Genomic DNA, 69,701 nt, shown 5'->3' on the forward strand with positions numbered 1-69,701 from the left:
GCTTCTCTCACCTTACGGGGAACCCACAGCCCTGCTGTGCCCTCGCTGATCCATATCCGTGATGCGGATGCTGCTGTCATCCCGAGCCTGTTTTTTAGTGCTGTGATTTTTGCTTTATATTGAGCGTGGGTGTGAATAAAACTCACCGGTTGTCTTCTCTAGAATCGGTCTCCGAGCAGCTGCCCAAGAACGAACCTCTTCTTAGCAGCAAGTGCAGAGTGCACCCCAAACTAGTCATAAAGCAACCGCCCCAGCCGAGCTCAGGGCCCTGTTGTGTTTGGGGCTGCACAGACCCCGGGGGGGGGGGGCGGTCTTTGACTCGAAGCCAGCACTGACTAAAGAGACAGGGAGTGGGGAGAGAAACGGAGATACAGGGAGAGGAAGGGTTGCCCCGAGCTGGGACTGGGAGCCAGGTATTCTGAGTCCCAGCCCAATGGCTGGGGCTCTACATGTTACTAGGGGTGGAGCTGCAGGCTGTGGGGGTGCTGTATTGGAGGGTCTTGGCATTTGTGATCAAAGCCAGGGCGGTTCCCAGCTGCTCCCATGCTGGGGGGGAGCTGTTCTGCCTCCCCGCATCCCCTGTACCTCTTGTAGTTTCCACAGGGTGCAGAGGGGTCTGCTTCCTCAAACCAGTGCAAAGTGGGGTGACAGCCATTCCCTCCCTGTCTAGGGCACGGCAGAGTGGCAGGAGGTGCGGGAGCCGGTCCTCCCAGCTCTCCCTGAGACTTGAGCTGGGCCTGGTGGCCAGGAGTCCCAGCATGTCTCCCATGTCATTGACTAAACCCTGGGACGTCAAGCGATCACCCCGGAGCCATTGGCCAGGCCCCTCTAGCAGAGTCACCCAGGGAGAAGCCGCGTCTCCCCAACTCAACGTCGATCAAACATCTGGCGAAAGACCCTAGGCCTGGTTCCACTTGCCAGGTTTCCTGGGGAGGTGGGGGTGTCACATCTCTTCACATAAATAGAGGCATTATCCTTTTTTCGCTATTAGTCGCCATCCCATTCCTGATGCCTGCTCACATTTCCTTTGCTTTTCGGATCACAGCTGCACACGAAGCTGCAGCCTCAATTGAGCTGCTTCACGGGGATGCCCGGTCCCTATCTTGGGTTGATACAGTTAATCTACCACCCTGGAAGGCACAGGGGTAGTGTAAATGTTCCCCTCCAATGGGCATTACTTTGCATTTCGTGACATTGAATTTCCTTTGCGGTTGTGTTGCCGGTTCCCTGGGCTGGGTTCTGGCTTTCTGAAGTCCTCCCTGGCCCGGAGTCTGCAAATCTGTAAATTGTGCTGATCACCCACCTTCCCTGCTCATTCATAAATCTGCTAAAGAACACGGGACCTAGTACAGGATCTTGAGCCCCTACTGTTAGCCTTTGGCCGTGATGGAAACGGACCGAAACACCCTAGCTCCGCCCCTTCCCCGAGGCCCCACCCCCTGCTCACTACATCCCCCCTCCCTCAGTGGCTCGCTCTCCCCCATCCTCACTCACTTTCACTAGGCTGGGGCAGAGGGTCGGGGTGCTGGAGGGAGTGAGTGCTCTAACTGGGGGTGCGGGCTCTGGGGTGGGGCCAGAAATGAAGGGTTCAGGGTGTGGGAGGGAGCTCCAGGCTGGGTCAGGGGGTTGGGGAGAGGGCTCTGGCTGGGGGTGTGGGCTCTGGGGAGGGCCTGGGAATGAGAGGTTTGGGGTGCAGGAGGGGGTTCCAAGGTGGGGGGCGGGGCAGAGGGGTTCAGGGTGTGGGAGGGGGCTCTGGACTGGGGCAGGGGGTTGTGGTGCAGGAGGGGTGAGGGCTCTGTCTGGGGGTGCAGGCTCTGTGGTGTGGCAGGGATGAGGGGTTTGGGGTGCAGGAGGGGGCTCCAGGTTTGGGGGGGGGGCTCAGGGCTGGGGCAGGGGGTTGGGGCTCTGGGATGGGGCGTGGGCTTCCTCCAGTGACTCCCGGTCAGTGGCACAGTGGGTGGGCTAAGGCAGGCTTCCTGCCTGTCCTGACTCCGCGCTGTGCCCCAGAAGCAGCCAACAGGTCCAGTTCCTAGGCTGAAGCACCACAGGCAGCTCTGCGCACTGCTCTCGCCCACAGGCTCCGCCCCTGCAGCTCCCATTGGCTGCGGTTCCCACAGCTCAGGGTGTGGGCAGCGCAAAGAGCTCCATGGCCCCCCCACCTAGGAGCCAGACCTGCTGGCTGCTTCTGGGGTGCAGCAAGGATCCAGGATAGATAGGGACTAGCCTGCCTTAGCTCTGCAGAACTGCCAACTGAACTTTTAATGGCCCGGTCGGCAGTGCTGACCAGAGCCACCAGGGTCCCTTTCTGACCAGGGGTTCCAGTCGAAAACCAGACACCTGGTCACCCTAAGGAAGCCCCAGAGCTGTGGTTCTGGGAGCTGGGCAGCTCCGGCTATGGCTGCCCAGGCAGGGTGGGGGCTGCTGGGCTCTAGAGTGGCTGCTGCTGGGCTTAGGGTTCCCACCCCGCCCCTGCCCTGCCTCTTAACTGCAAGGTCCCGCCCCTGTCCTGCCCCCATCACTCACTCCTCTTCCCCTCCGCCCCCCTGTAGTTCACCGGATCATCTCAAGGATCCTGATGCAGCCCCAGCTGAGCAGGGGCTGGTGTGGGTTAATGACCCGGTGCCTCCCTCCACCCTGTGGTAACCAGAGTTTTGGTTCCAGGTGCCATTGAGGGTTATCAGGTCCCCTTTCTAAGCTGACTTTCTGGTCAAAAACCGGGCACCCGGCAATCTTAAATGGCACCCGGACCCAGAAGCCAAAAACCGGAGTGTCCAGGTAAAACCCAGATGGGTAGCAACCCGAGCCGGGCTCAGGACCATGAGGGAGGCCCGTGCTCTGCACCGACAGCCGGGCCTGCTCTCTGCATGCTGCCGGGCTTGGGTGGGCCAAGGAAATATCGTGGGAGTCGATCGATGTTTCTGTCACCCTGGAAGTTGGGGAGGGGAGCAAGGAGGTGAGAATGGGACACAGAGGGGCTGGAATGGCCGCCACGGTGTCAGGGAACCCGGAGAAACACTTGACCCGAGGGCCTCCCTTAGTAAAATTCTGGCTGGGCTTCAATCCAGGACAACATTGTCTGAGCCTCATCATCAGCCTCTTGTGTGGGACCTGGTCGAAGGCCTTTTGGAAGTCTAAATAAATAACATCACGTTAAGTTTGTCCACTTCTTTACTGACACGTACGAAGGCGTTGAAGAGATCGGCAAGACGCCATGTTCCTTAGCAGAATCCCTGCTGCTCATCTTCCAGTTGCTTTGTTGTTTTAATTTTAAGGATCATTCCAAGCTATTGCCAGGCACAGATGTACAGCTCACGGCTCTGTAATCGCCCGGATCCACTCTAGAAGTTTTCTTGAATACAGGCGCGACATTCGCAACCCTCGCAGACTCTCGAACGGCGACTGCTTTTAACGAGCGCTTGCGTGGGAGCAGCTCAGCGGCTTCGTACTCGAGCTCCGTCAGGCCCCTGGGCTGGATCCTCTGGGTCTGACGACGTACCGCGTTTTAAATGGCCTCAGCACCTCCTCTTCTGACACCTCCCTCTCGGAGGGCCCCTCACCTTCATGAGCTCGAAGGAGCAGATCCCCCGGGATGGACAGTGGCGCCGGAACAGGGGAGGCCATGCCCCCCCACCATTTTTTACCAGCCATAAGGGCTAGTGACAGGGGAGGGGGCGGAGATGAGTGAGTGGGGGGCGGGGTCATGGGGGGAAGAGGCAGTGAACGGGTGGTACCTGAGGGGAATGGGCAGTGCAGGGGCAGGGTCTTGGGGAAGGGGTGGTGTGAGGGTGGGAGTTGGGGGGAATGGGTGGCGTGAGGGCAGGGCCTCATGGAGAAGGGGCGGGGACGGGCGGGTAGGGCCACGGTTTGGGCGCCTGGGTCCCCCTCCCCATTTTTAGGGTGCTTCCGCCGCGCCTGAGGGAGGAATCTCCCCAACATTCTCCATGGTGAGGACTGACGCACTGAAGCCATTGAGGTTCTCACAGTGTCCTCATCTTCCTTAACTGTTCCCTTTAAACCCTGGTGAGCCTCACGCGCGTTTGTGTGTGCGGTGGGTGGGTAGGTAGCCTTGCTGTACAGAAAAGCTGCAGGGATCAAGCATGGATGAGCGGTTAGATTGCTTGTCTGGCTCTTGGCCAAGTGGGGATTTCAGTCCCCTACTCTGCCACCGACTCCCTGTGTGGCCCTCGGCAACTCACTTAGGCCAGATCTGCAAAGATAAATCAATGAGCGTTACGTGCCTACATACCTTGGAGGAGCTGGGCCTTAATCTCGCTTTGCCTCCGTTCCCCACTGATAATACTTGGTGGCATGTGTGTGAGGCACTCAGATGCGATGGCCTTGGAGGCCACAGAGAGCTGCATGCGGGGAAACCACTCTGATGCCAAACTCCAGCTGTTAAAGGGGAGGAAGAAAGCTGGGCCCCAGGAGTGCAGGGCCTAGCAAATGAGGCAGGGCTGTACCCAGAGGGGCAGGGCATGACCCTCAGCCAGCAGTGCACTGGTGGGACAGCCCTGTGGCTAGGGTGGGAGCCTGCCACAGTGGTGGAATCCAGGAAAACAGGGACCATATGCTAATCAGTGCTGGGCTTGCTGGGAGACCAGTGGTGCTGCAGGAAGTTGTGCTGCGGGCTCACCTGGCGGGGAGCCTGACAGTGTCAGAATTTAATCAAAGCTCCTCTGCTTGATTATCATTTATATTCCAGTAGGGCCTGCAGACGCCAACCGAGGCCAGGGCCCCCTTGGGCCAGGCGCTGCACAGACACAGCGCGAGAGACAGTCCCTGCCCCAAGGAGCTCACAGGCTAATCGACAAAGGGTGGGAGGGGAAACTGAGGCACGGAGCGGCGGAGTAACTCACACAAGGGCATTAGCAGATGCCCATTAGGACTCCGACTTCCACCCTCCATCACCCACCGAGAAGTGAGCTGCCTGACTGTCACCGCTGCTGTTTGGAGTGTCTGGGGTGGGGGTGGAGGGAAGCTTCCCCCGGGCCGAGTGGTTCCCCCACAGGCTCTGGTCCTTGTGGACCGGCGCAATCTTCCCCTCCAGCAATGGGACTGTCCCACTAGGAGCCCAATCTCTCCCCTCTGGCAGCAGGACCAGAGGGGCGAGGCACCTGGTCACCACACGGGGAGCTGAGTCCCATTCCATGGGCGGTGGGACCCTGACCCCGCTCCCTACCCCGTTCTGGGGCCCCATCGCTGCCTGAGACCAGGCCTGCACGAAGCGAAGGGCTCAAGGTAGCAGCGTGTCTTCCCCAGCCCAGTGGTCACCAAACTTTTCATGGTTGTGCCCCCGCTTACCCCTGTCCGTGCCCCCCCGGGGAGCTGGGGCTGGGAGCGGGGCCGTGGCTGGGGGGGCGGCATGGCCAGGAGTAAGGGGGCTGAGACTGTGGCTGCAATTGGGGGCCAGGAATGGAGCTGCGGCCAGCGACCGTGGCTGGGAGGCGGGAACAGAGCCGCGGCTGGGGGCCAAGGTGGGTGTGGGGCCAGTGCCAGGAGCAGAGCCGTGGCTGCGGGGAGCTGAGGCTGGGGCTCGGGGATTGAGCCGGGGCCGGGAGCCAGGGCCGTGGTTGGGGCCAGAGCAGAGCTGGTGGTGCAGCGGGGCAGGGCTGCCCCGCATCAAGTGGGGGGGTTGCCCCAGGCCCTGCTACACCCCTCTGAATGGTCCTCCCCCCTTCCCCTCCCAGGGGGGTGCACCCCACAGTTTGGGGACCTCTGCCCTAGCCTGATTGGTGCCAGGAGCAGCCTTGAGCTGGGCATCCCTGACTGGACCCGCAGCCCATCCCTTGCCAATCTCCCGCCCGCAGCTCCTCGCTGGCGCAGGAGAGACAGGGAGAGGAGAGGGGTCCTCGGAGAAGGGAGCTGTGCCGTCCTCCCGAGGTTAAACGACTGCAGACTCCTGCCATATTTCCCCAGCTCCTTGGAGCACTGATTTACGGGCCTGTTTATTTAAGCCAAGAGCAGAGGCTCTGTCCCTAATGGAACCAGCGCCGGCGTGGGCTCTGGCCACATCAATCTCGTGCCCCTTCTCCTTCGGGGTGATGATCTTATCGGGGTTTTCTCCCGACGCACCCAGGAGGAATTATGCATGAATCCCCCACACCGCCTCCCCCGAGCAGGTGTTTCTAAGGACGCGCCGGCACAAAAAGGCCCCTGATGGATGTCTCGGCGTAAGCGATATCGATCGGCCCTCATTAGAAAAGCTTTTCCGTTGCCTGGGCAAAATATTTCTCGGCTCCCCTGACAAACAGGGGTGTCACGAGGGCTTGACGACATCATATATTTTGCTGTTTAGATCCCATTTCCTGCTGGATCCACCTCCCCGCCCTGATGCAATTATTGGGGATGTGACAAAAGAACACACGGGTTGTCTACCGGCTGGAGGGCTAAGGAGCCAGACCTGCTGGGGTGAGGAGACGGAACCTGCCCCCTGCAACCTCAAATCCTGGCACTTGGGGTGCCTGCAATTTTTCTTCTCCTGATGGGGAGAGGAGAGGGGTTTCCAGGGATGCGCCTGAGGGGTGGGGAGGGATGTTGGGGTGGGGGCTGGGTGAGGGGGTGTTAATGTATGTGCAGGAAGGGGAGAGAGCTAGCAACGTTGGGCAAAGTTAGAGGAGCGGTACTGGGGTAGAGTTGGGGGAGGTGGGGTGGAGTCATGGCAGGGGGTGCTAGGGGTGGAATTCGGGGAAGGTGGGGGTGGGGTTATGGCAGGGGGTGAAGTTGGGGGCTAGGGTTGCCAGGTGTCCTTATATCGACCAGAATGCCTAGTCGAAAAGGGACCCTGGCGGCTCCTTGCCTGCCCTAGCTCCGCGTGACTCCCGGAAGCAGCTGCCAGGTCCCTGCAACCCCTAGATGCATGGGCGGCCAGGAGGCTCTGCGTGCTGCCCCCACCCCGCGGGCTGGCTCCGCAGCTCCCATTGGCTGGGAACCGTGACCAATGGGAACTGTGGGGGTGGCGCCTGTGGGCGCGAGGGCAGCGTGTGGAGCCTCCCTGACTGCCCATGTGTCTAGGGGTGGGAGCCATAGTAAGCACCACCGGGACCCTGCCCCCTGAACTCCCTCTGGCACCCCAACCCCAGGAGTCCCCTCCCACACCCAAACACCCTCCTGCAGCTCGCACCCAGCACCACTCCAACATCCTTCCCTAGTTCAGAGCCCTCCCCCACACCCTGAACCCCTCATTTCTGGCCCCACTTAGAGCCCGCCCCCCCCCAGGCCAGCGCCCATACCCCCCCCTCACTCCAAGCCCCTGCCCCAGCCCGGAGCCCTCTCCCACACCCCAAACCCCTCATCCCTAGCCCCACCCCAGAGCCCACCCCCCAGCCAGAGCCCTCACCCCCCCGCACCCCAACCCCCTGGTTAAAGTAAGTGTGGGTGGGGGAGAGTGAGCAACGGAGGGAGGGGGGATGGCGTGAGCAAGGGCATGGCCTTGGGGAAGGCATGGGGGGCGGGGCATGGGTGTTCGGTTGTGTGCAATTAGAAAGTTGGCAACCCGATTGGGGGTTATGGGGGTGGAGTCATGGCAGGGGGTGGGGCTGGGGGAGGTGGGGGTGGAGTCATGGCAGGGGGTGGAGTTGGGGGAGGTGGGGGATGGGGTTATGGCAGGGGGTGCTAGGGTGGAGTTGAGGGAGGTGGGGGTGGAGACATGTCAGGAGATGGAGCTGAGGGAGGTGGGGGTGGAGTCATGGCAGGGGGTGGAGTTGGGGCAGGTGGGGGATGGGGTTATGGCAGGGGGTGCTAGGGGTGGAGTTGGGGGAGGTGGGGGATGGGGTTATGGCAGGGGGTGCTAGGGTGGAGTTGAGGGAGGTGGGGGTGGAGTCATGTCAGGAGATGGAGCTGGGGGAGGTGGGGGTGGAGTCATGGCAGGGGTTGGAATTGGGGGAGGTGGGGGATGGGGTTATGGCAGGGGGTGCTAGGGGTGGAGTTGGGGGAGGTGGGGGATGGGGTTATGGCAGGGGGTGCTAGGGGTGGAGTTGGGGGAGGTGGGGGATGGGGTTATGGCAGGGGGTGCTAGGGTGGAGTTGGGGGAGGTGGGGGATGGGGTTATGGCAGGGGGTGCTAGGGTGGAGTTGGGGGAGGTGGGGGATGGGGTTATGGCAGTGGGGGCTGGGGGGTGGAATGTCAGAGATTCATAGGTTCCAAGGCCCAAAGGGACCCAATGTAATCATCTAGTCTGACCTTCTGGACAACATAGGCCAGAGAACTGCCCCCAAATAATTCCTAGGGCAGATCTGGAGAAACATCCCCCTGGATTTAAAAACAGCCAGTGAGGGAGAATCCACCACGACTCTCAGTAGCTGTTCCAAAGCTACTCTCACCGTTAAAAATATACGCCTTATTTCCAGTCTGGATCTGTCTAGCTTCCACTTCCAGGCACTGGACCGTGTTAGGCCTTTCTCTGCGAGCAGGGCCGGCTCCAGGCACCAGCGAAGGAAGCAGGTGCTTGGGGCGGCCAATACAAAGGGGTGGCGCTCTGTCCACTGTTGGGGCGGCACGTCTGGGTCTTCTGCGGAATTCGGCGGAGGGTCCCTCAGTCCCTCTCTTCCTCTTTGAGCTGCCGCCGAAGTGCCGCCGAAGAGGAAGAGAGGGAGTGAAGGACCCGCCGCTGAACTGCCGCCGAAGAATGGAGCGACGCGATTGAGCTGCCGCCGAAGTGCCGCCGATCGGCTTTTTTTTTTTTTTTTTAATAGTGCTTGGGGCGGCAGAAAACCTGGGGCCGTCCCTATCTGCCAGACTGAAGAGCCCATTATCAAATATTTGTTCCCCCTTGTAGGTACCTGTAGGCAGTAATCAAGTCACCTCTTAATCTTCTCTTTGTTAAACTAGATTGAGCTCCTTGAGTCTACCGCTATAAAGCATCTAATCCTTTAATCATTCTCATGGCTCTTCCCTGAACTAGAGCCCTGCACGGGACTGTTTTTTTAACCCCGCAAAACCCACTCCCATTCTCACCCGCTCCTGCATTGTTTTGTGCATTATTATACTTCCCCCAGCCGCAAAAACCTTAGATCCCGCAAATCCCACAAGAGAGACAGATTCCCCTGTGCTACCGAAAAAAAAAAACCCACCACAAAAAATGGCCGGTTAATGTATTATATATATAAATGGAACAGACACAATTTTCACCACTGAAAGAAGAAAACAAATCTCGCTTAAAGCACATAACATATTTTAACTCCAGTTATAATAGACATCAAATCTCTTTCGCTCCCTCGCTTACATTTAAGAATTAAAACCTTTGTTTAAAATAAAAAGATGTAGTGGTTTCCCTCAAATTACTGCAGTCTGGTTTTTTTGCTCACCCAATCCCACCCGCAACCAAGTACATTCCACTCACTCCCGCCAGAGCTTAAATTCTCAGAGAGTATTTCCCAGAGCCCCCCATGCCTGCTCCCCTATTCGGGGCTCCAGGCTTGAGCTGTGGGGCAGGGGGGTCTTGGTGGGCCACCAGGGCTCAGGACTTTAGCCCTGTGGGATGCGCCAGGGCTCGGGTTTTCAGCCCCACGGGAGGTGCCGGGGCTCCCACAGGTTGGAAAATAGTCACCGGAGCTCTGCTCCAGATGGCTCTGGCTGAATTTAAGCCCTGACACCTGCTCTTATGGCAGCCAGCCCTGCGGGACCCATGGGATCCCAGTGCTGCTGCCGGGCTCTGCTCTGAACCCTCTCCAATTTATTAACATCCTTCTTGAATTGTGGGCACCAGAGCTGGACACAATATTCCAGTAGCCAGCACATCAGAGTCAAATATAGAAGTCAAATAACCTCTCTACTCCCACACCATAGTCCCTTCTTTATGCATCCAAGGATCGCATTAGCCCTTTTAGCCACAATGTTGCACTGGGAGATCATGTTTAGCTGATTAAAACCATACTCCCCAAATCTTTTTCATTGCTTCCCAGGATAGAGTCCCCCATTGTGTAAGTGTTTCTAGATAAATACATTTCTATTTAGCCACATTAATATGCATATTGTTTGTATGCACCCAGCTTACCAAGCGAGCCAGGTCGCTCTGTATTGGTGACCTGCCTTCTTCATTATTTACCATTCCCCCAGTTTTTGTGTTGTCTCCAGTAATGATTTTATGTTTTCTTCCAGGGCATTAATAAAAATGTTATATAGTGTAGGGCCATGAACTCATCTCTGCCGGACTCCACTGGAAGCATATCCGCTCGATGATGATTCCTAGTTACTTTTACATTTGGAGATCTATTAGTTAGCCAGTTTTTAATCCATTTAATGTGTGCCATGTTAATTTTATATCTTTTTGTTTTTTTAAACAAAGTGGCATGGGGGTACCTAGTCAAATGCCTTACAGAAGTCTAAATATATTAAATCAACGCTATTACCTTTATCAGCCAAACTTGCGATCTCATCCAAAAAAGATATCAAGTTAGTTTGACAGGATCCATTTCCCACAAAGTTTAGCCCATGCTGATTGGCATTAATTACATTACCTTCCTTTAATTTTTAATTAATTGAATCTTGTAATAGTCACTCCATTGTCTTACTCAGGATCAATGTCAGATTGATACACCTATAATTACCTGGGTCATCCCATTTACCCTTTTAAATATAGGCACACCATTAGCTTTTTTCCCAGTTTTCTGGAACTTTTCTGGTGTTCCAAGACTTATTGAAAAGCAACATTAACGGTCCAGCAAGCTCCTCAGCCAACTCTCTTAAATCTCTTGGATGCAAGTTTCCTGGACCTGCTGATTTAAAAATGTGTAACTTTACTAGCTGCTGTTTAACATCCTCCTGAGACACTAGTGGACTGTAAAGCATGTTATATGACATGACGACATATCTGTTTTCCTCCAAATACAGAACAAAAATATTTATTGAACTCTTCAGCTTTTTCTGCGTTGTTATGGATAATGCAACCATTTCCATCTAGTAATGCACCAATACCATTGTTAGGATTCTTTTTGTTCCTAATATATTTTAAAAACGCCTTATTGTCCTTAACTCTGCTGGCCACAGATTTCTCCTTGTGTCCCTTTGCTTCTCTTATCAATTTTCTACAATTCCTAACTTCTGATTTATATTCACTACTATCAACTTCCCCTTTCTTCCATTTGTAATATATATAAAATGTAATAGCTGCCTTTACTTCCCCTCTAAACTAGGTCATTTTTTAACCAATATGACCTTCTTCCTTTATTGTGGGATTGTGGCTTTTTGGTCATCTAGTAAAGTGTTCTTAACCAATTCTCAATTATCATTTTTTCTGATTACATACTTCCTCCCAGCTGATTCGGCTCATAATTGTTTTTGGCTTTGTGAAACTAGCCCTTTTAAAGCACCAAATAGGTATATTACTGGTCTGGACTTTATTCTGTTTGTATGCTATAAATGTCACATCATGATAATTTGTACCTAAGCTCTCATATTTTTTGATTCTGTGATCAGTTCCTCTTTATCTGTTAGAAGAAGGTTTAATATAGAATCCCCCTGTGTTGGCTGTAAACCTTTTTGAGTTAGGAAATTGCCATCTAGAATATTTAGAAATTCCAAGGATATTTTAGTACTGGCAGCATGAGACCTCCAACATAGGTCACTCAGATTGAAGTCCCCCCCATAAACAGGCGGCTTTTCCCCCTACATGTTACAGATAGGTGCGTAAGGAGGCGGTCAGCCTGTTCCCCAGTGTGATTTGATAGCCTGTAGCAGACACCAACTATACCCCATTCTGTGCTTTATCAGTTAGGACATTGATACATCCACATTCAAGATCATTTTCTTCCAAGTTATCAATGACTCGGAAACAGGTAATACCGTTTATGACAGAGAGTGCCACTCCCCCCACCTCTTTTGTCCACTCGAGCCTTCTTAAATAGGTTATAAACCATTGATTTGAACACTGCACTCACGGCAATCATCCCACCAGGTTCACTAATACCGACCAGATCAAATTTATGCTCATCAATGACCAATTCCAGTTCCTCTTGTTTGTCAGTCAGGCTCCTAGCACTGGCGTACAGGCAGTGAAAGAATTTCTTCCAGTCGTCTCCTTTGGGTGCTTGATTAGTTTTGTTCACAACATCTCGATTTTGTCCTGAGGGCTCGGATTCTCCCTCTTTTTACCCTTGACTTTTGTTATCAGTTTAATGCCTCCTGGCTACTCAAGCCAGCCTGTCCCGGAGAAGATTGGTCGCCCTTCTACTGAGGCAGAAGCCATGGCCTCCACCCCCCACTTTTTACCGGCTGTAAGGGCGAGTGATGGGGAGGACGGGGGCAGAGAGGAGTGAGTGGGTGATGGGGTCTTGGGGGAAGGGGTGATGCGAGGGTGAGGTTGCGGGGGATGGGTGGTGCAAAGGCGGGGCCTTGGGGAAATGGGTGGGGCAGGGGCGAGGCCTCAGGGGGAAGGGGTGATGCCGGGGGGCACAGTTCGGGTTAGGGCAGGGGGTGCTGGGGTGGAGTTGGGGGCAAGGCTATGGTATTGGTCTGGAGTGCTGGGGTGGAGTTGGGGGAGGTGGGGGTGGGGTTAGGGCAGGGGGTGCTAGGGTGGAGTTAGGGGAGGTGATGGTGGGGTTAGGGCACCGGGTGCTGTCCTGGGGTGGCAGTGGGGGCAGGGTTATGGCAGGGGGCACTGTGTGAAATTGGGGAAGTGAGGTGGGCTATGGGAGGGAGTTCTGGGTGGAGTTGGGGGAAGGGTAGGGTCACAGAATACGATTTTCTAGAATACACCTGACCCCATCTAGCTATCTAGCTATCTATCTCCAGAAATGTGCAGCTTAAGTGACCTCAAGCATTTCAAATGCATGAGTGACTCAGGCCTTCAAAAATCATGAGACCTGCTGAAAAATCAGGATATATATACACACACACACAAGTGTTGGGTTCTTTTCTGCAGTTCTACTGTCATCACCTGGCTCCAGGAGCTGGTACCTGAAGAAAAACCACCAAATACCATGAGACACACAGCAAAACGGGAGTGTTGGCCACACCGTAGACGCGTGCAGACTCCCCGAAACAGGAGACCCCCCCACGCCTACCCAAGTACAGCAGGGTTTGGGACACTATGCTAAGAATGGGCAGCAGCTGTTTCTCATGGGGGCGGGGGAGGCCATGCTCCCTACCAGGTGCTGCCAGGTCTGGAGATGAGCCGAGCTCTGTCTCTTGGGCTCTGGATGGGTCGCTGCAGAGGGCCTGAGGCCATGGAGATCTGGGGCCCTTGGTACTTTCCCTGATTCAGTGATTGCCTGGCTTTAAAAACCCCTTTGCTTCTGCCATTGTCCCTCATTTCCTGTGTCCCCCCCCATGGCATCCTAGCACCAGCCAATCTCCCCCAGGGCTGAGTCCTCCTACCCCTCGGCCTTTGCACCGGGTACCATTTAAGCTGGCCGTGTCTCCTCCGTCCCGCTGGCGCCGTCGTTGCCGTGTTTTCCATCTCCCTCCCGCTGGATAATTTCTGCAGCCGCGGCTCAGGGAGTATTAATGATCTATATATCCCAGGTCAGCCATTGTGCTTAAGACTCGGATTGTAACACTCCATTACTATTGGTTATACAAGGGCAAACCCTCCATCTGCGCCACTGTAAATCAGGCCCTTGTTGGGCTATTACTCAGCCCCCAGGCCGCTGCTGACCCCCCCCCCCCGCCGCTGCTGCCCTCTCCCCCCTACCCGGGTCCCGCCTCACCTGCCCGCCGGGCCTTTGTATTTTACATTTCTAATTAAATAAAATTACACACACACACACACACACACACAGAGCGAAGAAAAGAAAAGCCGGGGCCGGGGGAGGGGTGTGTGTGGGGCTAATGAATTCCTCAATGATTTGCTGTTATATTTTAAAGGGACCATAAAAGCCAAGGGGTGATAAAAATGGATTTTGTCGTTATCCGCACCAGCGCCGGGAGAGCCAAGCCCTACGGAAGACGCGCGCCGGCCCTGCACCCGCCGCATCCCCTTTTGGTACTGATGGGGGTGGGGGAACAGCTGGGTTCAAACATAGGGGGTGAATCGGCAGAAGAAGCAAACCAAAGTTGCCCCCTAAGCCCCGAGGAAGGTTCTGGGCAGGATTGGAGCTCCCCCCCCTTCAGGAAGCACCCCTGGGGATGAAGCAGCTTTGGGCTTTCTCCCATGCTGCCCCTCATCATATCCCTCCTCTATCTGTGGTAGTTATTTGGCCGCCGTCTCCCTAGGATGAGAGCATCTCACAGTCTTGGGTGTATTCAGTCTCCTGAGGCAGCCCCATTGTACAGATGGGAAACTGAGGCCTGGAGAGGCTAAGGCCCAGGTGCAAGGTCTTTGGGTTCCTAAGTTCCATTGAATTCAAGGTCACAGGGGAAATCCGTGGCAGAGCACGGCCTTGGCCCCAGCGCTCCTCAGACCCCAGACTAGCACCCTAGCCAACTTTCCCCGACCCCCCTGCAACGCCCTCCTTGCAACTCTGCCTCCGAAAGGCTTGCAGACGTGTGGGGGGCTGAAACCACTGCCCGTTGCCCCACCCAGCACGGTCCCATCAGCTCATGCTCCCCCCTCCGTCAGCACCTTGTGTTTCTTGGCTCATTTCGACTGGAAGCTCTCTGGGCCAGGGACCGTCCCTTTTATTGGGTGTTTGTACAGGGCCTAGCGCAGAGGGGTCCTTGGCCAGGATTGGGGCTGCTAGGTGCTACCATAATACACCTAATAAACAATGTACAGTGCCTAGCACAATTGGATCCTGGGGCTCGGAGGGGCTACCGTAATAAAATAACACTGAATATGAAGACTCAGTAATCATGGGAGCCTGGGGAAAGCAGCATGAGATGGGAAGCAGAGCCTGGGCCCAGCTCAAGTGCTGAAGCATGGCCCCTCTCCATGCGTTGGTATTTTCCTGTGCCATGGGATGGGCAGAATTGGGCACGGTGCCTCCTGCAACCTCCGCCCTCTCCAGCTCCCTGGAGTTTGTCCCCTTGGAGGGTCCCCATCTGCGTCCTGACCCACGGGCAACCCACGGAGCTCCCCCAGCTCCTTGGGGCGCCTGCAACAGCAGCTTCCCAGTCGTGGCCAGCTCAGCTCAGCTCTCAGGGGCCAGTCTTACCTCCAGCTTCACTAGCCCAGTGTATGAGTTCATGGGGAGCCTGGAGGCCACACACTGACTGGGCTGCAAAGGGTCTATACCAGACACTCCCCCCCTTCTCCCACGGGAGCCAAATTCCCTTCGTTGTCCATCCAGTCCTAAGGGGAATTCGCACTAGGGGCTGGCAGCCCCTGGAGACTCATCCTGCCTTTCACCCGCCCAAGAACAACGGCACATTCAATGAAAGTGAACAGTGGGGATTTCAAAGGGGATATGAGGCACAAAGGGCAATTGGCCTGTGGAACTCCCTGCCACAGGAAGTCGCTGAGGGCAAGCATTCCCAAAGAGGGATAACAGGACTAGACAGAGTTAGAAGAGTGAACGCTGACATGGGCAGGGATATTAAACCTTGGGCTTCGGGGTTAAAGCCTAAGTCGATCAGTGACCAAGGTCAGCTGTAACGTGTAACGTGTGTGTGGGGCAGATTATCCCACATCTGCTACTGTAGCCTGCTTATATCTTCCTCCGCAGCACGTGGCACTGGCCGCAGTCAGAGGTAGGATGCTCGACTAGATGGAACCTGGGTCTGGCAATTCTGCATGGAGCCGGGGTGATGCCGACCAGCCCTGCCCGGGAGGGACCCGCTGCTGAGGAGAGGGGCTAGAGCTGTCTCCATGGCCCATTCTGCTCTCAGTGATGGGGGGGGGGGGCACTTAGCACCGGCTCATTGCAGACACTTACCCAATGACAACAAACCCAAACCGCACCAGCTCAGGCTGCCAGCCTGCCCAGAGGGGCACAGGTGGCACTTGGTACCAAGTGGGCCCAGGCACGCCAGGCAGAAGGCCCCTGCTGTCAGCCCTGCAGCCCCAGTGATATTTCAGGCCAGAAGGGGACGTTGTGAGTGGCTCTCCTGTATAATATGGCCGCTTGCAGACATTGACTCATCCACCACTAGGATGCGGCCACCCCTGGGGTGGGATGCAATGGCTTTAAACAGCAGCTTAGGGCCTGGAGTGGAGAAGCCTGCTGGGGAAGTGGCTCAGAGGCAGACAGGAATCCCCCATTGGACTCAGGCTCAGGATTAACTTTCCTGCTCCTGGGGGATTTTCTGGGACCCCCATTACCAAGTGTCAAGATCTCAGCTTTATGTTTCACCCCAGAGAGGACACCTCCAGGCAGCACAGCGCCCCCTAGGCCTGTGCTGGCTCTGCCCACCCTCTGAATTACCAGTGCGTCTTCCTGCAGCACCGGTGTAGACCAGGAAGATCTAGCCACCCACTGAGATTTTAAAGTCCATTTTGACCTTGTCCACAAACCCACAAGGAGGCAGCTTGGCCCAGTGGCGAGGTCGCTCAGGACTTTTGGGTTCTACTCCTAGCTCTGCCACTAACTGGCTGGATGACCTGGGCAAGTCCTCAGTTTCCCCACTCACCCACATCTGTTTAGATTGCAAGCTCTCTGGGGCAGGGACTGTCTCTTGCTCTGTGTCTGTACCGGGTTAGCACAATGGGACCCTGATCTTAGCCGGGACCTCTACACGTTTCCATAATAGTAATAAATCCATGCTAGGCAGGCTGGGATCTATGAGGCTGGGAGTCACGACTCCTGGCCTTCAGACCCGTCTCCTGAGGCTCAGTCCTTGCAGCTTCCTCTCATGCATCTGGTCCTGGCCGGTCACGGAGACAGGAGCACGGAGTCACTGGTTAGAGCTGGCGCCAACGAGACATGCCTGGGGTCATGCAGCTGCAGACCCCAGACATCCCGAGTCTCTGCCCCAAGTTCACTCCACAACAGAGTCTGTAGCCGCTGGGCCGTTGGCACCATCTGAGTATTGATTCCCTCCCTGTGGTCAGCAGGACTGCATTCTTACACTGCAGTGTGCAGATTGGCAATCTACTGCAGGCAACAATTCTGCCCAGTTGCCTGCAGACCGGCCTCCCCATGGGGGCCAGGGGGGATATGGAAGGAGAGCTCCGGAGGCAAAGCCTGCACCAGCCAAGGGAGGGGGACAGATCTTTGTTTCTAATACTCGCTGTCGTGTTTATCCCACCCTGCCTGGCTCCACCACAGCACCCAGCAGCATCCGCCATCGCGGCAAGAGGAACGTTTCCAATCCCAGGTGCTTCGGCTCCCTATCCGGCCTCGATCTCTGCCCAGGCATCGGCCTTACCCCGCTGCAGTTCTGGTGGCTTTTACCCCCATAAGTAAAAATCAGCCCGACTATCCTGGCAGAGCGTGGGAGGGCAGCGATCTCCCTGAGCCCGGCGGAGCGGCGCAAGGTTTTACAGTGCCCAATAAACCATAAATCAGGCAAAGCTTTGAAGAGACTGGATTTTATTAGAATAGCCAAGACATGTAATATAAATATATATACACACTATACATGGGCCGTGTGTGTGTGTATGTGTGTGTGAGTGTGTGTGTGTGTGTGCACGCACTGGTTTTTATTGCTCTGACGTTCGGGGGACCTTAGCTGTCTTTTTTTTTGAGGGGGGGGGGAACATTAAAAACAGGCCAGGGATGAGGTTGGGGAGAAGCAGGGACCAGCTGGACACATCAGAATCACCAACCACGGTTAGTTACAAAATGAAGAGCGTCTATAAACCAGTGATCAGAGCAGCAGCCTCATCTCCTGCATTCAAAAGGCACAATCATGAACTCTCATCCCACCCAGCCGACTGGCCGAGAATTCGGGGGCCAGCCGAAAGCCTGGCTTCTTTCTCCCTCCCCCTCAAGAAGAGGAGGGGGCAAATAGACAAGTCACAACAGTATTATATTTTCCAAAAAAAAAAAAAAAATATTAAAAGGAATTGCAACCGTGAATACAAAAAGCAAGTGCATGAGAATAATCCAAGGGGGGGGGCTTATGTACAAGGGGGTTGAACTGCCCCCCTCCCCCCGAAATCAAGCAAACCAACCGCAAATCAACACTAATTACTGAGCATGCTACAGCAAGCGGCTATGAGACGCAGAGACCCGGCGGAGGGGCCCCCTGAATCATGAGAATTAGAACAGTAATAATGGACGAGTCAGTTTAAAAAAAAAAGTGAAAATAAAACCATTTCAGGGGGAGTGTCAGGGCTCTGCCCTGCCTGCTGCCCCATCCAGGGGTCATGCCAGGGCTGGTGACCCTCCCCGCGTTGTCTCCCCAGTCAGGCTAGTGTTCCCTCCCTGCTGCTCCCAGGGATCATGTGAAGTCTGTGCATCTCTCCCCCCCACCCCCCCATGCTCCAGGGACCCTGTCAGCTCTCAAGTTGGCCAGCTGGGTCTTTGGACGTCTCCTCCCCATCCCGTCACACGGCACCAGGTGCCCAGAAGTTGCGGGGAGGAGGGGGCAGATTGCAGCAGAGAGCCGGGCCCGGGTACTGCCCCGGGAAATGCTGGCACAGAGGTTGGAGGATGCCATGGCAGTCATTCCTGAGTGACACCCACGTGGCTGGGATCCCTGGGGCGCCCCACAGGGCAGACGAGATTGGGATCAGGCCCGGGGCTGGGAGCGGCTCAGTTCCGGGCCAAGGGGATGCTGGGGCCAGGAGGCCGCTTGGCAGAAAAGGCAGCTGGTGAAACCCAGCCCCCAACCTGGGCTGGGACTGGACGGATACCCTGGTGTACACCGCTCACCCCCATGGTCACACACCTTTCCCCCCAGGTCATGGGTATCCACACACAGAGCTCTGGGCTCAGACCCCTTCGCACCCCCATACCCTGGGCGCTGCCCTGTGCCCTCCACCCAGTGCCCGGCTCAGCCCCACCTCCCCATGACCCTTCCCCATTTCCACCCCCTACCTGAGATCGCCGGGAAGGAAAGGGTTTCGGTGCATGGGGCTCTGGATCCGGGGGGCCCTCTTGGGCCGTTAACCCGCGGGGGAGGCAGTGGTGGCGGACGGCAGGAGCCGACGGAAGGCCCGTTGTGCCAATTACTTCTGCAGTTGACATTCTAAAAAATCGGTGGTTGTTGGCGGCGCGTTCCCAGCATTACCGGCTGGCTCTTGGTGCATGCCGGCGTCCTGCAGGGCTGAGCAGCGGCAGGCTCTGCCTGGTGCCCATGGATGGGGGGGCTGGGTCTCCTTGCCTCGCAGTCAGGGAAACTGAGTCCCGTGGGGGAACAGACCCTTATGACAGCGGCAAAATTCCCTAACCCAGCATGGAAACCAGTAGCCCAGCCAGAGGCCCAAAGGTTAGTTGACTGGGCCCAGGGGAGTGGAGCTGGGGGTGGGGCCAGGACCCCGGCACATAGGCAGGGGGCAGCTGCCTTTGGGATCTGGGAGGGGGTCTTGGGGAGTCCACGGGGGTGGGGGATCCAGGCCCCTTTTAGCCTGAACTATGGGGCAGCCTAACCCCCCTCAGCCCCCTCCCCAGAGCCCTGAGGGACCCAGGAAATCTGCCTTCCCTCCCCTGGGGAGGTGAGAGGGGACCACCTGGCCTCGCCTTCTCTGAACTGCCCCTCCACCCCCTGGACCTTCCAAAATCTGGTGCCCAGCAGTTCCCAACACCATGTGTCTGGAGCCCAGGGGGAAACATTGGGGGGCGGCGGGAAGACACGGCGTCCCTACGGCAGCCCCCCAGCTCCAGCCTCCCACCCCAGTAAGCCTTCCCCAGCTCTAAGCAATAGCCCCAGGTACCAGGAGGCAGATGGGAGTTGGGGCACCCCCTCCGGGGATTCCTATTGCCCTGACACAGAGCCCCCTAGCCAAGGGGTGTGTGAGCCGGCCCCCCCCTCCAACTGATAAGCGCTCAGCATCTGCATTGGCTGAACCCCATATTTGGGGGGTGGAAGCAACTCGCCCTATTTCACCCTAAGGCAGCAGGTTGGGGGCTGGAGATCTCAGGCCTACAGACCTGCCTGGGAATAGCCACTAGGGGACGCTAGTGCCCAGCTCCCCCATTCACTCCCTGCTCTTGGATGCCATGGAGGGCAGGAGGGGGGGTAAATCGCCCCCCGAGGATCGGGGGAGCTCCTAGGGGGTGTGCCGGGCTGGCAGTGCCTGACAGGAGGGTCCGGGGAGAGGCGGGGGGGCGTGACCCGAGGCTCAGGGCGAGGTGGGGGCGACGGGGGTGTCACTCGAAGGCGAAGGGGTCCTGGGCGCTGAAGAAGAAGTGGCTGTCGACGTGCTCCTCCAGCGCCTCCTTGTCGCACTCCAGGGGGAAGCGCTCCTTGCAGATGGGGCACTCCTTCCACAGGCCGGGGGACGCGGGCAGGTCCAGCGGGGAGGCGCCCATCCCGCAAGGGCCCAGATCTGACGGCTGGCGGCCTGTGATGCCGCTGCACGGGGGCGACAGAGACAGAGGGTCGGCACCCCTAGAGCTCGCCCCCCCCATGAGCGGGGCCCCGGCACCGTGCCCCCCGCCACCGGCCCTGCACTGAGGGCGCAGCCGGGCTGGGGGCCAGGGTTATTATGGGTTCCCCGCCTCCCGCTATTCCAGTTCTCCCCGCTCCTGATTCCCCCCCGTCTCTCTTTTTGCTCCTTCCCCGTTAGACTCTGCAGAAAACAGAGCAGAGGACCCTGCACAGGACCGGCCCCGCACCCCCACAGCGCAGCAGCCCCCCTCCCTTCTCAAAGGGGAGCAGTGGCCCCCTCAACCCAGAATTCCTTTTATTCCTACACCCCCGGCTCATCGCCTCTGCACACGGCACCCTGCGCCCACCCTGCCCTTCCCCCGACATCAGCATCCAACCCTGCCCCCCTCAACACGTCATCCCACCGCACCCCCTGCCCTCTCCTGACACCTCCATCCCATCCCCCGCATCCCTTCTGCCCTTCCCCCAACACCAGCATCCAACCCTGCCTCCCCCCAACATGTCATCCCACCGCACCCACCATGCCCTTCCCTGACGCTGCCATCCCTTCCCTTCTGCATCCCCCTGCCCTCCTCTGACACCTCATCGCATCCCCTCTGCCCTCTCCTGACACCCCATCCCATTCCCCTGCCCTCCCCTGACACCCCCATCCCAACCCCTCTGCCCTCCCCTGACACCCCATCCCATTCCCCCCCGCACCCACTCTGCCAATCCCCCAACACTGGCTTCCCTCCCCACCCTCCCACCATACCTCGATCCCATCCCCTCTGTATCCACCTGCCCTCCCCCAACACGCCGTCCCAGCCCCCCTGCCCTCCCCTGCCGCCACCACCCCATCCCACCCCACCCTTCCCGCGATGTCCCCATCCCACCCCACCCTTCCCCCAATGTCCCCATCCCGTCCCACCTGCAACCACTCTGCCCTCCCCTGCTGCCCCCATTCCACCTCTCTGCACTCAGCACCCTGCACCCAACCTGCCTTTCCTACTCCTGACACCCCCATTGCAGCCCGTCCCCCCCGCACGGGGGGCTGGGTGCACAGACCCCACCTTGCCTTGCAGCTGGGTGAGTCTATCTATTTCACTTGCAAATAGCCCCCCTCCTCCCCCGCCCGCCTCTGTCTGCAGGAGAAAGGAATCTAATGATGCTGAAAATTGATTCAGAAATGCCCTGACACGGCCGTACATCTCCCGGCTCCGCACCTGCCACTTTTATGGCCACTGGCTGTAAAAGTCATCGGCTCCCCGCGCCCACAGGGAAATTTATATATTTTTACTAAGAGGAGGCTTGGAAAGCTGCCCCCATCCCCCACTTCCCCTACTCCCCCAGCCCTGGTCCCCTGCATCCTCCTCCCCAGCCCCCCACTCTGCTCCCCTGCAGCCTCCTCCCCATCCCCTACTCTGCTGCCCTGCTCCCCTCCATCCTCCTCCCCAGCCCCCCACCCTGCTCCCCTGCATCCTCCTCCCCATCTCCCCACTCTGCTCCCCTTCATCCTCCTCCCCATCCCCTACTCTGCCGCCCTCCCCCGACCCTACTCCCCCGCCCCCCACCCTGCTCCCCTCCCCCACTCTGCTCCCCTTCATCCTCCTCCCCATCCCCTACTCTGCTGCCCTGCTCCCTTCCATCCCCTCCCCCACCCTGCTCCCCTCCATCCGCCTCCCCAGCCCCCCACCCTGCTCCCCTCCCCCCACTCTGCTCCCCTTCATCCTCCTCCCCATCCCCTACTCTGCTGCCCTGCTCCCCTCCATCCTCCTCCCCAGCCCCCCACCCTGCTCCCCTCCCCCCACCCTGCTCCCCTGCATCCTCCTCCCCATCTCCCCACTCTGCTCCCCTCCATCCTCCTCCCCAGCCCCCCACCCTGCTCCCCTGCATCCTCCTCCCCATCTCCCCACTCTGCTCCCCTCCATCCTCCTCCCCAGCCCCCCACTCTGCTCCCCTCCATCCTCCTCCCCATCCCCTACTCTGCTGCCCTGCTCCCCTCCATCCTCCTCCCCAGCCCCCCACCCTGCTCCCCTGCATCCTCCTCCCCAGCCCCCCACTCTGCTCCCCTCCCCCCACTCTGCTCCCCTTCATCCTCCTCCCCATCCCCTACTCTGCTGCCCTCCCCCTCCCCTGCTCCCCTCCATCCCCTCCCCCACCCTGCTCCCCTCCATCCTCCTCCCCTCCCCCTCCCCTGGTCCCCTCCATCCCCTCCCCCAGCCCTGCTCCCCTCCATCCTCCTCCCCAGCCCCCCACTCTGCTCCCCTCCATCCTCCTCCCCTCCCCCCACTCTGCTCCCCTCCATCCTCCTCCCCAGCCCCCCACTCTGTTCCCCTCCCCCCTCTGCTCCCCTGCATCCTCCTCCCCAGCCCCCCACTCTGCTCCCCTTCATCCTCTTCTCCATCCTCCTCCTTATGGGCAGGGCGAAGGAACAGCCCCCTGCTCTGCTGACCGGCCCCAGCGCGGCCAATCCCCCCTCACCTGGCCATCTCATAGAAGACGCTGCCCAGCTCGGGCAGCAGCAGACTGGCCTCTTCCCCTCCGCTCCGCACAGCCGCCATCAGCACGGCCTTCTCGTCCTCCGCCTCCTGCAGCGAAAGTGGGGGTGTGAGCGCTCCGGGGGCCAGAGTCCAGCCCCCACCCCCCAGCACTGGGGTTCCCCCTGCGCATAGACATAGTGATTGTGCCTCCCCCAAGCAATCGGGCTCCCCGGAAGAACAGCTCGGCTATGTGTCATAGGCCCTACACTGCTGAGAATGGATGGGGGGTGGGGGGTAGCCGTCCTCGGTCCTGCAGCTCCAGGGACCTTCCAGCTACTCCTGTCAGGGATGTGGTAGAGGGGAATGCAGGAGGGTTTGGGGGGCTGGCAGATAACCCCTCCTCCCGGGTGAAGCAGGCTCAGAGGCACCCTCAAAGCTGGGCTTTCTGTTCCCCAGGAAGGTGGGGGGCCCAGCCCCTCCTGCCAACCCAAACCCCACCCCATCCGCCTCCGGGCTTTAAGGTTCCAGGGAGCAGCATCTTGAAGTAGTGTGCAGTACTACGCGTGGTGGGTCCCTGGGCACGGCCACGAGAAACGGGATGGACAATAACTGGGCTCGATTCAGGGGCTCGGCCTGAGATGCCGCGGGGGCTACTGCTCACAGGAGGGTGAACTGAGTGGACTGGGGTGAGGGGGGGCTGCATCGTTGTCCCTGCCTCATTCTAGGGTGGATGTTCTGCGTGGGCCAGGGGGCCACTGTTGGCAAGAAAGAAATGGTCACAAGATGGGGCTGAAAGTCAGGACTCCTGGGTTCGATCCTTAGCTCCGGGAGGGAGTGTGGAATAGCGGGGTAGAGGACGCCAGGACGCCAGGGTTCTATTTCCACCCCGCCCCTGCTCGCTGTGTGACCGAGGGCAAGTCCCTGTGCCTCAGTTTCCCTCTCCACGCAGCACAGTGCTTGGGGGTCCTCGCCCCCCAGGGACTCACTGAGTCGGAGCTGTTGTCCTCGGTGGGCTGCTTGATCTGGGTGGTGATGGGGGCGGGCTGGCTGATCACCACCTTGTGCATGGGCTCCCGCAGGCACGGCGGGGTCTTGGTGCCTGCCCGGTTGTCGCACAGGCTGTAGGGGCTGAGCTGGGTGTGGATCCTCATGTCCTCGGGGGACTCGTCCTCCGAGTCCGAGAGTGGGGAGTCCAGGGAGCCTAGGGGGAGGGGAGGCCACAGGGTCACTTGGGCAGCCGGTGCCCCCCGCTGAGCAGGGCAGGGCAAAGGGGGGGAACCCTGCTGGGGAGAGGAGCCTGGGAACCACCAGCCCAGGGGGGTGTGGAGGTGGGGGGGAGTTCTTGGGGGAGGAGCCGAGGGACAGCTGGCACTGGCAGAGTGTTGGTAACTCCGGGGGGCAGCACTACTCTTCTGGGTGCGGGGGAGTGGCACAGGGCGGTGTCGGGGTGGGAGGGGGGGGGCGAGTGGAGAGCGGGGAGGGGGGGTCCCGGGGCAGAGAGGAGGTAGTTGGGGGCAGAGCAGGGGGGGATGAACAGGGGTTACAGTGAAGGGGTAACCATCAGGGGTGCCGGGGCTCGGGGTGAGGCAGTGAAGGGGTAGGGAGGTAACGGGGGTGGGAAGATGGGCGGGATGGGGGTGGGGAGATAACATGGGTGGGGAGATGGGGTGGAGGCAACGGGCGTAACAGGGGTGGGGTGGGGAGGTAACAGGTGGGAGGATGGGGGTGAGGGGATGGAGGTAACGGGGTGGGGGGCTGGGGGAGAGGTGACGGGGGAAACAGGGGTGGGGTGGGGAGGTAACGGGGTGGGAGGATGGGGGGGATGGGGTTGGGGAGGTCACAGGGGTGGGGTGGGGAGGTAACAGGGGTGGGAGGACGGGGGGGATGGGGTTGGGGAGGTAACAGGGGTGGGGTGGGGAGGTAACAGGGGTGGGAGGACGGGGGGGATGGGGTTGGGGAGGTAACAGGGGTGGGTGGACGGGGGTGATGGGGTTGGGGAGGTAATGGGTGGCGTGGGAAGGTAACGGGGTGGGAGGACGGGGGGGATGGGGTTGGGGAGGTAACGGGTGGGGTGGGAAGGTAACGGGGTGGGAGGACGGGGGGATGGGGTTGGGGAGGTAACAGGGGTGGGGTGGGGAGGTAACAGGGGTGGGAGGACGGGGGGATGGGGTTGGGGAGGTAACAGGGGTGGGGTGGGGAGGTAATGGGGTGGGAGGACGGGGGGCTGGGGCTGGGGAGGTAACAGGGGTGGGGTGGGGAGGTAACGGGGTGGGAGGACGGGGAGGATGGGGAGGTAACAGGGGTGGGAGGACGGGGGGATGGGGTTGGGGAGGTAACAGGGCTCAGGTAGGAAGGTAACAGGGGTGGGAGGATGGGGAGGATGGGGAGGTAACGGGGTGGGAGGACGGGGGGATGGGTTGGGGAGGTAACATGGGTGGGAGGACGGGGGGATGGGGTTGGGGAGGTAACAGGGGTGGGGTGGGGAGGTAACAGGGGTGGGAGGACGGGGGGATGGGGTTGGGGAGGTAACAGGGGTGGGAGGACGTGGGGATGGGGTTGGGGAGGTAACAGGGGTGGGGTGGGGAGGTAACGGGGTGGGAGGACGGGGGGATGGGGTTGGGGAGGTAACAGGGGTGGGGAGGGGAGTAATAGGGGTGGGAGGACGGGGGGATGGGGTTGGGGAGGTAACAGGGGTGGGGTGGGGAGGTAACAGGGGTGGGAGGACGTGGGGATGGGGTTGGGGAGGTAACAGGGGTGGGAGGACGTGGGGATGGGGTTGGGGAGGTAACAGGGGTGGGGTGGGGAGGTAACGGGGTGGGAGGACGGGGGGATGGGGTTGGGGAGGTAACGGGGTGGGAGGACGGGGGGATGGGTTGGGGAGGTAACAGGGCTGGGGTGGGAAGGTAACAGGGGTGTGAGGACGTGGAGTATGGGGAGGTAACAGGGGTGGGAGGACGGGGGGATGGGGTTGGGGAGGTAACGGGGTGGGAGGACGGGGGGATGGGGTTGGGGAGGTAACAGGGGTGGGGTGGGGAGGTAACGGGGTGGGAGGACGGGGAGGATGGGGAGGTAACAGGGGTGGGAGGACGGGGGGATGGGTTGGGGAGGTAACAGGGGTGGGAGGACGGGGGGATGGGGTTGGGGAGGTAACAGGGCTGGGGTGGGAAGGTAACAGGGGTGGGAGGACGGGGAGGATGGGGAGGTAACAGGGGTGGGAGGACGGGGGGATGGCTTGGGGAGGTAATGGTTGTGGTGACAGGGCTGAGGGGACGGGGTGTTACGCACTCAGCACCGTCGCCGCTGCCTCCTCCTCCTCGGCCGCCGTCACCTCGCTCCACTTCTCGTCAGCCACCTTCTCCAGCCGCTCCTCCAGCTTGCGGGCGTACTCCAGCAGCTCCTGGGGAGGGGAAGCCGCCGGGGTCAGGATCGGCCCCACCTGCGCCCCGGGCACCAGGCCATGGGGAGATCGGGTGGGGATCCGGGGGGGCAGGGTCTTTGCCTGCCCCCACCCACTGCCCAGGCTGCAGGGCCCCTGCCTGACCCCAGGGCACCGCCCAGCCCCTATGCAAGGAAGGCCCTGATGGGGGCAGGGAATGTGGCTCATGTCGCCCCCTTCTGGCAGTTCCTTGGCCCCCGCTGGAGCCTGGGCCAAGAGCTGTTACCCGCCCGGCTCCGGGGTTCAGCCCCCTTTGACCTCTGACCCCGGCTGGCACCAACCTGTTTCTCCTCCTGGAGCTGCTCCTTCTCCTTCTCAGCCACCTTCAGGGCCGCGCGCAGCTCCTTGAGCTCCCGCCTGCTCTCTGACAGCTGCACCTGGGGTGGGGGGAAGGGGGCACAGGAGCGTGAGAACTGCCCCCCTGCACCAGCCTCGGGAGCGAACCTCCATACCCCAGGCACCTGATCCCCCCGAACCCACGAGTGCCCCAATCCCTCCTCCTATGGGGCAGGGCGCCCCCTAGCACCCATGTGCGGCTTTCGGGGCAGGGCCTCCCCATCCCAGCTCTGATTCCTCCCCCTTAGAGGGCAGAGAGTGGGGCTCCCCTCTGTCCCAGGGGCAGTGCCCACCCCCCTACTGGCCTTACCAGGCTGGAGTCCCTCTCGTGGGACAGTTCAGATTTCAGCGCCTGCTTCTGGGCTCGCTCCTCCTGCAGGTTCTTCTCCAGCTTCAGCACCTCGGCACTCAGCTTCAGGATCTTGTCCTTCTCCGCCTGCAAACGGCACAGGGGGCGCTCATGGGGGCCGGCCCTCGCCTGCCGTGGGGAGCCCAGCTCATCTCCCTAGCTAGGCTGGGATGGCAGGACTACACATACCTAGTGCGGTGCTAGGGGGCGCTGCGCGGCAGGGAGCAGGGTGAGAGGCCCAACAGGGGGCGCCCTCACCTCGCAGCTAGTGCTGGCCCCAATGCGATGCTAGGGGGCGCTGTGCTGCAGGAAATGGGGCAGGGGGCTCAGCAGGGGGCGCTCTCCTCTCTGATAAGAGGTTTAGGGGGTTCTGGGAGCAGGGGGATTAGTACAGGGTATTCTCCCCTCATGCTGTGCTTCAAGGAGCTCAGTAGGGGGCGCTCTCCCCTCAGCCAGTGCCCACCCCAGTGCAGCTCTAGGGGGCACTGTGCTGAGACATAAACCAAGTTCTGAGCCTTGTGTGGGTCACGACAGGGGGACTTTTCCCAAGGCCTGGACATGCTCGTCCCTGCTCCCTGTCCACCGGTCCCTGAGACAAGCCCAGCTAGGGGATGCGCCTTCATTTCCTATCCTAAACGGTTGAGCACTGGCAGTACCCCACCCCAGAGGTGGCTGCACCCCGGCAGCGGATGCAGCCATTCCAGTGAGAGGCCCAGCGGGGTGGGGGTTGGCACCTCTATGCTGTGCAGCAGGTTGCTCTTTTCCTTCCACCACTGGCCTTTTCCCTCCTTCCATTTCAGGGTCATGTCCGCCAGCTTGATGTTGGTTTCGGCTGACTCCAGCCGGCTCTTGTGCAGGTCCGAGATAGTCCGGTCCCGGATGGAGGAGGCGCTGGCCAGCTCCTCCCCAAGCAGCACCACTTTCTGCTGGCTGGCGGCGAGGAGGTCCTGGGTGGAGCGGAGCTGCTCACACAACGCTTCCAGCTGGGCCTGCGGGGGAAGGCAATGGGGGTGGGAGGGTCGGAAATAATGAATGGGATGGAAGAGGCCAGCTGGGCTCTGCCCCTGCATCCCAGCCCCAAACACAGCGACAAGGGAGCAGCTGATGGCATTTAAAAGACTGTTAAAATTCTTTGCTATTAGCATGTGGAACTCCCTGCAACAGGATGTTATCAAGGCAAACTGCTCAGTGAGCTCTGTGAGGTGCAGGGTAGCTCTGAGGTCTGTGCGCCAAAGCCAAGCTGGAAATAAGCCAGGGTCAAATCCCATTAGGGCTGATGCAGGCCTTCCGAGGAGCCGGGAGATTTCCCTCCCGGCAGAGATCTTCGAAATCCTGCTCCAGGAGGGCGCCAAAGATCCTGTGGCGTTTTTCACGAGAGTGGGGTTTGGGCTGCTGCTTCTTGGTAAAATACTATTCTGTTACTCTCCATGCCCCAGAAGTGGCTGCCTTTCAGGAGTCGGTGGGAAAAGAACCCAGAAGTCCTGGCTCCCTGTCCTCACCCCTAGAACACACACAGGCACCCGCAGCAGGGAAAGAGAACCCAGGAGTCCTGGCTCCCATCCCCCTGCTCTAGCAGCGACACCGCCCTAATCCCCTCTTTTCCAGGGAAAGGGCTGGTGAACGCACACACCCAAGCAGGGGGAGGGGGGAGCGGAGGCTGCGCCATGGCACCGAGGGGGGGGCCCCCCACCCCGGGCACTCACCGTCCTCTGCTGCGCGGCCGCCAGCTTCTGCTGCAGCTTGCTGATGTCCTCCTGCAGCACCAGGGCCTGCGACACCTTCTCGCTGTGCCGGGTCTTGGCCAGCAGCAGGTCGCAGGCCAGGTTCCGGCTCTCCTGCTCCGAGGCCTGCAGCTTGACCTGGGGGGGGTGGGGGTGGGGGACATGATCCTCACGTGCCGGCCCAGAGACTCCTGGGGGGGCGGGGATGGGACCCACCTCCCTTCCCTCTGGGTGCCCCCTGGGGATGGGGGAACCCTGCCGCTCTCCATATGTATGGGGTGGGACCCCCACTCCTGTGTGTGTCTGAGGGGGAGGGGAGGGACCCCCGCTCCTCTGCTCACCCCAGCTAGCTCCACCACCAGCAAGTCACCCCTACAAGCCCCGCCCCGGGCTCACCTGGTAATGCTCCTTCTCGGCGTTCTCCTCCTTGAGCTGGTGGTGGATCTGCTCCTGCTCCCGCACCAGGGACTTCACCGTGTCCTTCATCCTGGGAGGGGGACGGGGGGACGACAGACAGGCAAGGTGAGCCCCGGCTCGGCTCAGGGCACAGCTACAGCGGTGCAGGGGCGGGTGAGGCGCAGCGGGGGGGCCGGGCAGACCCACTGCAGCCTGCCGGCCCTTCCGCGACGCTGCCGGGCCAGCACCCCAGGGCGTCTACCACCCTGCTCCCCAGAGCCCAGCACAGCGCCCCCTATGGCACTAGCCCATTCTCACTCAGGGCGAGAGCCCCCCGAACAGCTGGCCTCACCCCCTTCCCACAGGACCCTGGGTTCGGCCTCGGCGGTCACCCATCCGAGCGCTGCCCAGGTCCAACCCTGCTTAGCTGGCTGGATGAGATCACAGGCCCGGACCCATCCCGACGAGTCATGGGGGGATGAGGCCACCGTCCTTCCCACTGGGCCAAGCCAGAGCCCTGCCGCCGCCTCCCCCACACCCGCCAGTCCAGCCGGGTCACAGCACTGACCCTCACTCCCGTCCCCCTCCCCAAGCCTGCTGACCCCCCGCCCACTGCTGCTCACCTGTCCAACTCCACCTCCTTCTGCAGCACCTTCTCGCTCAGGGCCTGAACGTCCTCCTCCAGCTCCTGGATGCGGTCCAGCTGTCCCGCCTGCTGCCGGCTCAACGCGTCCCGCTCCTCCATCACGGCTGCATGGGAGCTCGAGAGATCCTGGGAGAGGCACCGCCAGGCGGGGAGGGGAGGGGTGAGCCGGGATCAGGAACATGGGAAGCCCCGACCCGTCTCCCGCCTGGGATCAGCACAGAGTCTGGGTGCTCTGGCAAGGGGCAGGGAAGCCCAGGGGCCCCCCAAATCGGAGAGTCCCTTTGGAATCTGGGGTAAGACAGTGGGTAGCAGGGAACACAAGGAGGAATATGGGGGGTCCCCTCCTAGGTGGGCATCTCCAGGGAGGCAGCCCAGCACAGTGGCCTGAGCAAGGAGCTGGGAGGCCTCATTCACCTGCCCGCGTGCCTCAGTTTGCCCCCAGTGTGATGGGCAACGGCCCAGTCCATGGGGATGGCACTGGATCCTTATCAACCCAGGAAGCGGGGTGGTGGGGGACTCAACCCAGTGGCTGCTGCCCCATAGGGCCCGGTGCCTGCAGGAGGCACCCCACGCACCTTGTACTGCTCCGCCAGCTTGGTGTGCTCATCCCGCATGGTGCCCAGAGCCTCCTCCAGCTGCTCGATCCGGGCCTGCAGCTCCTTCACCTCCTCCTCCAGCCGCAGCTTCTCTCGCAGCAGCCTGCTGTGCTCCTGCTGGCTCTCCTCCAGCTGGTTCTGGGGGGGGGATGGGACCCACAGGGACCGGCACCGTTAGTACGGACCGAGGGGGCAGGCACTGCGCTCACCCCAGGCCCCCAGGACATTGCAGGGCGCACAGGCAGGCCAGGGGTTAACTCAGCTGGGCGGAGCAAGAGACGGTTAGTGGGGGCTCTTATCACAATAGGGAGGTGTTCTGAAGGGGCAGAGCTGCTGGAGGGCGGGGCCAGGGCTAAGCTCCGCCCCATTTCCCAAGGCAGTTGTTACTGCCTGCCCTGCAGGGAGAAAAGCCTGGCAGGAGGGGAGGGGTTTGAGTTGACTGGGACATGGCCAGGTGCCCTCTTGGGCAAAGCAACAGCTGATCCCGCCTGTTGCCCTCCATCTTGTGCATTGGGTGAGCTCACAGCCTAACCGGGGCCAGGGGAAACTGAGGCACAAATCTGTGACGTGACTTGCCCAAGGCCACTGGCAGAGCTGGGACCAGAAGCCAGGTCTCCGGGCATCCAATCTGGTGCTCTACCCACTAGGCAATGCTGACCCCTCATTACCTGCAGCAGGGTGGCCTTGGGCACCACCAGCAACATATCCATGTTGCCCTCGTCATCCTCCTCCAGCGTGACGAGCTCGTCCATGGGCCGGGGCTCGCTGAACTGGAAGGGGCTGCTCTGGCCGCGCACCTCGCCACGGCGGTCCACGTAGCGGAACTGGTACTGCTGGGCCCCTGGCTTGGGTAGGTAGCTGGCTGCAGCAGGACAGACACGGCCCAGCATCAGATGACTCTGCCCCACCACTGCTACGGCCTTGCCAGGAAGCTGACTGCCTCCAGGTGGGGGCTCGGATGCCCCATAGTCTGGGGCTTGGTCTGATCCCTGGCTCTCCCGTGACCCATCTTGTCCCCAGCTACCGCCCCGAACTCCTGAGTCCTGGCACCAGCGTGGTTGGTACCATGGCCGAGTGGCTGGCAAGTGCCTTGTCAGCAGACCACGTTGGTCACAGAGGTGCTGCCCCCCAGCCAGTGTGCCGCCTCCTGGCCTTGAGCCTAGTCTGTGTGGCCTGCTCTGGCCTGGCCTCTCTGACAACCAGCGGGTAGCGCCAAAGGCCGACGGTGGCCTGGATGCTCGTTCCATCATGGGCTGCTCGGAAACCTGCCATCCCATTCCAGTCCCAGCCTTGCTCCTACCCCCCGGCTGCCTCCTGCACCCCTTCCTAGGATCCTCTCTGCTTTACCCACTCCCGTCCCAAGCTGCTGACCCTGGGGTCCCATGGGAAGCCCCCGTCCCAGTCCTCAGCCCCACACGCGATGTCAGGGCCAAGCTGCGTGAGCCCTCCCCACCCACTGCTGCCTCCTCAATGCCCCCTGTAGTAACGGCACCAGGAGGCGTCAGGGAGCATTTGGCTTGCAGCTGCTGTGGCATGAGGTCATGGCCGCACCTGGAGGCCGGACGCCACGCGAGATGGGCCCAGGGGCCTGATCTGGTGCAGAGGGTGGGGATACTAGACTGGATCGGCCCGTGGGTCTGATCCAGCAATGCAAGGCGATATTGGGCTAGATGGGCCCACTGGCATGACCACGTCTATCAGGGAGGCCGGGATACCGGGCTAGAGGGGCCCTTGGTCCGACAAGCCACGGCAAAGCCTCCATAAACCAAAACCTCAACCAGGGCTGCCATCCCTTCAGACCGTTGCTCCGGCAGCTCACTGACGGACACCCCCCACTCTGATTTCACCCTCCTGCAACCCCCACGCACGTAATCGACGCACCGCGCACTCCCCTACCCACCCCGGAGCTCCCCCCCGCACCCCTGGAGCTTCCCAACCTACCATGGAACTGGACACTGGAATGGACGGGTGCCCCTTCCACACCTCCGTCGGGCACCACACACCACACGAAGGTGTAGTAATCCCGCACGGACGAGGCCTCCACCTGGACAGACAGACGCAGGCAAGAAGGTGTCTGAGGAACCCCTGGCATTAGCTGAGCGTTTCTCTAGCGCTCATCAAGTGCCAGTGTCACTGTCCTCATCAGGGGAGGGGGGGGTTGGGAGGGGCTATCAGCAACACTAAGCTACCCACTAAGCCCGGGCTCTGACCCAGGTTTGAGCCAAAGCCCTGCTTCCGTCCACACACAGATCTGTCCGACTCGGGGCACCAAGCACTCAGGACTCCTATGACCCTGCTGGGGTGGGGGTGGGTCAGAGCCCAGGCTTGTCATTTTGCAGTGGGGAGGCAGCAGAAAGCGGCAGACCCGAGTCAAAGGTCCACAGCGAGACCCGGATCTGACAATTGTAAGCCCAGGTTTTACCATGCAGCATGGATGCTCAAGTGTGGGCTCGGAACTGCTGAAGCCTCGAGCCTGGGTCTGCAGCGCAACTCACCCTACGATGATAATACTGCCTGGCTGTTACACAGCACAGGAGGGCAGTATCATTCCCCTGCCCGCCTCTGTTTTACAGATGGGGAAACTGAGGCGCACGGCGGGGAAGTGACTTGCCCAAGGCTGGCCATCAGGAATAGAACCCTGGTCTCACCAGTCCAGGCCAGCGCTCTAGCCATTAGGCCACGCTGCCTCATTTTGCTTTTGCATGCAGGGAAAAGCAGGAGGCTTGTGGGTGAATTTCAAGGTGGCCTGCAAAAGTAGGCCCCTCCTCTCATGTGCACGCTGCGGGCTCAGCGCAATGGGACAGCAGTGAACGCAATAGGAGGGGAAGCCTCTACCCCAGGTGATGAGGCCAGTCAGACACCCTGCGCCTCTCCATCTCAGCCTAATTCACTGTCTGATCAGAACACTTGCCATGCTGCCGCCCCTCCACCCGGGGCAAAGCTACAGGGGAGACCCCAACTAACGCATCCAGCTCCCACCCGCCTCTCTCTTCCCAGTACCTTGAATATCCCGATCCAGTCGCGGGCTGATGGCTTCATGCTGGGAGGCAGGGTGTAGTGGCACTCGACCTTGGTGTTGGGCACGTAGGTGCGGGCTACGTTGAGGAAGGCCATGGTAGGGTGGGGCTGTGCCTGCGACTTGCTAGGAGACACCTCCTCCATCCTCTTCATCAGGGTGGAAGGTGAAGAAGGAAGAAGGACAGTGTGATAGTCTGTAACCCAATGTTCACCCTTTATACAAGACTATGATAAATTCTGTACAAAGTATGCCTTGTGCGGTATCACTCAAAAACTCGTAATTTGCTGACCATTATTGTCCTGGTAAAAAGTGTGTGACAACACTGTATGTAAAGTTATACAATTCTACTGTATGACATTGCAGAGACATGTTCCAAGTTTAGAAAGTCAGCCACAGACCAGTTCCAGAAAGACAACAGGCAAACTGACGCCTCAGCTAGGTGTCAACAAAATCAAATGGATCATCACCTGGTTAAGTGGCCATTCTTTGACAGGAAAAAGGGTGCGAGTGAGAAATTTACATTTTGGCAAAGAAAGCGCTGGAGGTTCCCATCTCCTGCTGTCTCCTGAACCTCAGCTGGAGATGATTCTCAAAGAAAAAGAGAACTGTCAGAAAGGGGAAGAAACTCCCCGAAAGATTTCTCCTTTCGTCTCTACTCACAGCATCAACAATACTTGAAGGACAAAGGAAGGGATCCTGGCAGAAAGGAATTCAGCCAGTGAGGCTGCTAGAACATGTAGGGACAGAGACTTTTGCTTTGAAATCACTTAGTTTAAGTTAGACGTTAGTTGTGTTTTATCTTTAATTTCTTTGTAACCAATTCTGACTTTTATGCCTCGTTACTTGTAATCACTTAAAATCTATCCTTCTGTAGTTAATAAACTTGTTTCATTGTTTTATCTAGACCAGGGTGCTTGGACTGAAGTATTTGGGAAACTCCATTTGAGATACTGGGGTTTGTGCATACCGTTTTCTATTAATAAAATGATGGACTTTATATGAGTTCGTGGTGTCCAGGAGAGAGCTGGGCACTACAGGACGCACATTTCGGGGGGAAAGTCTGGGACTGGGAGTTTGTTGGTGTTGCTCTGCAGTGTAGTTCACGGGTGGTTGGCTGTACCCTTGCAATGTAGCTGTGAGTGATTTACATGTGTGAGCAGACGAGGAGCGGTTGCTCTCACAGCAAAGCCGTGTAAAAGGCACCTCAGATTGGAGAATTGAGGAGACACAGCTGCTCAACAGTCCAGATTGTACCCTGGGGAATGTCACAGGTGGGAGCGAGAAAAGTGATGGGGAAGGGGCAGGATGGGAAAATCCCACCCTGGACCAGCCTGGGATGCCCTGAAAGTCACTGCTTCCCTCCATGCCACGGATACATCCACAGAACTCAGCACTGTGGACACCTCATGGGCATGGATGCATTTAGCTTTCCAGCCTGCAGGAGGTAGGGCACTGCCACTGTCTCTATTTTACAGAGGTTCTTGGGCACACAGCGAGTCCATTTCAGAGCCGGGAATTGAACCCAGGAGTCCGGACACTCAGGCACCTTTCGGGCTGGACCCCCCAAGACCCCACACATTTCAGACAGAAAGGGACCTTTGTCTAGTCTTTTAACTCTGGTTAGTGTGCCACTAAACTAGGTCTCAGGGCACTTGGGTTCTGTTCCCAGCTCTGCCACTGACCTGCTGTGTGACCGTGGGCAACTCCCTCCCTCTGTGCCTCAGTTTCTCCTTCCATCCTGTGAAATCTTTGGTGCAAGGATGGTGGCTTGCACCTAGACAAATAACCTTGGCCGGGGTCTCTAGGAATTAATGCAAATCCATTGACAAAAACAGTTCAGATTGCCCCGTGGTGCCCCATGCCCATCCAGCAAAACGCAGACTTCTGACAGCCAGGAAACCCGGAGTCAAGGTACACACCAATGTAACCTTAACTCTGCCCTTTCTAAGTGATGGCCCAGGGTGCCCACAAGACACGTACTTGCACTCTGCCTTTGCAGCTCGTGCCCATCGCTCAGGGAAGAAGCATGCACCAGCTGCAGCACAGAGTCCAATGCCGTCTCTTAGCCAAGGTGAAACTTGTGTCCAGGTGGACTGGACTGAACGGGTGCTGCCTATGCCCACTCCATGCCCGTATACGGAGCCTCCACCGCAAAACCAACCCCACACCCGCTGTATTTTACAACCTTTCACCATTGCACACAAGACCCCCTCAAACACAACACTGTCACTCACCCATCAGGCCATGCCCACCCCACCCTCGTACCCCACCTCGCTGCTGTCGCCCCCCATGGCTAGAAGACCCCTGTGCCCTGCTGCTGACACATGCTTCCCAGCTCAGCACTGGAGTGAGACAAACGGTATCTCTCAGGATGCATGTGCACCGTTTTCCCATCCTCACACACGTGGGGCGAGGCATGGACAGAGGGGCTCAGAATCTCTGAGGGAAAGGGCACCCCCATATCGCCCCCCATCACAATCACAGCTCTGCTCAGCTTCTCTGGATAATTCCTCCACCATTCCATGTAGCTCCACCTAACAACAGCGAGCACAGCTGGAGCGCACACAGATAATTCCTACTGGCTACCGCCAGCTTTGGAGGGGCAGAGTTAAGGCCGCGTTGGGGCGTCCCTTCACATTGCCTTTTCTGGTTGTCCGAGGTTTGAGTTCTGCTGGACGGGCACGAGACCCAACAGGCAACCTCAGCTCTGGGTTAACCAATTTTTTGTCCGTGAATTTCCTTGTTTCCCAACCAGAAAGAGAAACATTTTTGGTAGGAGTCAGTGGTCAGGCAGGTCATTATAGCTGTCCCTTAAATTTGCAGCCAGCTAGCAAGGAGGCTATGTGATCCTAAGAGCTCCTGTCCCCTTTGGCACAGAACCATGGGTTGTATTGTGAAATGTCTGGAGGGGGGGAGCTGCTAACAGGGCAGTGAGAGAAATCTCATCCCTGGCCCAAAAACTGACCATTTTATTCCGTGGTGGTTTAGTTACAGTAGCTTTATGCAGTGCACTCATTCTCCTCCTCACATCAGGTAGCGCCCCCACCCTCATTTCCAGCTTTCCCTCCCCGTCCCGCCCCACGAAGCCATTCAGGACCATTCCTCAGCATGTGAGAAGCCACGAGCATGTAAGAAATGTGTTCTACATGTGTCACAAGCAGCTGCTTATGGGAGGGCCACACATTTCTCAGCTACAACTACACCAAACTGGGCCCCTGCCAGCCGCCCCTCCAGCTGCTCCCCCTGCTCTGACGAGGCTCCTGGCTCGCCCAGCCTCCACGCTGGCCCCCTGGCCAGCCCCACACAAGGGTGCTGTCACCTTAACTTTGAATTGTCCGATTTTCAGAGATTTCAATGTGTGGCATAGTCAGGACCCCTCCAGAACCTGACTCACATTTGGGGGGGGGGGAGCAGGGAGAGGGGCTCAGACCCCTTAGTACAGCAGGGCCCCCAAGATCCTGGCACACACACATGGGGGGAGGGCAAGGAAAGGGGCTCGGTCCCCTCATCCCAGAGGGACAGGGTTACTGGATCCCGGCCCACACATGGGGGCCACGGGAGGGGCTCAGATCCCTTAGAACAGCAGGACCCCCAAGAACCCAGCACACACGGGGGTAGAAAGAGGGACTCAGACCCACTCAGAGGAGCAAGCTGACATCCCCCTCCCAAGATCCTGGTACACACATAGGGGGGAGAAGGTGGGGCTCACATGCTCCCAGATCCCTAGTCATTCCATTTACCCTACCACTCCCCCACGTCTCCCCTCCCCATGGCCCACCCCTCCCCCTCCCCGGAGCCCCCAACCCCTCTCCGCTCCCTGCCACCCATCCCCATATATCCCATGATTCCCCTTCCCCAGCACTCTCCCAACCCCTGGCCTGGCGCAGCAGCATTCACGTGTCATTCCTTTTCCTTTCAAAAAGAGTTTGGGCCCCTTCTCAGGTCTCTGCTGGCCTCGGATTAAGTTCCCAGCCGTAACAGAAACCCTTCGACAGAGGCAGACAGTTGCACCCGGCCGGTAATTCGTCCTCAGATATCTGCCAAGGGCAGCTTTCAAAGCTGCAATACCTGGAGGGTGGCTCAGGGTCACAACCCGTCCCCTCGACCCACCAAGTCCCGCGCAATCACTACGGCTGGAAACCGTCTTTCTGCACGTCACATTTCAAGAGAATCCAAGCGAGCATTTGACTTGGAACAGTCGACCTTTAACCACAGGGGTTCTCAGCTTTAACCGCAGGAGCTGGGCCTTTCACCCATGGATCTCAAAGCTCTTTACAAAGGAGGTCAGCATCAGTCTCTTCATGTTACAGATGGGGAAACTGAGGCACAGAGCCGGGACGGGACTTGCCCAAGGTCACCTAGTTGGCCGGGTCTCCGAGTCCCAGTCCGGTGCTCTAGCCACTAGGCCCCAGAAAATGTGGCCCTACGGACCCAGGTGATGTTTGCCGCTGCACTGGGGGAGCAGATGGGTCTACTGCCCTCGGCACGGATGCTCTGGCACAAGGGGAACCGCACTGGCTTTAAGAAACGCTGCTGCGCAGTGAGAGGAAAACACGACCCCCCACCTCCCCCACCAGCTGGCCTACCAGCAGTATCTGGGTCTCATCCTGCCTCTCCAGCATCAGATCCCAAAGTGCTTTACAAGCGGCATATACCAGGATCGCTCTGATTGCTGCCCGGGTGCGGAGCCCACAACGGACACACCACACGGCAATAGAGAAGTGGAGTCTCCAGTGTTACCCACTCTCATGGTTTTGTCATGATAATGACTGTTTTCCTTAAAGCCCCAGCTCCTGGAGTGACGGGGATACATGCTGATTTCAGCCTTTCTTAAAGAAAAAGAACGTTTTCAGCCCTCGTGGCAGTGGAGAAAGCTTCAAAATGTGACCCCAGTGCACCTTAAAGGTTCAAAAAGCAGAAGGCAAATGAAAAGAACCCCAAAGCTCTTATTTGTACATAAATCTCATGATTTTTGGTAAGCCTGACTCATGATGTTTGAACATTTGGGGTTGGCGATACTGAGGCTCGTACCCAGCTGGGGAACACAGGGAAGGGGGATGCACGGACGCACGTTGAAAGCCCCGGCTCTTGTGAAAGTGGCTGCAGGCATAGGCGCCGACTCCGTGGGTGCTCCGGGGCAAAAATTAGTGGGTGCTCTGCACCCACTGGCAGCCAAGCTCCCCTCACCCCGTCTACCCCTCCTCCTCCTCCCCCCGAGCGTGCCGCGTCCCTGCTCCTCCGCCTACCTCCCAAGCTTCCCGCCTGGCTGCCGCCAAACAGCTATTTGGCGACGTTAGCATGCTCTGGAGGGGGCGGGAGGCAGGAGTGGGAATGTGGCAGGGAGGGGGGAGAGTTGGGGCAGGGACTTTGGGGAAGGGGTGGAGTGGGGATGGGGCCGGGGGGGGGTGTCAAGCACCCAGAGGAAAGAGGGGACGTCGGTGCCTATGGCCGCAGGATGCTTGGCGACCGCAAAAGAGCCAGGCCCTTGATTTCACATCTCAGCTGGAAGCTCCAGCACCTGGCTGGGGCATCGGTTCAGGACAGCTTAGAGTACTTTGGGGTCTTTGTAGGCTAGTGCAACCGGCTCTTGGTCCATGACTGGGCCTCCTAGGTGCTACCTAGGGTGACCAGATGTCCCGATTTTGGGGTCTTTTTCTTATATAGGCTTCTATTACCCCCCATCCCCATCCTGATTTTTCACATTTGCTGGCTGGTTGGTGCTACCACAACACAGAGATAAGAACAGCACCCCTTGCTTTATCACTAGTATCATTTCCCTCAGAAGCCTGGGTTTTTCTGGAGGATCTCCCCTCCAAGCACTGTACAGGCCCAATACTGCTTAGCTTGCAAAACACAGCAGGGACAGAACACCACGTCAGGGCAGCAAGTTAGGCATAGGGAGAGAGACATGCTGGTCCTGTCTACACAGCAGCTGCAATTAACTCAGCAGCTAGAACACAAATTGTCTAGTAAGCTCCATGGCCAGGGTGAGGTTGCGTCTACACTACAAGTTAACAATGTGGTAACAGCCAAGAGACTCACACACACAGCACTGATGGGACTGTAGACATCTTCAAAGGGGTTCACTGCAAAGGCAGAGCACAGGGGGGTGACCAGGCACCCCCATTTCCTCTCTGGACGAGTCAAAATCCTCGCTCAATGATCCCATGCGACAGAGGCGCCCTGTAACTTGGTGCCTTCCCTGCCATCATTAGACTCTCCCGCACACTGGCGCCCACGTGCAGTGATCATACGTGGTGAGTGTCCCAGTACATCTGAACGAGATCCCCAAAGTGCGCCTGCACCAATTATAATCCCCGGTGCAGGCACGCCTGGGCGGAAGATCTGCTGGGAAGCAGCGTGGCCTAGTGGATACAGGACAGGATTAGCACTCTGGGGATCTGGGCTCTAGTGCCAGCCTTGTGTTAGTCATGGCCTCGCTGTGCCTCAGTTTCCGCATCTGTAAAATGGGGATAATGAGGCTGACCTCCTTTGTAAAGCACTGTAAGACCCACTGATGATAAGAGCTAGGTATTAACATTAGCTCCTCTATAGAGTCCTGCTATTACTAACTTCCTCTGACATAAAATGAATCTCTGAGCATCTTGAGGTTGGCAGGGTGGCGCTGTGGCTAGAGCGTGGAATTAAGGCAGAACACCTGGCTTCTACTCCTAGCTCTGCTGTGTGACCTGGGGCAAGTCACTTCCCCACCCGGAGCCTCTGTTTCCACTCCCACCCTTTGCCTATGGAGACGCTGAGCTCTTTGGGGCAGGGACCATCTCTTTGTGACTACAACAGGGCCCTGATTTGGCTTGGAGCCTCTTGGCCTTGCTCTCCTGGGAATCCTGCACAATCACCGCTAAAAAGCGCTCGTGGCCTGGGCGAGACACCTCCTGATCGGCCCCACAAGCCCAGACAGCGCACGGGCTGGCGTGGGACCTCCTGGCCATCATCCAGCCAAGTGCCTGAAGCTACATTCCTTTCCCCTCCCAGGAGTCTGCTGCTCCAGTTGTGCCGAGCCAGCCAAGGTGCAGCCATGTGCAAAACAAATCCCAGCAGCTGCCATCCATCCTCTCCGCTCACCTGGCTGCCAGGGACAGGGGGAGGATTCCTTGAAGCTTGCACTAGGCAAGCAGGGCGCACCAGCCTTATGCAAGGCCGGTTCCAGGAAGAGACAAGGAAAAACCACCTCCCAGCTTGGCAAGAGAAGAAAAGACTTACATCCCCAGCGGGTTTCGGGGGAAACTCTTCCCATTTCTCTCCCCCCGTCCCTGGCCCCTGCCCTTCTCGCCCAGAATAAAAGGCTTTAAAAAAATCAAACGGCTCCAAACCAAAGCGACAAAGGAAACTCGTGTTCGGAAACCCAAAGCCACAAGCGTGCTGGGGAAGGAAGCTGCACGGTGGGGGTGGGGGGGGGGGGGATGGACTTGTGCGGGGGTGGTGAAGCTCGTCCTGATGCACCAGCCTCAGGTGCAAATACAGGCATGGGAGAGATTCCTCGCTCTTTAATGCCACGGGGGTGGCTAATCTCTGGGTTGCCCGGGCCAGGGGCATCCGGGGAGGGGGTCAGCTCCAACCAGGCAAACAGCAGAGCCGGGCAGGTCGCAGGCCTGACCCAGCAGCCAGGGGAGATGGGGGTAAAGCAGTGGAAGGGGGGGGGGAAGGAAAAGGGGCTGACAGCTGGGGCAGGGGTTCCATCTCCTGGGCTGCCCCCTGCCAGAGGAGAGGGATGGCCCCACTGCCCCCCCCCCCCTGCAGCAGGGAGCCCAGCCTCCCAAGGCCTCGAAGCACAGGCCAAGCAAGCCTGAGATCAGGGGGCTGCTGGACTCCGGGGTACCCTGGCTAGAGGCACAACCCTCTCGAGAGGCGAGTACTGCGGGGGGGGGGGGAGCACGGATCGCCCCCAGGGAGCCCCTGGCACGAGGCTGCACGGTGCAGAAACCCCTCTCCAAAAGCCCAGACCCACCCCCTCCCCCAGGCAGCAGCAGAGGAAGGAGGCAGGGGGGCAGGGGCCTGAGGGGAGGAGAAAAGCAGAGGCGCCCCATTAGATAAAGAAGGTCTCTTACCCTACAGAGCAATCAGCTGTTCCACTAACCTTTTACCAACAACAAAAACACCACTCAGCCCAGCAGGGGGCGGGGGGAAGGGGAGCCCCGGGGGATGCTGGGAGTTGTAGTTCCCTCTGGCTGCCTGGCGCTAGGCTGGAGTAGGAGAGGAGACTGCAGCTCCCAGAGAGCCCTGGGGCGAGGGAGACAAAGCGCCTCCTGGCCGGGGAGTCTGGGGAGTGTAGTTTGCGCAGGTGGGAAGTCCAGGCAGAGTATGGGGCAAGGGGACTTCAACTCCCAGGGTGCACCGGGCTCGCAGGGGCCATGGAGGCATTGGGTATTATTCAGAGAGGAGTCAGGTTTCAAGTTGTTCAGGGCAGAGCCATACTCGGCTGGGAGATCGAGCGGCCCCTGTCCAGCTGGGATGGGCCCTGCAGGTTATTGCCCGACACGCTGTCCCTGCCCTAGTGTGATGCAAGAGCAAACAAAAGCTGCACACACACACACACAGTGCAAAACAAACTCAGCACGCACAGTGCACCCGCAAACGAAATGCACACACCTTGCAAATCTAAGCAAAATGCACACCCCATTGCAACAGCCAACGCCAAACAAAAAGTTGCCCGCACCAGGTAACACAAAGTGGCATGCACCAGGCAACGCAGTCAATATGCAAAAGGCAACACTGAACAACAGTCGCGCAGACAACACAACACCAAATGAAATGTACACACGCAACACCAAACAAAAGCTGCACACATCAGGCAACAAAAACGGAACCCACAAAACGCAATGCAATACAAACTGAACACAATGCAACATCAAACGAGCTGTAGACCCAAATTGAACAGACGCTGCAACACCGAAGAAAAGTTGGACCCACAATGCAACAGCAAGCAAAAGCTACGTACACAAGGTGCACACATGTGAACATCACAATGCAGCACAACAGTTGTCTAGCAGTTTAGTAACTGTATTTCGCCAATGTATCGCAGAGCTAATATGGGTATTTTCTCTACCAGATTCAACACACAGCCCCAGAGAAACCACTGTCCCCGGTATTGCTAACCTCAAGAGATCAAAAATCATGAGTGGGGCCCAACAATAATGAGATTTTAAAAAAAACCTACTGTGTTTTTCTGGTCTCTCTTTTTTGATTGTTGAACTCCCTGTGGCCATCCCCCGCATGTGCGTGGCCGTGCGTGTGTGTGTGTGTGTGTGACAATTAGTGTCATTCACTCTCTCCAATTTATCAGGGCAGGAGATTTTGGCCCCTGCTGCAGATGCTCTCTGCCCCTCCCCTGCCCAGCAATTAATTCCAGCCCAACCTCCAGATCAATCCTGTCCCTTACCCCCACATCGACCCAGCCCCCATCCAGCCTCCCGGCTGTTCCTCCTACGGGTCTTTACCCCCACTCTCCCTAGCTGGGGCCATGGTGGCAGCAGGGTCTCCTTTTCCAGGCTGGGTGTTGCAAGGGAATCATAGAAGATTAGGGTTGGAAGAGACCTCAGGAGGTCATCTAGTCCAACTCCCTGCTCAAAGCAGGACCAACCCCAACTAAATCTGCCACCACAGAACAGCCGAGCTCCATCCTCTTTGGAACCCCCCTTCAGGTAGCTGAAGGCTGCTATCAAAGTGGAAGGATAGGAGAGCCATCTTGTTGCTCAGAGGGGAGGAGACAATGGATCTGCCCTGAGCTGCTGGGCTCTTTAGCTGCTCCCCCTCCCACCTCCCCCCAGTTTCTCCCCTTCTGGGAGGATGACTTTGGGCTGCTGATTTAAGAGAGAGAGAGAGAGAGAGAGCGCTCTTCCTACAGCAACTCTGATTGGTTGCTCCGCCCCAGGAGGCAGGTAAGCGGGTCAGGTAGCCAATCAGAGGGGGTCAAGTGTGACTCCGGAGTAGATCTGGATTCACACCAGTTCAAATAAGGTGTGGCGTCCATGCCTAGCTTTACGGAGTTAAACAAAGCTGTGACGGAGATCACAGCAGAGGGAGTGTGAAATGAAAACAGCGCAGGCAAGGGAGCCAAGAAGTGTTTTCCGATTGCCAAGGAGGTGGAGAGGCTGAGACGTGGAGGGAGGTTGTTCCGGGTTGCAGAGAAGACAGTGGTGAGATTGTACAAGTGGCAACAAGCAGAGAGATAGGGGAGGGTTAGAGACAAACGTGGCCCGTGACCAGATCTGGACCTTCGTGCGCAGAGGGTTGTGCAAAGAAGGGGAATCTGCCATTGTTCTTGTCTGAGCCAACTGAGGTCTAACACGCAGGTTGACACCGTTACTCTGTCGGAACCTTTGAATGCCGCATCGGAGCCGTTCCACAATTTCAGGGAATGTTCTAGGTATCAGTGGGTAGAACCCTAGTGAGATTGGTGAAAACCAGGAAAACTGGAAGGGGCGGAATGGGGGACACCCCATGGATTGGCCATGGCATGGGCGGGAGAAAGAGCGGGGGCACATAAAGCCCCTGCCATGCGGTGGGGGGAAAAAGGGAAGGGGCGCAAAGTCCCTGCAGAAGGCAAATACGAATCCCAAAGTTGTCATTTTTAAGTCTCATGATTTTTAAGCCAATCTCATGATTTTGAGAGGCCCCAAGTGCTTGGGGTTGGCAATACTGCAAACCGCATACTCAGTGAAACAGCAAACAGCACAGCAACCTCAGTCTATACACACAGCAGCTTCAGACTGTACACAATGCAACACAAACTGAGCACACACGATGCGACACCAACAAACACGCAATTGCAACACCACCCTGCGTACACAATGCAATGCCAAACAGCACACACAATGTAACACTAAACACACAGTACAACACCAAAGAATCAGAATATCAGGGTTGGAAGGGACCTCAGGAGGTCATCTAGTCCAACCCCCTGCTCAAAGCAGGAGCTAATCCCCAACTAAATCATCCCAGCCAGGGCTTTGTCAAGCCTGACCTTAAAAACCTCTAAGGAAGGAGATTCCACCACCTCCCTAGGTAACCCATTCCAGTGCTTCACCACCCTCCTAGTGAAAAAGTTTTTCCTAATATCCAACCTAAACCTCCCGGACTGCAACTTGAGACCATTACTTCTTGTTCTATCATTTGCTACCACTGAGAACAGTCTAGATCCATCCTCTTTGGAACCCCCTTTCAGGTAGTTGAAAGCAGCTATCAAATCCCCCCTCATTCTTCTCTTTTGCAGACTAAACAATCCCAGTTCCCTCAGCCTCTCCTCATAAGTCATGTGCTCCAGACCCGTAAACACTGTTGCACTCTTTCCAATTTGTCCACATCCTTCTTGTAGTGTGGGGCCCAAAACTGGACACAGATGAGGCCTCACCAATGCTGAATAGAGGGGAATGATCACGTCCCTCGATCTGCTAGCAATGCTCCTACTTATACCATTAGCCTTCTTGGCAACAAGGGCACACTGTTGACTCATATCCAGCTTTTCGTCCACCGTAACCCCTAGGTCCTTTTCTGCGGAACTGCTGCCTAGCCACTCGGTCCTTAGTCTGCAGCAGTGCACAACGCAGCACCAAACTGAGCACACAATACACCAAACTGAGCACACAATACAACATCAAACAAACACAGAATGCAGCACCAAATGGAGTACACAATGCAACACCAAACTGAACATACACCACCAAACAAACACACAATGCAACACCATACCGAGTACACAATGCAACACCAAACAAAAGCTGTATGCACAGTGTAACACAAACCAAGCACACAATGCAACACCGCAACACATACACAGTGCAACACCAAATCAAACACCCTTGGCCGTACCGACCTGCATGTAGATGGTGCTTTACAGACATGCAGGAAAGATGTATTCCCTGGCCCAAACGGCTCACAAGGTCCCTGGACCTTGCAATGAAGGGGACCCAGAGGAGGGGCTGGAGCTATGGTTGGGGCTGATGTGGTTTTGTGTCTGCACAATTCTGCCCGAGCTGAAGGCTGGCGAGTGTAGTAGGGTGGGTGAGAATGGTGAAAGAGGATCCCGTTTCAGGAGATGCCTTGTTCTGTGTGTCACCAGGAATCTCTGGGGAACAAGCCGGGGGCCAGGCTGCTACCAGACCAATACTGGTCTCTCTGCCGGTGCAGTAAAGATCCCTTTCCTACAGTTCTGCCCGCCTGCTGCATCCCTTGTTGCTAATGAAGCAGAGAGTGAGGATCCAGGCAGGGCAGAGAGGCTGGCATAGGCATGGAGGGAAGAACTGATGATGGCTGAGGGTTTCAGCCCAGAGGAAGTCAGCGCTGAGACGACATGAGGAAACACTCCCAATACGCGAGTGGGAATACCGTACTAATGCCACGCTTTGCGGCCGTAGATCTCACAGCCCTTTCAAAGGAGGTTAGTATTGTTAGCCCCAGGTGAGGAAACTGAGGCACGGAGCAGTGAAGTGACTTGCCCAAGGCTACCCAGTGGTACAAATGTCAACAGAGCCTAGAGCTCCTGAGGCCCAGCTTAATGCACCATCCACTAGGTTGCTTCACTGGCACCCCCCTTGCAATGATCTTTTGCCCCAAGTTTTAAATGGCCTTGAAATGAGGCTGGGTGCTGAGCTTGCCTCAGGGACCGTGCAGGGGAGTCACTCTTGACAGAGAGGCTGTAAGAGAGGCCTTTGATTGACCTTGAGGGAAGAGTGGCAGCTTGGGCCGTTGCCCAACTTGAGTTCCTGTCCTGGGTGTGCTTCTGAGTCACCGTGGGAACTTGGATGAGTCACGTCCCAGCTCTGTGCCTCAGTTTCCCCATCTGTAAAACAGGAACGATGCTACTCACCCAGCTACCTTGCAGGTCAGGCTTAATTAGGTAATCCCTGCATGGTGCTCCCATCATGGGAAGTGCTATTATTATTATCTATGCCAGGTGTCAGGGCATCAGAATCCAGACCCCACAATGGGGGCTGAAAGCAGCATTGCCAGGCCTAAGCAGTGTTCAAAACCTGTGAGTCGGCCTTCAAAAAAGACCCGAGATTGGCTTTAACCACATGAGATTTTTTTAAAAAGCCATTTGGGGCTCTTTTTATTCACCTTTTGAACCTCATGCCACGTTTTTGAGCTTTTCTCTGCCGCCGTCAGGCTTAGAACTGGCCTTTCTTTTTGAAGCAAATGCTGAGATTCTCAGGAATTCCCCTGACTCCAGGCTGCTGGGGCTTGGAAAGACGCAATGAGCAGCGCAGATGAAAGCATTAGAGCTGGTGATGCTGTAAAAGCCTGACCCCTGGTTTGCTAGGCAAATGAGCTCATTTGCATCATCCCCGCAATGTTGGGTTTATGGTCGCCACCCCTAACCCCCCCCCCACCTGTGAATCAGAGCCGTCATCCTTCCTCCAGGGACTGCCTGCTATTTTTAGCATCCTTCCTGAACACATCTGGGTGGGCTGGGCAATCCCTGTTTGCTTGGCTGGGATTTTCTCCTCTCTTAATAAAAGGCAGGCCAAGAGGACGCCGGTTTGATTGGATCCGATTATTTATTATTTCTACAGTGCTGTAAACGTGCCTGCCACTTTAAATGCAAATAAAAAACAACTCCGGGTCTGATCTTTTAACCCCATCAAAGGCCAGACCTATCTGCAAGTTTGGTAACGGTTTAACGGTGGTGATGAGGGAGGTTCGAGCTTCCATGTCGTTGAATCGCTGCACCCCATAGCAGTTGTACTGTAGAACTGTGTCTTATGCCATTATAGATTATCCCCCGGGAGCGAAGTGATTTCAGAGGCAGTATGGCCTAGTGGCTAGACCACGAGTAGTTAACCTATGGCACGCGTGCCGAAGGCCGCAAGCAAGATGATTTTCAGTGGCACTCACACTGCGGGTCCTGGCCACCGGTCCGGGGGGCCTCTGCATTTTAATTTAATTTTAAATGAAGCTTCTTAAACATTTTAAAAACCTTATTTACTTTACATACAACAGTCGTTTAGTTATATGTTATAGACTTAGAGAAAGAGACCATCTAAAAACATTAAAATGTGTGACCGGCACGCGAAACCTTAAATCAGAGTGAATAAATGAAGACTTGGCACAGCACTTCTGAAAGGTTGCTGACCCCTGGGCTAGACTATGGGACTGATACATAGAAAATCTGGATTCTATTCCCTGCTTCACTGGTTGACCTTAAGTGAATCTCTTTTGCTCTCTGTGCCTGGTTCCCCATCAGTGAAACAGAGATAATGATACTTATCCCCTTTGTAAAGTGCTTTGAGATCTGGGGATGAAAAACACTCCGTAAGAGCTGGGGATTATTAATATATATATATAAAAAAACAGTTTCAAACCAATAGAGCCGAATAAAAACTGCGTGTAGAAGTTAGACTAGTCTACAGGGCTAATGGTATGAACAGCGGATGCAGGATTGGGCCCTGAACCAAGATATAACCCAAGGAGGGTTGCCAATCTGGCAGCAAGAATAACTCCAAGGATGTTATTTAACTCTAAGCAAACCCCAGGCAAAGAAACTTCAGAACCAGGAACGTACTGGAGGCAAATTTCAGGATAGCAATTCGTCACTGAACTCGCGAGTACTTTGCAGTTACATGAAAGGCATCCAGGGCCAGTGAGTGGGACTGTGGACACCTAGTTCTACTCCAGACTCTGCTACTGTCCTTGGGCAAGTCAGTCCCCTGCTCCCTCCCATGCCTCAGTTTCCCCTTCTGATCTATTCTGAGTGAGCTCTTCAGGGCAGGGATTAGCTCTTGCTCTGTGTCTGTGCAGCACCCGGCACGATGGGGCCCTGATCTTGGCCGAGGCCAATAATAAAAATGACAGCGAGGTTTAATGCAATGTACAAAGATGAATCAGTGCCATGTTATAGATGGGGGGAAGTGAGACACTGCGAAGGGAAGGGCGTTTCCCAAGGTCAATAGATCCCAGATCTCTTGTCCCACAAATTTAGTCTTCAGAGGTTTCAAGAGCCGGCCTTCTTGGGAACCTGGCTGCCACCTGCTTGTCCTCAGCTGTCTCTGGCATTGCTATCTACTGAACCTCCCTCCTAACAGGGGTCGGGTCAGGTTAAATGAAGGCGACTGCTCCTGATTTACCTAGCTCACAGCACCACCAGCACCTTTCGCAATCCCTTCATGGGCCAGATCTGTAGCTGGTGACTCCATCGGTGTCAGAGGGGCTCGGGACCCACGACCGGGCACAGATTTCCAAAAGCGCTCAGCTCCCGGCGTGCGCCTGAAGTGCCGAGCCCTGGGCATCTTTGTAAAACGTTTGGTTCAAGAGCAGAGCCAGAAATCTATGCTGTGCAAACCTAAGTATCTAGCGCTCCGTCGTTGCATTTCTATAGAGCCCCTCGCAATCTCTCTCGCTAATGAACTATTGGCTGTTAATTACAGGTTACTGTAGCAATAACTCCCACTTGTCCATAATGGTGTCGCTCTCCCCTCGCCTTGGGACAAGCACCAAACAGATCAATCATTAACCCTCTTTGCCAGGGATTTCTCAGGGATCCCGGCAGGAGGCGGGGGAGCCCTGCCAGCCCTTTTGTCGCCATCCTCATCTCCCTGCTGCCTAGATTGGGGGGTAGCAGCTCCCAGTGCAGGGCTCGCTGGGCTGGCCCAGCGTTGGGAGTGACTGACAGAGCCACATGAGGCTACGGAAGGCAGAAAGGGATGGGGGCGGGGGGAGAGTTGTTGGAGGGAGGCAGTGGCCCCAGGGGCTGAAGAGATGAATGTTAAGAACCTAGCAGGTTGGATAGAGGGGTGTGCATGGGGATGGATGGACGGATAGATAGATGTGCATGGGGGTGGATGGATGTACATGGGGATGGACAGACGGATGGGGATGGATGGATAGATGGGTATGTATGGGGATGGACAGATAAATAGGTGTGCATGAGGATGGGTGGGTATGGGGATAGATAGATAGATAGATAGATAGATAGATGTGCATGGGGATGCATGGATGGATAGATAAATAGGTGTGCATGTGGATGGATGGATAGATGGGTGTATATGGGGATGGATGGATAGATGGGTGCGCATGGGGATTGACAGACAGATGGGGATGGATGGATAGATAGGCGTGCATTGAGCTGGATGGATAGTAGATAAATGTGCATGGGGATGGATGGATAGACAGGTGTGCATGGGGTGGATGGATGTGCATGTGGATGGACAGACAGATGGGGATGGATGTGCACGGGGCTGGACAGACAGGTGTGGATGGATGGATGGATAGGTGTGCATGTGGATGGACAGACAGATGGGGATGGATATGCATGGGGCTGGACAGACAGGTGTGGATGGATGGATAGATGGGTGTATATGGGGATGGATGGATAGATGGGTGTGCATGGAGCTGGACAGACAGGTGTGGATGGATGGATAGATGGGTGTATATGGGGATGGATGGATAGATGGGTGTGCATGGGGCTGGACAGACAGGTGTGGATGGATGGATAGGTAAGCGCGGTCATGCTGAATGAGTGGCTGTGCTGCATTTTGGGGCATTTCTGCAGCAATTGCTGAGCAGCTGATGTTGGAAAATGAGTCTCCTTCATGATTTTGAATCCGTAGCTTGGAACCTCAGATACCCAACCTGCCAGTTCCTTTGTGCCCCTCCCCCTTTCCATCCACCAGGGGGTCACAGACCTCAGAGAGAAGAGGCCTCTCCCGCAGGGTGAGGGCAGCTCCCCTCTGGCTCTGGGGCCACCACACTCAGCGACATCCGGATGTGGCCCTTGAAAGATGGGCTGGTGGGATCTAGGATGCTCTGATTCCTCCCTCCCTCCTGCCCTGCCTCTGGCAGCATATTGCTGCTATGGCAACAGGTGGGTGTGATGGCTCCCTGATGCACGATCCCCTCTCCTCCCCTCCCACCCCCGGTGAAGCTCTCCCCACATCACAACACTGACAAAAAGTCAAGGAAAAAAAATTAATCTCGGGTCGAACTAAACGTTTCGTTTTGATTTGGGACTTTTAAAACCCTTTGGTGGTTGTTTTCAGTCGTGAAATCAACGCAGCCTTTGAAACGAAAATTGAGACGTTTTAGATTTTTGGGGAATTTTTTAATAGGTTTTTTTCCCCCCAGAGAAACAATTCGGTGAAACTGGCGTGAAATGGCAAAATCTTTCAGTTGCCCCGAATTTTTATTTTTTGGCAAAAAAGAATTTCGAGTGAAAAATTTCAGCCAGCTCCAGGCAGGAGGGTCTAGTGGTGAGGGCCCTCTGACGGGGCAGAGCTGGGTTCGAGTACCACAGATTTGCTTTCGGCAAGTCATTTCGTCTCTCTGTGCGTCAGTTCCCCAACGGAGGTAATTCCTCTGCCTCGCAGGGGGGGTTGTGAGCGCTCTTAGATGGACGGAACGAGGCATTTTGTGCCGAGATGTGGACAAACTGGAGCTAGTCCAGAGGAGAGCAACACCCGCGATCGGCGGGGCAGAAAACCTGACCTATACGTTGAAAGGATTGGACGTGTTCAGTCAAGAGAAGGCTGCAGGGGGACATGAGAACAGCCTGCACATGTGGAATATGTTGTTATAAAGAGGAGAGGGATCAGCTGTTCTTTGTATCCACCGAGGGTCAGGCAAGAAGGACTCAGCTTAGTTAGGTTTAATCGGGACATCGGGGGGGAACTTTCTGACTCTAAGATAGCGAAGGTCTGGAGCAGGTGCCCTGGGGTGGCTCTGGAGTCCCCGTCACTGGAGGTTTTTAGGGACAGGTTGGACAAACACCAGACAAAGCGATGACCTTTGAGGTCCCTACTTCTCTATGATTCTGTGACAGGCTCTGAGGACCTTTCAGCACTTCCTGTGGGAACTGGGTCCACCGCCCGCGATTTCGCTGCTGGGGAGGTTTCCCTGCTGGTCTCCTCTCTGTCCTGGGGGTTTTCGACCTTCCAAGCACCCGCCTCTGAGCAGGGATAACTGGTCTGATAAACAGGAGCAGAGGGCAGCGTTGGGAGGCAGGGGGATGCCAGGTCATGAGCCGCCAGGGCCTGGCAGCTCATCTCGCTGTGCCCGGGAGAGGGCTGGTAAAGGGAGGGAGGGGGCATGTGCTCATGAGGGTGGGCTCTTGTAAGCCTGCCTGTTTGTTCCCTAGGGCATGTTGGTGTGTGTGTGGGAGTGTGACCCTATGATAACAAACCAGCATGGGCAGCCAGACACTGGCAAAGGACCCTACATAAGAATACTGTCTGACACTCACAGCCAAACGCACAGCCCAGCAACCCTACAATAACAAACCGTGTGCACAGCCCAGCAACCCTATAATAACAAACCGTGTGCACAGCCCAGCTACACTACAATAACAAACCGTGTGCACAGCCCAGCTACCCTACAATAACAAACCGTGTGCACAGCCCAGCTACCCTATAATAACAAACCGTGTGCACAGCCCAGCAACCCTACAATAACAAACCCATCTGCAAAACACATACCCCTTCAACAACTCACCAGCCTCCGCAGGTCAGAGCTTGCAAGTAACCCTACAATAAACAACCCAGCAGGCTTGGACCCTGCTGCGGAGTGAGGCTACAATATGCCACCAGAGCTCCTGAGTTTTAACCAAACCCACCGGGGCAGGCCAAGGGCTCCAGACGAACCCAACAATAACAAAGCAGCGTCTTCAGGGGACGCGGGAGGGGAAATGGCCTGTGATGACAGCATTGGCTTTAAAGCTAGCTGGGGTGTTCGATAGTAAAGAACAATGTGAGGCTTGTTTGAATCGTGATATAAAATACCTTGAGAGCGTCCTTTCAAGATCCAGCATTGTCTAGCGTCAGCAGGATTCTTATTAGCCTGGGGGTGTGTGTGTGCGTGAGAGCAGGGAATGAGGGAGAGGGAGGACATCGTTAGCTCGGCATAAAAGTCTCCGGGTCCCTGGCAGGCCAGGCGCGGCGGCTTGTGCTGCAGTTTGGAGGGTGGTTGGTGGCTGCGATGCCGCATCCGCCACGGGGTGCTAAAAATCACAGACCACCGCTTGAGAGGGACCTAATTAAGCCCGACGCGTCTGCCTTTCATTAGCACATCAGATGCCGGGCCCTGGCATTAAAGTGAACAGAAGGAGCTGTTGTATCAGCAATCGCTGGCCAACATTCGCGGCACTGTGTGCCAGCCTGGCTCGCCGTGCCAGCCCCGTTCCGCTCTCAGCCCCCCTCTCGCCGATCGGGGTGCACCCTGCACTGGGGGTAGCAGTCCTTCGCAGCCCTCCGCTGGAGGGGAGAGAGAAAAGGGAGCCAGGCCTTTCTGGCCCCTTCAGTTCCAGCTGTGGATACCCGAATGGAGAACATCTGGTTTTGATGCTCTTTCTTTCCTTATGATTATTTATTAGGTGTATTACGGTTGCACCTAGGAGCCCCATTCGTGGACCAGGACCTCATGGTGCTAGGTGCTGTACATTATTTATTAGGTGTATTATGGTAGTGCCAACTAGCCCTGGTTATGAAGCAGGACTCCACGGTGCTATGTGCTGTATGCTATTTATTAGGTATATTACGGTAGCTCCTAGGTGCCCTGGTCACGGACCTGGACCTCATGGTGCTAGGTGCTGTATGTTGTTTATTAGGTGTATTACGGTAGCTCCTAGGAGCGCTGGTCATGGACCTGGACCCCATGGTGCTAGGTGCTGTACAGACACAGACCAAAAAGGCAGTCGTGCCCCATAGAACTTTATCTTGGAAATATCCGGAGTGTCAAGCCCTGTCTCCCCTGAGTTAGATGGAGGTCTCCTTGGATGGCTCTGGGATGTGGATTGGGATTCCCCCCAGTCTTTAGCAGAGTGGGGGGTGCGGTGCTGTAGCATGGTAACAAGCCATGGGAGAGGGGCCCTTCCTCTCCATGGGGGCTGCCTCCACAGCACCCCTACCACAGATGCCTCCTTGGGCCCACCTGCTCCCTGCCTGCTGCACCCCCCCTTCTCTCCCCTGGACCTTGCCATGGATGGCCCACGGAGCTCCTGGCGAGGCCCTGTGCCAGGCAGGTCTCTGCTTTCCCATAGGCCTCCTTTATCTGCAGGTGGCCCCGGGGCTCGGGAACGGGGCGGAGAAGCATTTCCAATCTTTTCAAATCCAGCCCAGGGCAGCAGCGATTCCCAGCCAGGCGGGAGAAATCCCAGACCTGTTTTTTCTGGGAGAGGCATCCACCCTGTGGCCCCAGGACTGGTGCTATCTGCCCCCCTGGGCAGGGAGCCCCAGGACTGGGCAGGGCACAGAGACTGGGGTTCCCCTGGGGTGGGGGGTGGTAGCACGGAGCAGAGATGCATTGGCAAAATGGTGGTGGGGTGTGTTGATCTAACCCAGCTCAACAGGGTGGGGCATCTTATACCCACCTCCTACCCCCTGCGTGGGTACAGGGCAGAGCTCAGAGCAGCTGGTGGGGGTGGGAGTTTGGGGCTGGGACCCCTACACAGCAGCCCCATGGCTCCATCGCCTGCTGCCCGCGCCTCAGTTTCCCTTCCACCCGGAAAGCCCTTCTCCTGGCTAGGCCCGAGAGCTCTGCGCGGGGGACAAGAAGCCAGAATTTACAAGCCAGGATCTGTCTGGTAATGAAGCAAATTCAATTTAACGCTGCCCCGCTGGTCAATATGTTAAATACGAGCGGGCCGGGCGCTGACAGCTCAATGGCAAAATCAATGGGGCGCCGCTGTGTGCCGGATCGCTTCATCGGCCCCCCCCGAGAGCCCCGGGGCTAGGAGCAGGGGAACCCCCCAGCAGCAATGGGGGGCTCTGGGCTCCTGGGCTGGGATTAACTTTCTGTGCTCCCCCCTCGTCTCGCTGCTTCCTCTCCCCACCTCCCCAGTTCGCTCCTCTGGCCTCCCCCACTGCTCCATCTCCCCACCACTCCTTTCCCCTCTGCCCCCACACTGTCCTGCTTATTCCACCCTTCCCCGTGCCCCTCCTGCCACCCCTCCCCTGCTCCATCCCCTCCCGCCTGCTCCCCAGGGCTTGGCCCCACTCTGTCCCTCATGATGCTGGTTGGGGGGCTCCTGCCTTCCCCAGGGCTCTGCCTTGGTCTCCTGGGGGCAGCAGGGCAACCCTCCCCCTCTCCCACCGCAAACCCAGAGCATCCTGCACCGGGGCTCAGGCTTCCTGTCAGTGTCTGTTATGGGGCCAGGCCCACCAGAACCACGCGGCTGCTCAGGGACCACGCTGGATCCTGGCTCTGTGTGCGTGTGTCCATCCCACCATAAGGACCCCGGTCTGGTCTCGGAGAGAGATGGGGACCAGCTCCCTGCCTTTTTCAGTACTGTGACCCCCTGCCCCCTTGACCCCCTCCCGGTCACGTTCCCATGAGGCCCCAGCCTCCTACCCCAGACACATCCCAACGAGCCCCCGGCCACATCCCCGAGAGCCCCTATGCCCCTGGCCACCTCCTCATGAGCTCCTGCCCTCACCCCAGCCATGTCCACGTGAGTCCACGTCCGCCTGGCCACGTCCTTGTGAGCCCCTATGCCCCTGACCACCTCCTCATGAGCTCCTGCCCCCACCAGCCACGTCCTTGTGAGTCCACATCCGCCTGGCCACGTCCTTGTGAGCCTCTATGCCCCTGGCCACCTCCTCATGAGCTCCTGCCCCGCCCCCAGCCATGTCCTCGTGAGTCCACATCCGCCTGGCCACGTCCTCGTGAGCCCCTATGCCCCTGGCCACCTCCTCATGAGCTCCTGCCCCCCCAGCCATGTCCACGTGAGTCCACGTCCACCTGGCCACATCCCCGTGAGCCCCTATGCCCCTGGCCACCTCCTCATGAGCTCCTGCCTCCCCCCCCAGCCATGTCCACGTGAGTCCACGTCCACCTGGCCACGTCCTCGTAAGCCCCTATGCCCCTGGCCACCTCCTCATGAACTCCTGCCCCCCCCAGCCATGTCCTCGTGAGTCCACATCTGCCTGGCCAAGTCCTCGTGAGCCCCTGCCACGTCCTCGTGAGCCCTGGCCACATCCCTGATGTGCCAGCTTATGCCAAGTTGCCCAGGCCTCACTTGGGTACTGACAAATACCCAGCTGGAGCCAGTCTGGGTGTTCATGTTGTTAAAATAGGTCTCAGGGTTAGACCCGTGTCACGTGCTTCGTGGGTTGACTTCACTGAACGCTCATAAGCTCCTGCCTCAGCTCACTGGCAGCTCAGAGGAGGAGGAAAGGGAATAAAAACCCTCGACAAGGAGAAACTGTAGCTTTGTGCCTCTTGGACGCTCGAGGGCAGGTTTGCTCGGGATAAGCAAGAGATCCCCAGTGCTGGGGCTGGATTAGTCCTTAAGGACACATGGAGCTTGCTGATTATAGCAGCGTCGATCCCCTTGTGAAGCGTCAGACTGTAACTCATTTGTGTGGGTACGTTCACCGGCTTTAACCTTGTAACTAACTCTCTTGCTTCCGTTTCCTAGAGAATAAATCTTGAGCTAGTTCAGTAGAGGACGGACTCCAAGCGTTGCCTTGGGTGCGAGAGCCAAGTTACAATGGACCGGGGTAAGTGACTGGTCCTTTGGGGCTGGGAATAACCTGAATATTGCTGTGATCCTTGGTGGAAGGGACCAGCTATCACAAAGGCCGGATTGCCTAGGTGGCAAGACAGATCCGAGCACCCAAGGGGGCTGTCGGTGACTCCAGGCGAAGGTTGGTCTAGTGCCCGAGAAGTTCACACTGGGTAACTGGCTGGTGAAATGTAAGTATCACGCTCACAGCCAATATGGGGTTTGTGCCCTGGTTTCGCACACTCTGCCCTGAGGTTGGCACTCGCCCTCTCGAGCCGCTGCAGGACGGCTTGACACCCGTGACCCCAGGCCAGGTCCCTGTGCACCTCAGCCACCCCCCCTTGCAAGTCCTGCCACCTCGCCGCCCCGCCCGGACTCCGTGGTGCTGCCGTTCCATGCACGTCCATCTGTCTGGAGGCAGCTGCGAATTCAAAGGCTTTCATTAGGCAGCGCGATTTGCTGGCCCGTTCCCGGCTGGTGCTGGCGCCGGGTCCACCCGCGGCAGCTGGGCCGAGCAGACGGCTCCGCATCCCGGCATGCCTGGGTCTATTTCCCAGCCCCGAGGCCCTGCCAGATGGGGACGGTGCCACGGGCTCGGATTGGCTTGCGCAGCCCCTGCCAGGAGCTGCCAGGCCCTCAGACCACGGCAGGTGCTGGGGTCACGGCTCTCAGCTTCCCCTTATTAGGGGGTCCGTTCTGCTCGCTCCAAGCCCGGCTCCATCTGGCTGCGGTGGGCCTGGCGCTGCTGCTCTTCCCTGCCACACGCTTTCTCTGCCATCCCTGCTCCTGCCTCCACTGCGCCTTTTGCCCGCAGTATTTACGGGGAGCTGGCGGGTGCCGATCGCTCAGGAAAGGGAGCCCGGGGACACGCAAGGAGTCAGTGCCAGAGCCATGAACTGAGCCTAGGTCCCGCTACATCCTTAGGCACGAGGCCACTGAGAGGGGCCGTCGCTAAGACCCATGCACCAGCCTCTCAGCACCCTAGGCGGGCACGGAGCAGGTGGAATCCCCCTGGCACGGGGCCCCTGCGCCCAGCCGGCTCCTGCCAACCAATGCTGCCCCCGGTGCAGAGTTGAGGGGCTGGAGGAGGGAGGGAGGCACGGGCAGGGCTGCAGCAGTTCTGTGTCCTTGCAGAGTGTCCCAGGGGCTGCATCTCTGTGCCGCGTGTGCTGGGCACCACCTGTGTCCCGAGTTACAGGGCTCCAAACAGGCACTAGTGCCGGAGAAAACCTGTCCCTGTGCACATGAGCTCTGCTGCCTTCGGGGACGAGCGCCCCCCACACACCCCAGGACCCACATTCCCCCCAACACCCCAGTAGAGTCTCGGCTGGCCAGCTGGCAACAGAGGCAGTGGTGATAGGACTCATCTCCTCCGGGCCAAACATCCACTCTCCAAGATCCACAAGAGCTGGTGGGGAATCCCCATTGGAGCTGGCGATATAGGGTCTATGTCACCCAGATGAATAGTTCCGATTCCATCCACTGGAGGGCAGTGGTACACACCCACTCTAGCCCACATATTATACCCATAGCTCAGCAGCCTGCAAGAGCTTTTCCTTGTTTCTCCGGGAGGTGGGGGGGGGGGGAGGAAAGGCTCCAGAGAGATACCCCCCCAGGTCAGAAGTAGCTCAGCGGGGCTGCATGGTTCCAATCCAGATCAAGGCGTCATCGTGCCGGGTGCTGCACAAACACAGCCCCTGCCCCATAGTCTGACCAAACAAGGGTGGGAGAGGAAACTGAGTCACAGGGGGACTCACCCAAGGTCCCACAGCAGAGCGCCTGGTTACTGATGCTTGCTGCTTAGCTATAGGGCCAGCTCCCTGGCCAGTGCCCCTAGCCCAAGTAGCATGAACGGGGGCGAGTTTCACCCACCCTTCCCCTGCCATTGTCACCCCAGCCTCCCTTGGGGACACACTGATGGCCCTGCGCTGCGATGCCAGGGGACGGTGGTGGTGTCCCCGGCGCTGCCCCGGCAGCCGGCGATTAGGCGAGCCACTGGCTGGATAATTGCTGAGCGTGTGCGCTGGCTGCTGCAGCTGGGGTTATTGCAAAGTCCCCACGGCGGAAAACGACTCTGCCCGCCGCCTGGCTGAGCGCACTAATTAATTAGAGCTCGTCACCGGCGCCGGCAAGGGGGGCACCTGGGCGGAGCCAGCCCAGCCCGGCTCCAAGTGCTGGCAGGGTGCTGGGCTGCGGAGAGCACCAGCCCTGGGCAGAGGGGCTGGAGGGACAGCCCCGGAGGACAGTGCGACGGGGCAGGGGGGACCGAGAACGGAAGAGCCGGTGTTAGTGGCTGTGACAGACAGACAGATGTGTCTGGGGCTGGACAGAGAGGGAGCAGCCCCCCCCGCGCCCGCTGCACAGCCCCCACCACGCAGTTCAACCTCCCCAGCTCTGCATGGGATTTCCAGCTCCTTGGGGCTGCTGCAACGGGGCAGGGAGGGTCTGTTGTTGGCAGGGTTTTACGAGGGCTGGAAGACATATTTCAGGCCCTGGGCTTCCTCCATCCTTGGCCCATCGAGGGCTTGCTGGGAGGCCTGGTGATCAGTGCACCCTGGCAGCGCCCGTTGCTGCCTGAGCAAGTCCCAGGTGCTGGTGCCCGCCGCCCAGAGGAGCTCTGCCCACACACGGGAGATAACCACGCTCAGGTCCCGCAGATACAGAGAAGCCTCCTCCGGGTTTGATGGACGGCCAGCACGAGGCGGAGGCTGGTGAGAAAAAATCCACCCTGGAGAACCAGCAAAGTTTTTGGTCCTTCTACCACCATCCCGCTCATAGAGACGTCAAGCAACTGGCGAATCAAACGGCAAAGCAGCGGCACAGGCCGGGCGAGAACCCAGTGCGACGGTTGCTGCCCTCGGCATGGGGCCACGCGGCCTTTTTTGCAGCCTGCTGAAAGAGCAAAATGATCAGCCCTTTCTCAGGCCTGCGCCACGCTCAGTGCAGGCCCCGAGACGGGAGTAATTTCTCACTGGAGAACGGGGATCTGTGAGTGTCTGAGGGCGCCCCAGGTGTTTGGCATAGGGGGAGGGGTGCAAAATTACCAGAAGCCCATAGCCTAGGGCAAGTGTTTCTCAAATGTGGCCACCTTTTCTTGTGGGCTGTGATGGGGGGCGGGGGGACTCAAAGCAGTAGCCCCTCTCCCAGGGCCCACAGCAGCGGTTGGGCCCTAGCCCCCTCCGGAGACACCAACGCTGGAGGTCCAGGCAGCGGGTGAACTCTCCACTTTCCCGGGGGTAGGGGAGGCAGGCTTCGGCCTCAGTCCCTATGCGGGCAGGCTCTGGTCCCAGGCTCCGCGGCCACCCTGCCCACCTCCCCTTCCAGGGCTTCATTTGTGTCAGGGCTTGAGTCAGTCTGCTGTGAAAAGTGATCTGAGCAAACATACACACATCGCTTTTCGCAGCGGAAGACGTGCCAGCGCGCAAGTCTTGGGGGGAAAAAAAAAAGAGAAAGAAAAGCGCAGTCAAAAAAGCGAAAGAAACAACAGCAAAAAGACCAGAACATACAAAGCGCCTTATTTGTGGTCCAGTAAAGAACAGAGACAAACTGTACATTATTTTTATTACTGAGTTTGAACCCCTCCCCCCGCCCCACATAAATGGATGACAATGATTTGTGTGGCCATGTGCATATTTATTTGTTTTCCCTCACGTTGATTAAGTATTTTTGGAAAAATTGTCAGCGGGGCCACCGGCAATAGTTGGTGGCTGCACTTCGAGGCCACCAAAATGTTTGTTGTGAGAACCCCTGGCCTCGGGCTTAGCAGCCCCCACCCCCCTCTGCTTCTGCCCAGGCCCACCCCTGTCTAGTGCCTTTCGTTCCTGAGTATGGGGCATGTCCGGGGCTAGCGGCATCAGCTGGAGTTCGGCTGCGGGTTTTGTCTTCCTTTGCACCCCCAGTGCCCCACGTTTAACCTCTTCCCGACGCATCAAGGCTCTTGTGAGGCCGCCGGCCTGAGGACATCCCCCTCCATGTTCCTGGACAAGGCTTTGCAGCATCTGGAACCAGAAACAGGAGGGGCAGATTGACCCGAATAGCCCCTCAGGAATCTCCCCCAAACTGATGCCTTTTTCCCCACCTTGCACCTAAGACATCCCCCCGGAGACTTGGAAAATGATCCAGGTCTGATGTGTCCTGCTGGAAGGTAGGGTGGGGGCGCCAGGACCCCAGGGTTCTCAGCGCTGCCTTCCTGGTTGGACGCGTGCTTAGCACAAAGCCTTACGGGCGGCTGGGCCAGCCGGTGTCTAGCCGGGGCGTGATGGGCACCGATAACGGGGGCTCCACTCCCAGTGAGGCACAGACTGAAATAAAGCGGAGGCCGGACTGCCAGGTGGTCAGCCCCCAGCACCTCCCATGGGGACAGTGATAATCAGATTGTCCAATCCGCCCACGGGCTGATCCCTTCAGAGAATCCAGCCTCTGATTTGGGGAGCTGAGCCCTTGGAAATCTGGCCCCGAGGCCTGTCCTGGACGGGACAGAAGTGCCTAAGAACTGGTAAAAGGCGACTGGTTCTGGCTGCCTCCCGTGACGTGGGGGCGGGAGAGAAGCACGGCTTTGCTCTCTGCCGTGCCTTGGAAACCTTGCTCCTTGTCTAACGAGAGTGAAACTCTGCAATGCTCAACCCCCACCCGCAGCCCCCCTGGAAATCCAGCCCTGGGCACCCCCACAGCTCTCCTAGTGCCCCTCAATCCCGACCCGCAGCCCCCTGCTAGGCCGGTCCTGGGCTCCATACAAGCAGCAGACAGTGCTGTGCCCCCCCCCAACCCCCACCGCAGGAGTTAAGCTGAGACCCAGCAGACTCATTCCACGAGTGACCTTCCCGAGGATCTGAACCCACTTTTCCTGAGACAGCTAGTGGCTCGCGTTCCCCTCCCCGCCCCATGAAAGTGCCGCCGATTTGTAATGGGCACAACATTTTGGAGAAAGCTTTATGCTCGGCAATTATTTTTTACGATTACACCTTTAACGTGACTTATCCTTAAGGACAAATTGCAAAGGGAAGGAGAAATCCCCCCCCCAGCCTCATAACTGAGTCCCACAGCCCCCAAATTCCAACAGTCCCGGTCGCCCACTGGGACAAACGGACAATCCCCCCTGGATGGATTTGATCCAGGCCAAGGAGAATTGGCCTGACAGCAGGAGAGAGCGAAGCGAAATGGGCAGGAATTGTTCCGAAAAGAAAAAAAAAGGTGACACAATTAGGAATAATAAAATTCTTCATAAAGCCGAGATATACATGTTCTAACACCCGGTAATTGCTAAATTGCTGAGCCATCTGCTGGCTTGTTTTACGTAAATTACCAGTCATATATAAGCCTCTGTGTATAGCATCTTTGAGTCGGAGAAGACCCGATGACTTTTAATGGGGCCTGGGGAACCATTGGACTCTTTTAATTACTTAAAAAAAAATCCCTTTGCCTTTCGGGGGGAGTGGGGGCGATGCAAGATTCCCCCCCTCACCTGCTCATTTTAAAGCGGTTGGTATGAGGGGAGTGGGGTGGGGCCGGTATCACAGTAACCTTTCCGCAGCCCCTCGGGGGAGCTCAAGGTGTTTTGTGGACAGGAGCGGAGGGAGATGCACAGCCAGGCTTTCAATAAGGGCAGGTGTTTGATGGCCTTGTTTTGTGGCTGGGGAAACTGAGGCACTGCATGTTGATTCACTCAGCGCTCACAGAGAACCAGTGATGGAAGCCAGCCACCTTCCATCCCGTTAGATGCCCTCCACGCCCTCCCAGAGCTGGGGATGGGACCCAGGAGTCCTGACTCTCACGCCTTTGCTCAAAGCCTCACACTTCTTTTCCCAAATGGAGAAACGCCTGCTAGGGTCACAAGCCTTCTCCCCCTTCCCCCGGCAGCTGCATAGGGTGCCCAGAGGATGCCCCACATACTCTCTGCCCCGCAGGGCTGGGCTTCAGATTTCGAAGTCATCGGCGATGCCGGAGATTGGTCTGGTCCCTTCGACCTCGAAACAGGATCATTCCCTGTCTGAAGAAGGACCAGGATCTGACCCCCATTTCCCTGTGATTGGCCCAGTGTGATCTCCCTTGCTCCCCTGGCTTCTGCCCCCTGCGCTGGGATGGGGGTCGGCCGGCCAGCACCGTATCCCATCAGGGACCCCCTTGGCTACTTTAGAATTGGGTGCTGAGCCTCGTTGTCATGGTGACAGGATCCCATTGCTATGATACTGGACTTGGGGCAGCACCGGGACGATGCTCTGGAGACCCTGGTGGCTCCCAGACTCAGGGGCCGGTGGTCAGGGCAGGCAGCCCCACTAGCCCCCACTGGCTAACTCTATCCTGCTACACTGGCCCGGCTGCCATTCGGTCACCTCGGAGCCCCAGCGGTCAGGGCCCAGTGGCGATGTCTCTCCAGACGTCAGTGGGAACGCCCAGGTGTCCCTCTTGGCCCAGCCAAACCCCATGGCATCCTGGCTGGGCCAGAAGTTTGGGGGATCTGCCCCCTCCCAGCAGATTCCGGGTGCTGACCTGACCCCAGCGGCTGAACCCTTGAAAGCTTCTGCCACGGCTGGTCAGGTCCCCCTCCCCTCCCGGGGTTCAGAGGTGCCCACGATCTCCAGGATCGGGCCCTGTTGGGGATCCCAACCATTGCTTCCCTAAGCCCTCTCTCCAACATGCCTCTCCCTCCCCTTGGAAGCTGCTGGCTCCCAGTCGGAAGTGGCCTTTACCACGGGGGAGGGCGGAAGGGGGGGGTCAGTGCTGAAAAGGGGGTGAAGGGGCAAGGGTGGGGGAATGGGGGATGGGAGAGAAATCCGGCAGAGGGGAAAGGGGGAACGAGACCGGTGAATCCGACACTGCACGGTCCAAACCGCCGGCCCTCCCCCAAGCCCGGAGCTGGGGGCCCGGCCCCAACGCGCCCCCCCCTCTGCCCCCGCTCCCCGTGGCCATTTTCCTGGCTCCCGCTAAAAGAGGCGGCGATGGGGGACTCTCCGGAGCAGCCATTTAGTATGCATAGAATAGCAGAGAACCAGGCACATCTGCTTAGCACAGCAAGTCCTGTCATATAACTGTCTCCCTTACTATCTGTCCATAAAGAATGTCCCGGAATTGGTGTAATTCAGAGAAATTAATGATAGCTTTATGTGGGATTGGACCCTGGAGGAGCCTTAACACTTCATAGTCCATCTGATCAGTTATACACAGCTCCATAGCAACAATTTGGACCCCGGCCAGCTGCATTAAAGGTTATTACTAAAAACATGACCTGAAAAGCTAGCGCTGCATTATGGGCCGCAAAAAAGACAGAGCCGGCAGGCGCGGGGGGAAGGGGAGGAGGGGAGCTGGGGAACAAACTCGCGAAGCAAAGTTTCAGCAAAAAGCGCCTCCCTTCCCCGTTTCCGGGGGGTGAAATTGACCAGGGGTCCGCCTCAGGGAGGGGGAGGGGGTTGTATTTGGCAATCGGATCACTCCCCCACCCCGTTCCCAGCCTCGGGAGGGTTTCTGCGCGGGTGTGGATAGATCTCGGTCCTTGCCCGCCCACCCTCTCGGTCCCCAGGCTGGGATCCAAAGGGATGGGGGTGGCTGTGGGTTGGAGTCTCTTGGTGGGAGGGGGGCAGGTTGGCAGGGCAAGGGCAGGCGGACGTTTGGAAGTCGAGACCAGGTCGGTCCAGGAGGGCAACGCCATGTGAGGTGGGCATGGTGCCCACAGGCCATATGGACAGATCAGGGTTCTTTGATCTCCCATCCTGCGGCTCCGCGGCAGGGTGGCACCTGCGGGAACACATCTCTGCCCCCTTGATCTGGAGGGGAAGGACAGCAGCACTCACCGGTCGAATTTGGGGTAGGGAAGGGGAAAAGGGGAGGAGCTCTCTAAGCTCCACCCACAAAACAAGCCCCGCCCAGGTGAGTCAACACTGCCCCCTGGTGGCTCAGCAAGGGAGTGGTTTGGGTTCCTAGGCAAAGTGATGGTAGGAGAGAGGCAGTGATAGACAGCAGGGGTGTCCCAGCCTAGCAGCGCCAAGGGAAGGTTAGTTCGAGGAGACGCTGGGTGATGAGCATGTCTGCGCCAGCAAAGCCTGGCGGCTCCCGGCTCCATGCAGAGCCCTGCCGGTTCGAGGGCTGCGCGGGGAGGAGCCATCTAGCGGCAGGAGACAGGACTGTGGCTGCTGCGGTCTCTCCCCGCTTCCAGCGGGGAGGCTGCACAAGTGTGGCTCGGGGTGCCCCAGACATCACCCCTCCTGCGTGCGATGGTGGTGCCAGGGGTCGGTGACCCTCATGGCAGAGGATGGCTGGGGCTGGGCTGTGATGGGCAGAAAGGGGGGTTCAGAACTGAGGCTGCTGGACGGTGACAGACCCTGGGGTTCTCCCCGGCTATGGCCATGTGCTGCCTGGTGCCACCGCACGGGGCGCCCTAGATCCTGGTCTGCGCAGCTGTGGTCTGGATGGCCGACTTCGCCATGTGCCCCGGGGAGGGGTGGGGGACAGACTGGGATCCACGTGACCCTCAGGGATTGGCAGCCTTTGCATTTAACCACCCCTTCCACCTCTGTGTGTAATGAGTCAGGGGGGCTCAGCCCAGCACCTAGGGCCCACATCTCAAAAGGCACAACATGGGCATCTGCCAAGGACGGGCTGAGGCACGTAGCCTGAGTCCCCCGCATGTCCCCTCGGGTGGGGGGGGTCCCCTCTGGCATCGCGGGGGAGCGTGCTCTGGCACTGCCGGCACCAGCCCTGTTCTGCGGATGGAGAGAAGACACCAGCCTCCAGCACCGCTCACCCGGCACCTCCCTATAGCGCAGACGGCAGCTCAGGGCCCCTCCCTCAAACAGGCCAGAGCCTGAAGCCCCCAAGGATGGGGCAGTTTGGATTCAGATCCAGGCTTTGGGGCTGGGGTCCGTCTCCAGGGCGGCGCCCTCTCTCGTGTGGCTGTGTCAGAGTCCTGGTCCGGATCGGAGAGGGCGAATCTCCCACCGCCCTGGTTGTAAAGCAGACACCCCCTTTCCCCCCGACTCCAGGGCTGTGGGTCACTGAGTCAGCTACGCAGCACACGGGGTCCAGTGCTCTCCCGAGACCCTCCCTTTCCAGCCAATGCCCCCATCTCCCTAGGCACTGGGGGTGGGGGGAATCAGATCCTCCCCCCCGGCCCTGATCCGTACAGGGCAAGCTGCTGGCTCCCCAAGCTGCTCTTCAGGAAGAGCGATGTCTGCCCCCCCTGTCAATTAAGCAGAGGAGCCAGGCATCTCTGCTACACATGTGCCTCTGGGCTCTGGCATGTTGCTTCTGGGGAGGAGGGGTCATCCCCCCGCACAGCATGGACCATGCGGACAGCTCAAATTTAGCCCCCTGCAAGAGACTATTAGACTGGGGGGACCCAGTCCTCAATCCAGACAAGAGATGGGGCTGAACAGGGACCTGAGCCCCCACCCCCAATGCCTTTTCCCCTCCCATCCCCCGCCCCCAGCCGGCCGAGCCCAGGGGGAGGGGAGCCTTGTGTCTTGCGGATGGTGAGATCCTCCTCCCAGATTTTGCAAAGCGCTGCGTAGGTGACGGGTAAAGAAAAGCACGAAGGAGCCGTGATCGCAGGGCTGCCTGCCCCTCCTCCCTCGGCAGCACGCTGGCACCGCGTCCCCAGGGTTGTTCCATCAGGCGCCAGCTTCTGGAGTCCCGGCGTGACAGGCGAACCTCGGCCGTCATTGAAATCCCCAAAGGGCCGAAAATGGGAGTAACGGGACCCTGAAAGGCTCAGAGACCAGGGGGCCAAGAAAACCCCACCATATTTTCAAATCTCACGATTCTAGAATGATCTCACGATTGCCAGGCCGATCTTTTCATGCCAGTGGCATTATGTTTACCCCCAGCTCACCACGTTAAAGCCAGTCTCCCGATTCTTATGCCGGTCTCCTGATCTTTTACCCCAGCCGCACAATTTTCAACCCGGGAGGGCTGGCCAGGCTGCTGGCTTATGCAGGTCGTACTTGACTCTTGCACCTACGCTCCTGCCTTTTCGCCAGGAGGGGTCAGTAGTTTCTAGCCTGGCATCATAAGCTGCCCGAAACCCACCTCTTGGAAAGGTGCCCTGCAAGAGAAGCAGCAGGGTTAGAGGCATCTGGGGAGAAGCTGAAATCAGGCCTTGGTTGTCTGTCACTTGAGAAACTCCTGGACTCATCCCCCACCCACCAGGACAGTCTATGGTAAAGGGACAAGGAGTCCGGTGGCACCTTAAGGACTAACAGATTTATTTGGGCATAAGCTTTCGGGGCAAAGTGGGCCGCTGGCTGGATCGTGGCCAGAGCAAGCAAAGTCTGCGTCATTCAGGGAACTTTGACTGATGGTTTGAACGTTGGGGTGGGTGTTTTTAGCACCTGTGTAATTGTGATGCCTGGCCTTAGAGGCGGGAATAGGGAGCGCGGTGAGAACGGGGGATTGGGAGCCAGGGCTCCTGGGGTCTATCCCCAGCGCTGACCGGGAGCGCGGTGAGAACGGGGGATTGGGAGCCAGGGCTCCTGGGGTCTATCCCCGGCGCTGACCGGGAGCGCGGTGAGAACGGGGGATTGGGAGCCAGGGCTCCCGGGGTCTATCCCCGGCGCTGACCGGGAGCGCGGTGAGAACGGGGGATTGGGAGCCAGGGTTCCCGGGGTCTATCCCCGGCGCTGACCGGGAGCGCGGTGAGAACGGGGGATTGGGAGCCAGGGCTCCCGGGGTCTATCCCCGGCGCTGACCGGGAGCGCGGTGAGAACGGGGGATTGGGAGCCAGGGCTCCCGGGGTCTATCCCCGGCGCTGACCGGGAGCGCGGTGAGAACGGGGGATTGGGAGCCAGGGCTCCCGGGGTCTATCCCTGATGCTGACCGGGAACGCGGTGAGAACGGGGGATTGGGAGCCAGGGCTCCCGGGGTCTATCCCCGGCGCTGACCGGGAGCGCGGTGAGAATGGGGGATTGGGAGCCCGGGCTCCCGGGGTCTATCCCCGGCGCTGACCGGGAGCGCGGTGAGAACGGGGGATTGGGAGCCCGGGCTCCCGGGGTCTATCCCCGGCGCTGACCGGGAGCGCGGTGAGAACGGGGGATTGGGAGCCAGGGCTCCCGGGGTCTATCCCCGGCGCTGACCGGGAGCGCGGTGAGAACGGGGGATTGGGAGCCAGGGCTCCCGGGGTCTATCCCCGGCGCTGACCGGGAGCGCGGTGAGAATGGGGGATTGGGAGCCAGGGCTCCCGGTGCTGACAGGAGCATGACTAGAATGGGACGGGCACCAGGACCCCTGGGTTCTATTCCTGGTGCTGACAGGGTGTGTAGCTAGAACAGGGGCCGTGAATCAGGCCTGCCGGGTTCTCCTCCCAGCCCTTCTGCAAATGTGCTGTAGGATCTCACTTCCCCTCTCTGGGGAAGGGACATTTGGAGGCTCCAGAGACGGTCCCAGTCCTGTCTGTGCTGGGCGGGGGGTAGCAGTGGGTGTGATGCCTTATCCCCCGGCCCCCCCCAGCTCCGCTGGCCAGAGTATGACAGGCGCTCGCCTGCGCAGCCATTTCTGAGTTGATTTAAGGGCGCCTGGCCTGGAGCAGACAGCGTGTTACAATGCCGTGTAAAAACACGGCAACACTCATCTTGTGCAGCGATGATACAGGCAATCGAGGCCAATTAAGGACAGCGCTTCTTATCAGCCGGGCCATATATCACTGCTCCAACCTGGCTTATCAGCCAGCCGTGGCCTCCCCCTAACCCTGCCTGCCAGCCACGCGCTCTCCATGAGCGATGTCAGCTGTGCCCAGCGTGGAGGGACCCAGGGTCTGCCGTGGGGTTTGAACAACTTCTAAGGCACGAGAGCCCCTGGCATTCTGAAGCCGAGACCCGAAATGCAGCCACCTCGGGGGCACTGCGGGGAGTCAGGGATGGAGAATGAGGAGGGCTCTGAGATCTCTGACACCACCTGCCTGGGATCAGGAAAACCAGAGCGGGGATTCAAACCCACAATGCCAAGGAGGAGAGGGAAGCCCTAGCCTGAGAGCCCAATTACTAAGCCATCCCTGGGCAGGCTGCAGTCCTGCTGGCGCTCTCCTGGGCTCTGGGTCCTCAGAGTATCGGCTGATGGGCTTGACACCATGTTCTCGACATTCTCAGGGTGGGTGAGATCCGGGTCAGAACCAGAACCCTGATCTGCTGGGCTGGCTCACTTGAGCAAACCCTTGGCCCCTGCCTGAAACTGGCCCAGTCAGACACAAGCTCTCTCCACACCGGGCTCTGCCTTCTCCTGGGCCTGGGGGGAAGGGCCCCTCTGGAGCTGTCCCTTGCCTGAGGGATCAGAGCTCGGCCCGTCCATCGGGGATCGCAGAGCACCTTACAAAGGGGAGCGAACGGTTTCCCACTGGCCTCCCGGCTGGGCTGGTGCCATTCACTGCACCGAGAGTTTGCGGGTAACGGCTCCCCTCCCCTGCCAATTCCACGGCTGCCCCCTAGATCCACCCCCCGTTCAGTGCAGCCCCCGGCTCTGCCCCCAATTCCATGAGCCGGTCCCAACCCTGTTGGGTCCCCTGTGCTCCATCCCAGCCAGATCCACGTGGCCCAGGCACTCCCCCGCCCCACCCCCCATCTGGCCCCTCTTCCTCCCCCATCCTTGGCTCTCCCTGCCTCCCTCCCCGGGTCCTGCCTGGGCATTAGGGGCAGCAGCAATAACGGCTCCCCCCAGCCCCAGATCCAGCCCGCAGGCCTGGGGATTGGTGCCTGCTGCTCTTTGCCATGAGCCCTGAAGCTGAACAGCTGAGCACCCAAGGCCTGGGAAGGCAAAAGTGGGCAACCTACTGCCACCTGGTGGCCCATCGTTGGGAGTGCAGAGCCTCAGGCCAGAAGTCGCTTTAAATGCCGCTAGACCCTTGGCAGAGCCTCCTGCCACCAGGCACCTCCCTGGGGTTGTGAGACAAGATGCTGCCTGTATTTCTCCAGCACCCAAAGCCCTTGCTAGAGCTTATTAGAAGGAGATGAGGGTCTCTCCTAGGGGCCGTTGGGTGGCACGTGGTCTGTAAGTCCCTGCGTGAGCAGAGAAATCGGCTGCTTCAGGGGCTTTTCAACCATCAGGCAAAGGCAGGGCGGGATCCCAGGGGCTGGGAGCTGCAGGTTCCAAGTGGAAATGAGATACAGACGGGAAGGCTGCACTCATGGAGGAGGGAGGTGCTGGATTCTCCATCACTTGGACCAGATGCTCTGATTGAATGAAAATTGCTTCGAAAACCAGTTCACTGAACCCTGGTCCCTGCTGGTCTTCAGATCCATGAATCTAAACCCCGTGGCCCTCCTATTGGGTTAAAGCTGGTGGCGTTGGCTTAGCCACCGCCTGGAAATTTACCAATGGGAGCTAAGCTGATATGAACCAGGCTGACACCCACAGGTCAGAGTGTCCCCAGGTTTGGCACTAGTTGGATGAAACTGGATTCAAACCACAACCATAGGCGTCGACTCCGTGGGTGCTCCGGGGCTGGAGCAGCCATGGGGAAAAATTAGTGGGTGCTCGGCACCCACTGGCCGCCAAGCTCCCCTCACCCCCAGGGCACCACATCCCCGCTCCTCCGCCTACCTCCCAGTGTTTCCCGGCCAGCTGCCACCGAACAGCTGTTTGGCAGCATGCTGGGAGGGAGGGGGAGGAGTGGGACCATGGTGCGCTCAGGGGAGGAGGCGGGGCTGGGGCAGGGATTTGGGGAAGGAGTTGGAATAGGGGCAGGGAGGGGGCGCAGTTGGGGCAAGGCAGGGCAGGGGTGGGTGGGGCGGGGTCTTGTGGAAGGGGTGGAGTGGGGGCGGGATTGGGGGCAGAAGGGAGTCGAGCCCCCCACAGGCAGGAGCAGAAGTCAGTGCCAATGACCACAACTGTTTAAATCCACTTTGTGTGTGAACCAGGCCTTGGGGTCTTTCACTCGAGGCCGGGTATCTTTTGGTAAGACCTGGGCTCTGTTGGGGTGGCCCGGTGCTGCAGGCATCAGGCTGGGCACAATCCTGCCTTCCACAGGGTTACTTGGAGGAGGGGAGTTGCTCTTTCTCCTGGGGAGAGGTG

General features: G+C 58.3%; 1 protein-coding gene across 3 annotated transcripts; it reads right to left on the reverse strand.

Annotated features, from left to right (window-relative positions):
* Window positions 1-17,344: 17,344 nt before the first annotated feature.
* On the reverse strand, window positions 17,345-41,395 carry CALCOCO1 (calcium binding and coiled-coil domain 1). 3 transcript variants are annotated; one of them, XM_044995074.1, is made up of 15 exons: window positions 41,335-41,395; window positions 33,250-33,414; window positions 32,191-32,293; window positions 30,918-31,111; window positions 30,229-30,387; window positions 29,631-29,779; window positions 29,008-29,098; window positions 28,594-28,749; window positions 27,625-27,879; window positions 26,852-26,977; window positions 26,487-26,582; window positions 26,055-26,166; window positions 23,756-23,970; window positions 22,771-22,877; window positions 17,345-20,274 (listed from the first exon to the last, which is right to left on the reverse strand). In XM_044995074.1, exons 2-15 carry the CDS (start codon window positions 33,409-33,411, stop codon window positions 20,070-20,072), a joined length of 2,130 nt encoding a protein of 709 aa, XP_044851009.1. In that variant the 5' UTR covers window positions 33,412-33,414; window positions 41,335-41,395; the 3' UTR covers window positions 17,345-20,069. The 3 variants fall into 3 exon arrangements, with proteins under 3 accessions (XP_044851009.1, XP_044851007.1, XP_044851010.1); XM_044995072.1 differs by lacking the exon at window positions 41,335-41,395 and having other exon boundaries at window positions 33,250-33,420; XM_044995075.1 differs by lacking the exons at window positions 28,594-28,749; window positions 41,335-41,395.
* Between the last annotated feature and the right edge of the window lie 28,306 nt (window positions 41,396-69,701).

The sequence above is a fragment of the Mauremys mutica genome, chromosome 20 (assembly GCF_020497125.1).
Source record: "Mauremys mutica isolate MM-2020 ecotype Southern chromosome 20, ASM2049712v1, whole genome shotgun sequence".
Taxonomy (NCBI): Eukaryota; Metazoa; Chordata; order Testudines; family Geoemydidae; genus Mauremys; species Mauremys mutica.

Excerpts from the sequence above, each read along its gene's own strand:
- CALCOCO1 (XM_044995072.1), bottom strand. The coding sequence starts at position 33,420 with ATGAAGAGGATGGAGGAGGTGTCTCCTAGCAAGTCGCAGGCACAGCCC. Across the intron at positions 29,099-29,630 it reads AAGGAGGTGGAGTTGGACAG|GATGAAGGACACGGTGAAGT; the intron begins GTGAGCAGCAGT and ends TCCCCCTCCCAG. Across the intron at positions 26,978-27,624 it reads ACCTGCTGCACAGCATAGAG|GCGGAGAAGGACAAGATCCT; the intron begins GTGCCAACCCCC and ends TGCCGTTTGCAG.